The sequence below is a fragment of the Rousettus aegyptiacus genome, unplaced genomic scaffold (genome assembly GCF_014176215.1).
Source record: "Rousettus aegyptiacus isolate mRouAeg1 unplaced genomic scaffold, mRouAeg1.p scaffold_m13_p_3, whole genome shotgun sequence".
Taxonomy (NCBI): domain Eukaryota; kingdom Metazoa; phylum Chordata; class Mammalia; order Chiroptera; family Pteropodidae; genus Rousettus; species Rousettus aegyptiacus.
In genome coordinates, this window is record NW_023416306.1 from 55,979,323 (window position 1) to 56,051,411 (window position 72,089).

The 72,089-nt window shown below is 35.2% G+C and overlaps 1 long non-coding RNA gene across 2 annotated transcripts; it reads left to right on the forward strand.

The window, feature by feature from the left end:
• The first annotated feature begins 30,148 nt into the window (after positions 1-30,148).
• Positions 30,149-37,022, forward strand: LOC107519857. 2 transcript variants are annotated; one of them, XR_004950013.1, is made up of 3 exons: positions 30,149-30,243; positions 35,109-35,183; positions 36,474-37,022. It is a non-coding gene; the product is annotated as an uncharacterized LOC107519857 (long non-coding RNA). The 2 variants fall into 2 exon arrangements; XR_001599188.2 differs by lacking the exon at positions 30,149-30,243 and adding an exon at positions 32,890-33,588.
• Positions 37,023-72,089: the final 35,067 nt, after the last annotated feature.

The following is a 72,089-nucleotide window of genomic DNA, read 5'->3' on the forward strand; positions in this document are numbered from 1 at the left end:
AGAAACAGATAAGAGATGGAATTTATATGAATTCAATCTGTGACATAAATTAAAGAAAGATGAAAGCTCTGAGGTTCTTGGTAACACCTCAGTAAATAATATTTGAGGATTCCACTACAGTCAGTCCCTACCATACTTAATATATTTTTTACATCTTTCGGCTACCAGGGAATGTGCCCCTATTCCCTCCTGGTGTCCTCATGAGGCTTTTTCTCTTTTCTGACCCCTTTCCTTTTTGTTGGAAACTCCTCATTTTCTACTCTCATCTCCACTCATGTACCAAAGTATAAAATTGATGATGTTGAAGCAGAGAAGCAAAGAAATTCACGTGCATTGAGTGCCTGTGATAATCATCTTGGGCTCTCTTCATACCTCTTTTTAGAAAGAGAACAATAAACTCTAAGATGCTGGGGCCACTGGTTTTCTTGTATCTTCTGATTCTCAAAGCATCATTATCCAATCAAAATACTTTTAATGATAAAAAGGAACTTGTAAATATCCTTAAACTTTGCAACTCTTATCTTTAAAACCATTTAAATAAGGCCCCCATAGAAACAAAATTCATGTTTTTGACCCCCTAAAGACTGCTACTGAAGTAAGGGGTGCCGCCTGGCATCCACTGTTCCTAGTCTGATGCAATCAACATGGAATAATAAAATAGAACGGGCTGATTCTTAAGGTGGGAAAACTTTTGATTATGTGGATTACATGATCAGAAGCAGCAAATCCACATGGATCTGAGCCAAGTGACAATTGCAGGAAGGACATTGCATTTCTTTCAAATACTGAAGGATGAGCTCATTGAGACATCAAAGAAGTTTTAACTATAGCAAAGGATTGATTTGATTGCTTTAGGACACAAATTGTTTGGCATAACACCAGAGTTTGGGGGTAAATTCCAAGCACTTATACAGGTGACCCAAGACTTACAGCTGCTTAACTTGTAACTATCGTTCAGGAAACAATTAAGACGTAAGTGCAGGAGTACAGTTAGCAGTATACTGCAGGGATCTCCTGGGAGGTATAGGGTTTGGGGGATTGGCTAGAAGACCAACCATAATTTTGATCATTTCTATTGAACATATATAATCAAAGTTCTGTACAACCAACTTAAAAACTGGCTTTTCAAATCAATTTGTATGTTGCAATGCCAAACTTGTCCAGAGGAAAAAAAAAACTAGCATCTCACTTAATTCAAATATTTCATAGATTATTTTCAATGAAGCCTGTTAACCAGACTGCATTCTCGGGCTTTTTTCAATCTGATTAAGAGTCTTCATATTTACCTGAGAGGGTAGTATGTATTTGATTCTTAATGGTAAGGATCAAAATGGCTACCTAAAAGACACAGCACTCTACTCCTTGCTAACCTTAAAAGGACACACATGATGAGTGATCTTCATCATTCTAGTTTTTTTCCTTATTTAAGAAAATCCTAGTTTTGTTTTGTAGCAATATGCTCAGTCCCAGGAGGTACCTCCTGCTGCCATAAGTAAATCAGAGGTAGCACTTTCCTCTCTGCCAGTTATTGGTATGAGCCAGTTTTGGCCATTGGGATATTAGAAACTGTATGAAGAAGAAAGACTCTTTTTCTGCCTTATCTCCCTTCTGTTTGAGATGTAGTTCCAAAAAGCTTTGATGACTGGTACACTGGCAGCCACTCTCAGATCGTAAATGGAGGTCTCATCATCTCACTGAGGATATGCAGAGCAGAAGCTGGAAAGAGAGGGGCTCTTAGCAATGTCATTAGTCCCAAACTTAATCCAGGAATCACCTTTTTTGGCCTTCTTCTGGAAAGAGGAAGTGTTTTCTATTTTTAGCAACTTTTGATTATTTTGCTGCATGCAGCAAAAAAAATATTCCAAATGATAGACTCAATAGACTCTTTCTTCCAGGGGGCAACATGACATTTCATCATGCAACTCAGGGACCCAAAGAATATGAGAAAACAGAGTTGAGAGCTTGAACCAAAGAACCACAATGATTACCCAAGGATGTTTTCCTGCAGAAAATTGTGGGGAAAATTTGGACCACAGCAATCTTCTCATTGTAAAAATTAACACAACTTACAAGTAAAGGAATAGTTGAGTTCAAGATCAAAGAATCCTATTTTGCTCAGATTTTTTGAAAGTTAAAAGGAATTAAGAAGCCAGTATTCCTACAAATGTGTAAGATGCACTGAATAACATTCTATTTAGTTTTCTAAGATGGTCTCATTTGCCTTTTTTGGAAATCTCTTTGGTAAGTTTCACACCAGTGTTCCAGAAAGTTGAGACATCTTAATTTTACTTCTTAAAATGAGATACAATTTCAATTACCTTTCTTATGAGAGAAAAACGTGTTAAATTTATCTAGAAGAGGCAGGACAGCTCCCATGACTAAGAAAGAAAACCATTTTAAGGGATTCTTTAAAAATGATTGCTGTTGAGGCTTTACAGGAAACATTAGCTTTAAACAAAAATTGGAACTTGGAAGAAGGTCCTACTGAAGAAAACAATGATAAGTATTCTTAATTGCCTGGAAATAATTTGTCATGCAAAACTGGACCATGCATGATACGTTTATATAAATGGTTTAGAGGCACCAATGTTGCACATTCTCTTTGCACATAGTGTACTGATAACACACTGAAGACAAGGGCTCTTTCACTATTCTCTCCCCCTCCCCCCTTCCTTGTGCACAACCTCTTCTTGCTTTTTGAGGCCGGGGAGAAATAGAGGGGAAGAAGAGCAAGCATAAAATAACTGCAAGAGCCAGTGACTGCTACTCCATGTATTTTATTATTTCAGGAATTCATTCAAAGCTGGGCTGCAATTACATTTAAAACAGGAGAATAATGGGCTATTGACATGTATATGGTTTTAGAAATATAAGGCCTCATTTTCTCAGCTGGAATTTCCCCTACCACGGGCATTTGCATTACATTAGAGATGCTCTTTTGGAAAGAGAGGATCACATGCGTTCAGACATTTTGACATTATCTGGGTCAGAGGCAACTTTTAAAAGCAATAGCCCTAGGAGTACCACAGCTCTTACAAGCAAGCATTGCAGTGCATTAGAGCAGAAGGGGGCAAGCCCTGAGCGTCTCCCCACATCGGCCATGTTTTATGACATACCTGCCTAACCCAGACATTAATCTCTTGAAGATGAATTGGCCTGGTCATGGTCCTCTGCTAACCTTCAACGGCGTGTACATTACCTAAATTGAAATCTGCACTTTTTCATGCCACGTGTGGTTTGATGTGATGGTTCAAGGAATGTAGGGTGCATTAGAATTGGTTTTCATGTGAAGGGAATCTCCCCTCCTATTTACCTTTCAGCAGGGCAGCTGCAGGCTTTCCTTCTCACTTGACAATGAAGGCATTATTCTCTAATGCTGCACCCAAGAGTGGCTACCCAGGCCGGCTCAAAATTGCATGGCACCGGTCAGGTATGTAAGCAACTCAGTCAGTGCCTTTCCTGTTCCCAGTAGTGCCAAAGACATAATGAAAAAGGAATGCAGAAGTTTTCACCTGTTGTAATTGTCTAATAAAGCCCCGTACAATGAATTCTTTGTCATTTTCCAAGAAGAGGTCAGTTGTGTCAGTGATTCTGTGAGTGTTTTATGCAAATAGAAAGACCTGTATAATTGGTGTGATACTACAAGTAAAATCTCATCAAAGTTGCACAAGATGTCTATAATTTTCTAATCCCTCATGTCCTAGTTCCCCAGACATGACACTCTTTATTTACTCTGCACTTATGTTTCTTTCTTAAATGGGTAAGCGAACTAGGCTTGTACCAGTCCTCTATAATTAGTGGAATAAGGGTGCAAGGGGAACTAGTCAACAGTGAATCCTTGTGAAACTGACTTCTCTGAATTTTCTATGTTCTTCTGCAGGTTAAAATTGAAAGAATAAATGGGCACTCCAGAGTTCAAGGGCATAGGCTTTATGAATGGACAACCTAGGTTCAAATTCTACTATTAAAGAGGTGTGACCCTTGAGCTTAATTTTCTCATTGGTAAATTGGTTGTCATATGAGAATTAGATGGCATTCATTCATTCGTTCATTCATTCAATAAATACTTATGAAACACTTCTAAGTACCAAGCACTGAATCTCTCTAACTATTGAGGACACAGTGCTATATCCTGCCTTCATGGAGTCTACAGTGATTAATTCAGGAAAGCATGTAACACACAGTGCTTGGCACATAGTAAACACATCATAAATTGGCAATTATCATTATAACTGCAATATAAGTATGCAGAATCACATTTCCACTCTTTCTATTGAAGATATCCCATGGTGTCATTTAGAAGAGCAACAGAAGGGTTATTTTAAGCAATAGTATTACACTCTCCAGGAAAACATGGTTTAGGAACTTTGACTACTCACTCTCTCAGTGCAGATACTTTTGTAAAACTATCACGTCTCTGTTTTGGTAATCAAAGATGATGGTGCACCTGGCGTGTTTTCACTTCAAGATTATTGAGAGCCAACTATGTGCCAAGCATTCTTGCATTGGAGAAGTTCAGAAAGACAGATTTTTTACTCTACCATGATTAAAATAATAATTTTTTATTGTACATAATGCTTACAGAACAACTTTAAAGAAAATATTTTGTGCCTGGGTATAAATGCTTCCAGTGTTTTTGATCCATGAAAAACCTCTTCAGTATTAATGATCAAAAGTACCAATGCTGACTGACATTCAAGCAACTGGAATTTTAGTACCATTAACTCTCCCACAGTAGAACTGACTTCATTTGTTTACTGAAGTCACTTAAAGTGAGAATGACATTGCCTGGCAGGGTCCCATAGAACTGGGTTGTGACACAACTAAGGAGTTTCTGGCAAATAAGTGCTGAAGAACTGAAAGAAAATGGGTTGATGTAGCTGGGCAGGACAGCTGTACACCTGCTGGAGTGATACCTGGCATAATCTAGTGGCATTTGTTTCCACTTTCTTAGGCAATAAATTTCCTTGGTGAGTAATGGTACACACCTACCAATTTAGAAAATTAGAGAGATAGTTTCCGTTCCAGAGAATTGGCTCCAAAGGGTGTGTGGAGAGCTGGAGGCTCTTGGAATAATCCAAACTCTCCACAGAGTAATTCCTGAGAATATGTCTTACTGGCATTGGGAATGATTGGCAGAGAGTATAGAACATTTAAATATAGATACTCTATTATACAAGCTTTTGATGGCTATATGAAGGAAGGGCTCTGCAGAAAACATGGCAAAATACTGTAAAACCTCTAAAGAGAGTATTGTACTGTTTTGTTTAATGCAATTAATTTCCTAGACTTTGAGAATAATGGTCATTGAGCAAAGTCTCAGATTTAATAAATCTAAGGACTAAATCACAAAATGTTTTTTAAAGTACTAATAAAAGCAAGTACTGGTAAAAGCAAGCCCTAGTTCAGACTGAATTTTGATGCAGTTCTTCAATTTAAATGCAATTCTGTGTTGATCTTTCCCCCCTAAATTATGAAGACCTTTGTTTTCCTTTGACTCTGCTTTTTTTTTTCTAAGATTTTCCTAGGGATAAAATATTTAGAAGAATATCCAATTATATGAAGCATTTTTGCAGAAGTAAAATCATCAAATAGATGCAGGAAAACCTGTGCTTTTGCTTCTAATGGAGATTAGAATAGAGCCCTCTCTTCACATCACCAGGGATCCCAGTTCCTTAATTGGTATCTGGAAGCACTAACAAAGAACAAAAGTTTCTGCCAATCTTACTTGCATAGATAGCTTGTTTGCTCATACTTCCTCACATTTCCCCCCAGCATTGAGGCACAGAAGACACAGAGAGGAGACAAATAATTTTCTAATTAAGTCAGGGTGCAGAGGCAGCACTGTATTTCTCTTATTGTGCAGACTTCAGTGTATCATTGGAACTGACCAAATTTGCTGTGATAACATCCCCAAATCTTATTGGCTTAAATTAAGTTTATTTCACTACATTCAATTTGTTTTAGTAGGGGTTCCGTTCAACCAAGTGACTGGAAGTTACAATGACATTTAACACATGCTTCTGATCTCTCAGTGAGAAAGGAGAAATTGGAAATGTGAACACTGGCTTTTAGGTGCTTCCACTTAGTGGGGACACATATTATGTCTGCTCCTACTTCATTGGCCAAATGAGGCATATGTCCAAACCTTATCTCAAGGGGCCAAGGAAGTACAGTTCTCTCATGTATCCAGAATTACCTATAAATTACCTACTATACCTGACAATATCATAATCTACAGTAGAATTCCTATGTCCTGTTCATCACATTACACAGTGGTTCTCAACTGGGGGGGAAATTTGCCTCCAGAAAACATTTGACAATGTCTGGAGATGGGTTTGGTTCTCACACTGGAGGAAGGGTGACAATGGCGTCTAGTGAGTAGAGGCCAGGAATGCTGCTAAACATCTTACTGCACAAGACAGCCCCCACAACAACATATCTGGTCCAAAACGTTGACAGCGCTGAGGTAGAGAAACTTTGCATTATTACATTAGATTTCTCAAACCTAATGTACATAAGAAAGCCCATGATCAAACAGAAATCAAGATACATTATAAAGCTATAGTAATTCAAACTGTGTGGTATTACTGAAGGAAAAGAAAAATAGATCAAGAGAGCAGAAAAGGGAACCTGAAAACAGATCCACTATATGTGAATGTAGTAAATGGTAGAGGTGACCACTCAAACAATGTGGGAATTATGTTAGGGCAATTGTCTACTTGGGGAAAAAAATAAAATGAAACTATCTTTTATACATATCACATGTGAAAACAAATTCCAGATAGATTAAAAAATGTAACAGTAAAAACAAAATTATCAATTTACTAAAAGAAATTATAAGCTTGTTTTAATGACTGAAGTGGTAAAGAAGGTTGTTTTAATCAAACAAAACTCCAAAAAATCTTAAAGAAAAGTATGCATAATTATGATATCGAAAGTATATGACAGGTAGGAGACAGGGAAAACACCTGTGAATATTTATACAACATATCTAAAATATTTTTAAATCATCCAAAATATATTTTAAAAATCATTAAATATAAAAGCTAAAGAGGAAAACACAAAATGAATCTGCAGCATCCTATAGTGTCTCAAAATAAGGAAGTGCACAAAAAACAAATGATATCAAAGGGACAGAGGAACTACCCTAAAAGAGCTCCCAGTGGCAAAGCTGAAACAATTTGAGCAACAAAGTAGATAACATAGCACTGGATATAACCCAAAGTATAAAATATACAGAAGTTCATACTGATAAATGATTGGATAAATAAATAAGAGAGACAAGCCTTCTTTGCGGAAGAATTCTAATACTTTATACAGATAGCATTCCCTTATCCTTAGAGACAGAGTTTAACTACTTTCCTTACTTGAAATTTGGGTTGCACTTAGTGACTTGCTTCAAAAGAATAAAATATGGAAATGAGAAGATGATACAGCTTTACCATGGAAAAACATAGTAAGTACTATCTTGGTCACACATATATGCAAAATCAAAGAAAAAGGTCTGCATAAATGCATATTAAAAAAAGAAAAGGTAATTACCTTGATTAGCAGACAAGATAGAAAATGTGATATATGGCTATCTTGAAAAAGATAAGTACTGAACCCCTAGCGATACATGATGATGAGAAAAACCTATGGCATTATTCAAAGAAGCTGCAGTTTTAGAGACAATTCTATTATTTAAAGACTTCAATTCTTTAAATTGATTCTTCAATTTTTAATTCTATTTTTTCTGTATTTTATTTAAATTAAATTCACACTCTTTTGTGGCAGATTAATGAAATAATGGTCCTCAATTTTTCACTTGATTTTTTGTCCATGACCTTGTGTGGTCCCCATCCACACTGGCTTTGGGCTTAACTAGAAACTTTTTGGTCAACGGAATTTTAAAATGGGACTGAAAGTCTATTTTCATAATGGGTTTAGGAATCCCTGCCAATGCTACTATGAGAATAGTCCTGGGCTAGCCTATTGGATGACCAGAATCAGGTAGCCAAGATACCCCACTGCTCTAGCTGACACATTGCGATGTAACCAGCAGACCTGTCAGTGAGATCCTCTGACACCAGTCAGCCCCAGATGACCTGCCAAATGACCAAAGACACATGAGCAAACCCAGATGAGATCAGGAGTCTGGCCTGAAACAGAAAAAAACTCTCCCGCAGTAATGTCAACTAACAAAATGGCTAAGCCACTAAATTTTGGGTGGCTCTGCAGCAAAAGCTCTATGATACTCTACATAGCATGAAGTATATAACTAAATGATATCCTATAATTTCTTTTATATTTTGTGTAAAAATTCAGAAACTCCTGAGTGCTGAAAATTTAAACACTTTTCATCAATCTTATGAGATAAAAGTAGATAAAATTGAAAGCTCAATCATTTTAAATCTGCTGGGTTTTTTTTTTTTTTATATATATTGTCCCCCCGACACTCATACCCAAATTATATCTGAACATTCTTTAGTTTAATATCAATTTCACATGAGACTTCAGTGGAACTAAGTTAATGGCTTAGCAGTCAAGTTCTATAGTAACTACATTTAAATATTACTTTAGGCACTTTGATCTCAGAACCATGCCCTTGGATAATACTAAGAAATATGCCAAGTTCTAGTATGCTCCTAAGAAGAAACTAAATATACAACACTTCCCTGAGTGATGATGTAAGGAGTTCATTAGCAGCTTTGATCATTGCAAACATGTTTTTATCAAATACTGGTTTCAGCTCTGTATTGGTGGGAACTGTTTGCACATTTGAATATAACTAATTTAATTGTTTACATAAGTTTGTATCTGGAGTAGGTGAACATGGTTTGTTTTCTCTGTGGGTTAGGTACAACTTTGCCTACAAATAGTAGGATGTTATTCAGTATTCCAGAGTTCCTCATGAAAAAGACCATCGAAATGGAACAGTCACCTGAAACAAAACTGTAAGGAGTGCATTCAAATACAAGCATGTCTCCTTTTATTGCACGTCCCTTTATTGGGCTTCACAGGTGTTGCATTTTTTACAAATGGAAAGCGAGACCTCCCATCAGTAAAAACATGAATTGCTTTATTGTGGTGGTCTGGAAACAAACAAACCTGCAATATCTGAAGTATGCCTATACTGTCTGCCAGGAATAATCACCTGGTAGTTGGAAACCCAAACTCCTCCCCTGTTCTGGCAAACTACAAGTTCAGTGACTTCCCAAACATGTTACTGAGGCACCAAGGACTCAATACCACCATGGACAATCCTATTATCCCTCTCTTCTTGGTTCTTCTCCCCAACCTAGCCAAGCTACTTTGGAATTCTTTGGATGAATGCCATAAAGCTTGGCTAATGCATACCTTTAGCTGCAATCAAAGTTATTTTAAGAAGATACGCTATGTGGAAAAACATCCAGAGGGATAAATTTGAAGCATTTGAAATCTCACTTAGTTCTAAGTTGTAACCCACCTCATAAAAGAAAAAAAAAAAACTCAAAAGCAAAAGAGAAATAAATACCTTGCTTGGCCAAAATCAGTCTTACTAAGTAATATATTTTGGTACATGCTGAAGAATCACCAATAAGAACTACACAAAGAAACTCCTTAAACATCTGCACCTATTTAAAGTCATTATTTTTTGCACTGGCATGAATGTAATTCACTCTAAAGTTATTCTTATTGTTCAAAATTAAGGGTGGGGGCATCCATCTTGTTTACTTGTAGCAGCATGATCATCATTAAGGGAATACATTCGATTCTTTCACATTTACATTCCTACGAGCAAAGCAAACTCAAACCAGAAGATGCTTGTTATGCACAAATGTAAGCATACATGCTCACACCAGGAAATGAAACCTGAATCTTCTGTAACCATTACAAAATGCGGATTATGACTATTATAATACCTTATATGAAATACCGACTTGAGAGGTGATAGAAGTTTAATGTGCTCTTTGTGGAAGGAAGTGGTTCTGGATATTGGTGATTTGTCCTCCCTGCCTACCTTCTGAGACAGGTAAATCTTCTAATTTGCAGCTAGAAAACTCAAACATCCTTAATCAAGTCTATTGTTTTAAATAGCTGTAAGACCTTTAAAATAACAATGCTGTGGTTATATCTGCAATAGGGATGAAATATGGCTGGGAGGACAGGTCACCGCAAAAGTATAAAAGTACATAAAATTTTGTTTATATCTTAACGGGAATGGTTACATGGGTATGTGTATTTGTCAAAACTCTTCAAATTATACACTTAAAATCTGTACATTGTACTTTACAAAGAAAAAAATAAGAACGAGAGGCTAAATCAAGTAGGGCCTTATAGGCTGTGATAAACAATGTGGATTTGACTCTGTGTGAGATGCAAATACACTGGAGGTTTTTTAGTGAGGGAGTGATCTCACGTTCTAAGAGGTGGACTCTATCTGTGATATGGCCAATGTGCAGGACAAAGCTTGAAGCTGGGAGACCATCCAGGGGGAAAACCAAAAGTTGAGGAATGACTCAATATTGGCTCGTTAGTGGTGGTTGCAGTGAGGGTAGTGAGAAGAGGTATTAGCCCTGCCCCGGAATTTGCACTACAGCAACCCAGATATCCTCTCCACTTCACGGGAAAGATTTATACCTTAAGCTCCTGGGAGGGTGTGGTTACCAGCACTCAGATGTCAGCCGTCTTTGGGAACTGTATTTTTTGATGAGAATCACCTGTTCCTTTCCTGAGGCAGCCCAAATGCAATGATAGATTGATGCAGGGGCATAAAGGCCTGGTTCTCTGGACCCAATGCAGGACACTCTGGAGTGCCATGCCAGCTTTAGAGCTCCCCGCAGGGTTAGTGATCCCTGCTGACTTCACTAACTTCTCTCTCCACCAATCCTGCTTCTCTACCTCCACCTACATAGGTGTCGATCCTTAAGGCATACTCCGATAAATGCAAATCTCTATCTCAGAATCTGCTTTCTGGAGAATCCAATCTGTGATGCTTTGCAGTAGTGGATTTCTTTTTTCATCTGTCTAAAATTGGAAGTTGTATTTCAGGAATCTCATCCTCTCATCTAGTGATAGACTGTGGGTCGTGATGGTCTGAAAATATCGAGCAATGATGAATATCTCACAGCCACTGCTCCCTAATTGGCCATGGGACCTCACACAGTCTCTTAACTTCTCTGGTTTTCAGTTCCACCTTCTGTTAAAAAAGGAGAAATTTCATCAAATGTGGTATTCCAGAAGAAAAACTTTACTACTCTATGATAAAATTTGACTAGAAATATTAAAGGTAATTGGAAACTGGCATATCATTTTGATAATAATACTCAAGATCTTATCCTCCCTTGCCTTGATTTACTCCCTGATTATTAGCTGTTCCTCAAGTTCATATACATATCTAAAAGATACACAGGAGTCATGAAAGAAGATTAGACTAAACCTAGTCAATTCTGCAAATTGTAAATCTGGTAAGACTTAATTGGAGAAGAGTGTTGTGATCAATTATTAAACTCGACTTCTCATTTTTTTTTTTTTTGAGGGGAGGGGTGTTGAATACTCAGTCCCTAGCCAAGGGATTCTAAGTGGCTCACTTGATTTAGCTATTCTAGGTCTTGATCTTCTCCCATGCAATTTGTTTAAGACAAGCCTATTTCAGCCTCATTACCTGTACATATATTCCCTGTGCCTGAAACCCTCTTAACTCTTAGCACAGTTCACTCTCACTCATTTTTCCAATCTCAGCTAAAAAGATACATCTTCAAGGAATTTTTTCCTTACTCTCAAAAATGTCTGGTAATATATACCTGCTTGGAATATTACCATAGGCTTACTCCATACTGGGGACTACATGTAATTCCACATGTGAATGAAAGTAACATTGAACTTAACTTTTTAAAAATAATAAAGTTATTTGAAAAATCATTTGAGTTACTTTTACCTATAATATACTTCAAAACAAATTAACATATGCCAGTTGGCTGCTATACCAAACAAAATTCCCTATCTTTGCTTTAAAGTACTCCATAGAGTATTACTAAGGAAAGAGAGTGAATCACATGCATTTCAAGTTTGTAATTTTAACTATCTTTTGAAGGCTTTTTCACCTTGGAAAGTAAGGGGGACCGAAGTAATGATTACATGTTTAGCTGCCCTTGATGTACTAGCAAATATATATATATATATATTTTTTACATGCATTTCTATACTATTTTTCTATGGTATATTTAAAATATCTGGGCGCAAATTCATTGGCATTCCTCACCTTAAGAAGCAGAGTCTATGTCTTCTCCATTCAAATCTGGGCAGGGTTTGTGATTGCTTTGACCAATAGAATATGACGGAAGGGACACTGCCAGTTTTCAGTCTTAGGCCTTAAGAAATAGGCAGTTTCTTCTTTCTGTTTCATGCAATACACTCTCTAGGAACCCTGAGCTGCCACATGGGAAGTTCAAATACCCTGAGCCTGCTGTACTGGAGAGGGCATGTTTAGATCCTCCAATTGACTTTCCTAGCTGAGCTCAGCCTTCCAGTCCTTTCCTCCAAGATGATAGACATAAGAATGAAAGTATCTTGGACTCAGGGACCAGCCCATCTTCCAGGAAAATACCACCATTGATGGCATGTGAAACAAGAGAATCATCCAGCTGAGCCCAACCCACATTCCTCACACACAATTGTGGGATATAATAAAGTGGCTTTAAGATATGGCTTTAAGTCACTAAAGTTGTGGTAGTTTGTTACACAGTGATTGATAACCAGAACATTCTCACGGTATATTTCTTATTCTGTTTTGTTTTCCCTTTTCTCACACTGCCAGTGTATCTTCTTGCAATGCTCCCATACTAAAGAAAACAAATATCTTTTCTTTGTTCCCCAAATCCTCTTCTATTCAAAGAGTTAAAGAGAAGTTTAATTGATAATGAGACCGCTTATCATTTGTTGGTAAGGTATAAAGTACTAAAAAACAAACAACTTGCTTCTAAAGGAAGGTGAGATTTTCAATAAGTACCCTGTTTTAGAGGATTCACTTTGAATCAAACTTCCTCCTCCTCGCTCTTTGTTTCCCCCTAATATTGAGCAAAATTTAAACTTCTTGAAAATGCATGGTGTTCATTACATACAACAATAGTGATTTTCAGAGCCACATATTTGCAGGTGTTGACATGTAGCAAGGGGTAGAATGCTGACCTGGGCCCCTCTGATTCACACATTGTTCCTGCCCCTTCATCCCTCCCTCTTTGCCTTCACATTTTGCTGTGATGATGATAATCGAGGGCTTCTTGCAATGTGACTAACAATCTACTTGCACCAAAATCACCTGTACAACTTGCCAAAAATGCACATTCCCTGGCTCCATAAACCTCATTAATTAGCATTCTGGGAAGTGGGGCTCCATAACCTATATTTAAAACAAGCTCCCAGGTGATCTTAAGCTTGAATTACTATCTTGAGGAATATTTTGCGGTCTTTTACTTTTAGCCCCTCCCCATTATGGCATTTCAGTGTGATCCTTTTAATATTGTTTAACAGCTTTAATCTGTTGTCATTTCTAATTTATATCTTCTCTCTCCACATTTCTCAAGTTCTGTCAGTTTAGGTCCCCTTTGCTTTTTATTGTTTGACTGTCTAATCAAAGGGCTCTCAATATAATCCTTAAACCTATAGGTTTCTTTTCTGTTTCTTTTTAGACATTATTAATTACTGCAGCCATTTAAGAAACATAAAGGGGACAAGCCTCCTCTTCTGATCTCATTAACTAATAGTAGAAATGTGTTCATTATACTTAGATAACCACATTATTCTTGATTCCAATTACTTCAATCAGTTGGAAAAAGCTGCCTGACACTGTACTGCCCTTCCTCTGAATATTTTGATACTATATTTGTATTATCCATCTTTCAGAACACACCTGTGTCTTTTTCACACAATCTGGTAAATATTATAATATTTAAACATCACAAGGGCATTGATGCGTAACTGAACCCTGGATTGGCCAATCAAGACTCACAAGGAGTGGGTTTCAGGAAACCAAGATGATGTGTTCTCGGCCACCTGAAAAAATATGTAGAGACTCAGGTTACATCTGGAATTCATTCGGTGTTTTCTCCGTCCATTCCTGATCACTTTTCTCACCACCCTCCCCATGAAAATTAGGCGATCTGGGTGAGTTCATTCTCATGCCATGGTTCAATTTCTCAAGGAGCATGTATTGATCACTGCCACAGTTCAAAGCAGGGCCTTGAGTGGTGAGGTGGGAGTGGGGGTCTTTCAAAGCAGAAGAAAAGGAAGGGAGGGACCCACTTGGCAGCTGGGATTCTTAAACTTCCAGGTAAATGCAGAGAATGCAGTGATTTATGAAGTGTACTGCATTAAGCTATAGTAAAACTGTATGGTGCAATTTAGGGCATACTGTATTTCTCCAAACACAGTGATTTCATTTCAACCTTAACAGTTATTCTGCAGTCTATAAAATATTTACATTGCCTTTCTAAATGTATACATTATTTACTGTACAGTCCATAAAATATTTATTTGATTTTCTCTAAAGATACTGTATATGGCATATTATTTTTATTCGCTCTTTTCCGTCCCTAGAAACAAGCATGCAGTGAACTGGGACATTTTTGTGAAGTCATGAAAAAATAGCGGTAAAGAAGAAAACACAATGGAATGGAGAAAAGAGATGGCGTCTTTGTTCGTGATGGTCTTGCTCTCACCTGCCTATATAGACCTGTGTTGGCAGAGAGGACAGGTAACCAAGAGGAGCAGACAACAACCAAGTATTGGGTGCTTTGGATTCAATATGAAAAGCTAAAACAGAAACTTGGAAACCCAATATACACTCATCCAAATTTCAAAGAAAGAAAAAAAAGATAATATATATAGACACATACACATGCTCACACACTTAAGACATAAAACATAAATCATTTATCTGGCTTGATTGCCTGGAGTATAGTGTAGACTTTACACTTGCCAACTTGACCAAGTAATTGCTATTTTTCACCTTACTTGGTTTAGTAACAGAGACATTTTCCCCAAGATGAAGTTGAAAATGTGAATGGAAAAACTGAGGCATTTCTTGAGAAAATTTGGGGTGATAAATACCACCGCCATCCCCAATTTGTGATTGAATTGTCACAAAGATCAAATTTCACAAATAATTGTTAAACTTTCACATCATTTAGAAAATTCTGACACAGAGAATATGTCTACAGGATGCTAAATATCTGACTAAAAAGTAAAGCAACAACAACAACAACAACAACAAAAAACATAGTCAAGTATTAGAATGTTTTGTCTTCATGAAAGTAATTTGGTTCGAAGTTTTCTAGTTAGAATCCAGACTCAGTTCACATTCATTGGAATGCACAGGACCATTAGTTCTCCATATTATAGAGAAAATGGACTTCATTTCTAGAAACTCAGAATGGAGGAGAATAGTGTAGAGCTCATTAAAAACCATTTAACACTAACCTAAATAAATGTCAGCATACTTTTAAAGAGGCCTATTAGTTAATGTATACAAGAAGTTATCAGCACTTATGATAAGCCAAAGAAACCAAACAGTAAAACCCATTAGATGGTACTTGTAAGACAGCTGAGCTTTAAGAAATGATTTAGATAAATTAGATTGGGACTGACAGAAAAAAAAAAATAGCTCTTACAAGGAAAGATTTTTATTTAGAGCCCTTACCTGGAGCCAAAAATCCTGTTTTGTCTGACCCTAAATGATTAACATGTCTACAATGAATTGACGACTTAATAGGGGACAGAGAGGATATAACTACATTACAGATTTTTTTTTGTTTTTGTTTTTGTTTTGTCTTTTTGTGGACATGAAGGATATAATAAAGCTCCCCACAGACACACAAATAGTATTATTTCTTACGACATCTGTAATTCAAAACCTCCCTTAGTCAGTGTAATCTGATGGCATTACAGTGAAAAAAGCAGTTCTGGTACATAGTTGTGATAATCTGGCTAGATCTAAGAATAACATTTAGAAGCTTTAGAGTAATATTACTTCTCTTGAATGGGTCTGCAGAGAATAAAAGACTGTAGTCTCTGAGAAGAATATTCTATGCTGACAAATGAGAGGAAAACCATATGATTTGATAGTTGGCAATCACCAATGGAAAAAAAATCAATGATACATATGCCCATATCAAATTTTAATCAATTTAGATATTTATGAGGTCTCTATGATTAACTGAAAACTATGCCTTTGGGTAATTGAATAGTTTGATCCCAAATAAAATTTTTGGATAAAAGCCAAATAAGTGCCAGAGAATATTTTAAAGCTCATAATTTTAGCTTTAGTACACTTAATCTTAAATTTTCTGCTAATAATTAAATACCAAAACCTGTTTTGTTTAGTATATAGACAAAACTATATACATGTACATACCATATATATATATATAATAATGTGTGTGTGTGTATATATATATATACACACATATATATACATATATATATACATATACACACACACACACACACACACACACATTATTAGTACATAGCAACAAAAATGTCATTGGCATAGGAAGGACTCCTAATCATTTTGCTTCTCAATAGCAGGAAGTATTCATTGAGCTTATCCAGAAGTCAAATAAAAATATCAGGATGAGAGTTTTAAAAAAGAGGAACCAAACTAAAAGTATTAAATTTATATTGCCTTTTCTCTGTTTCAATGTTTAGAAGACTTTCAACTAAGTTCTAGTAGCATAATAGCTAAATATTTTATGAATTTCTACTTTTTTCCAAGTACTATTATACATCATCTACAGTATAAGTTTATTTAATCTTCCCCCAAATCCTATGAGACAGGTAAAATATGATCTCCATTTTACAGATATGGAAACTGAGGCTTAAAGTCGATACCTTGTTTAATGTCATATATCGAATAAATGAGGTAGTCGAGATTCGAATGTAGGGACACTATATTGCATCTTGGTTAACTCAAGTGCCCTGATAATGTCCCATATCAAATGCTTTGTTTACCAAAAAATAAATAACTATTTATTTTATTTTATCTCTGATTATTTATTCAAAAAATACTTAATTTTTATGTTTTAGTAGTTTATGAAGGGAAATAATTACAACATGAGATGAATATTGAAATATTTAGAAGAGAATGAAGGATCAAAAAGAAATGTGGGTGTGGCTGGGGTGGGGGTTGTGTTTGGGGATAGAGATAAAAAGACATAATAAAAAAATAAAGAAACTGGTTCCTTCTAGTCAGTTAGAATTATACACAAAACATCTTACCTTCAGAAGATATTACAAATGAAAGGGAAAAGGACACAAATTAAGGAGGCAGGGTGAATTATGCCCTATTTTTTCTAAGTCCTGTCAACTGGCGTGGGGCCTTTTCTCCCCAGGTTAGGAGCCTGTTGAAACATTTACAGTGACATTGCTTTGATATCTAGGGATCAACCCTTAGCCTCTTGGCATTTGATATTGAATATCTGTCTGTTAGAACAGTTTGTGAGTGACTCTTACAGATACCACATTATAAAATAGATAAGACAATAGGACCAAGATTTCCCTGGTTCAAAACAAAGATTGTTTTGTTGGAGACATTATTAGATTTATCGTAAGCATAGCTGAGTTTAAATTTTGCCCTTTCCACTATCATATATTTGGCATTCTGGAATATCCCCAGACATTTCTTTAGCATTCTTTCTAGATTGTTTTTTAAAACTATAACGAATGCTCAGTTTTCATTATTCTACAGTTTTCGTGCGAGCATGGCAAATCAGTGAAACTACCATTTGCCTCCATTTATTAAATGTTAAAATGGTAGGTCATAATTTTTTTTCTCTCACTTAAGCATGCTATAATTATCATATAATGACTACACAATTCAAGTTCACAACCATCCATGATCATATTATCTGCCTTATGTATACTAAAAGTTGTTAGGACATTAAAAAGGAGAAAAAATAAGTACCATACAACGAAGTTATGGCTCATTAAATATGTAAGCTCACTTTAAAATATAATACTTTGTAGTATGTTTAGACAAAATGTATACATAGTTAAAATCGGCAAAAGTCCAAATTACTCTATTTAAAGGACAAAAGATTTTAGTAGCTGTCATAATTTGAAGGCCGGATCCCCTCTTATTAGTGCATTAAATTAAGCCTGGTTTGACTTCAAGAAACCTATTAGTTCTGCACCAAGTAAAAAAGAGTCTATGGTAAAGCGAGTTTCTAAACATTGAAATAAAGTATAGCTGGCTCTTCTGTATACTAGAACTAGGTGGATGTCAGAAACAGAATCAATTCTGAGTCTCCCAAGGATCACAGATGTCTTTACCCCATCTTTCATTGTCTGCATGCTGTACTTCATCTCTAGTTATCTTGATATTGCCTGTCTAATCTTTTACTAGACTGGCTTCCATTGCTTACACTTGGTCCAACATAGTGACTCCAAATTTGTTATATACAGATTCAATATTCCCATTTGTCAACTTCAGCATTGATTCTCAACTGAGAAAGCATATCTATTCCTAATGAGTATCTATCTAAATCTTTAGTTATAAAGAGGAGGGGCATACATTTTATATTTGAAAAAGTTAATGAATAACCAGTGTTTCATTATAAATTATGAAATTGTAAATTATAATTATGAAAATTAAAGCATCACAAAATTTTCCTGGGGGATTACAAAAAATGTTAAAATTTAGACGTGCACTTGGCTGAAGTCTCTATCTGTATCTTTTAGTTCAAACTCAAGAGACAGTGTAAGTTGGCCTGACTGATTCTAGCCAGCCATTGAGGCAGATTTTCCACCTCTGGTCTAGTCCATTTTGGCTGGAAGCAAGAATTATGGGGAACAAACTTGACCTATCCCTTCATGGGGGATATGGGTGATATAGTTCTCAGTGAAGAATACTGTGGGTGGTTAGGTTCCCCCCCCCCCCACCTCCACCCAGATCTGTTAATGATGCAGTTGCAATGATCAGGCTTCAAGGAAAGACAAGTCTTGGATTCAAATTTGAAGAAATGGGTATAATTTAAAGAAATCAAGAATTGAGAAGAGAATATTTTGGGTAGGAGCTATTTCAAAAGCAAAATTATCCAAAATGTTTATGCAATATGTTTTGAGGGTAATGGATAAGTTAATGGGTTTGTATCAGATTAACTCTTGACATATGGCCCAAAGCAGTTTTGTAACCAAAATCACAGATGTTCTTGTTCTTAGGACCACACTTTCTGTTGCTGATGAACATTTCTGTTGGGAAAGGATTCCTGGTTCAAAGCTGCCAAGTTTGTAAAATATATTTACCATTAGTGAGGAGTAGCTAGGGCCTGCTAGAAAGGAAGAAGCTACTGGTCTACCCATGCTCTCAAGTGGATTTTCTTCCGAAAATGGTTTTCCAACTTGAACTGGGGTACTGATATTTACCTAGCTCTAAAATGCTGGGGTTCATGCCTTTAAAGTCTTTTTTTTTTTTTTTTTTTTAAAGGGTGTGCTTAGATAGATCTTTCCTTCTTTCTTCATTTTCAAGGAAGTGCCTTATTTTGGAACTGCGGAAGGCAAATGCAGCCCAAAAGAGGTGCGTGTGTGACTGGAGTGGAGGAGAAAGGAGTAGGGACGAAGAAAAAGGTTTATGGAGGGCATTAAAGGCCAGATTTTCTTTATAATTATACTTCCCATGGCCATTCCATGTGACTTCTTTTTTAAACATATCTTAGTTAAGAAATAAAGAAAGATGGTGTGAAGTGCTCCCAGATTCAACAGATAAAGAGGAAATTACTAACTTCAGAAAGCAAGATGCTTCAGAAAACCACTGAGTTTTGATTGTGGGGAAGAGAATGTTCTGTAGAATTTGCTTTTTTTTTTTTTTTTTTTAAAGCTGACAACCTCGTGCAATATTTACATGCTATGTTACAATAGGTGACCCAGAGAGGATTATGTGAAGCATTTTTATGGTTCTCATCCATTTCTGCTGTTAATTAGAGAAATGAACAGTCTTTGTCACATATGAATTTGAGAAGAGGCTGGATATTTCTCAGCCTAGGCCTGCTGAGACAGCTCCTGGTGTGCCTATTTTGACTTCTTTCTGTGTCCCGTCTTCCTGGCCCAGTTGTCAGTTTATTTTGCCTTCAGGCTGAACAGGGCCTCTCCCTTCCTGTGAGTGCTTTGTCATTGCTCAGTCAGCAAGTGATCCGGCCCTCCTCTCTCTGCAACAATTTCTCCTCTTTCCACCTTGCTTTCAAATATATATCCAGGGTTGTCCAGGATTGTCCTCACTGTCCTCTGGGACTTGAGGCAGGGTTCTTTAACTTTCCTTTCAGTTGTGGGGAACCAGGCTTTCAGAGGCCTCTGTGAGGAAGGAGAGCGGGGCTCATACAGACCAGAAGTTATTGGCTTCACGAAAGCTGTTACTTTGTTTTAAGAAGCGGCATGAGTTTGTTATTGTTGGGTACTCCAGAGGCTAATCACTCAGAGGGATTTTGATCCTGTCCTGTCTGAGAGAGAACACTGCAGAGCCTTTGTCTCCTTGCTGCCTGCCTACCAACATAGCCTTACCTTCTGCCTGGGCCTTACAACATTGCCTGGCTCACCCTCCCTGAGGCCTGAGCAAAACCTTCAAGCCACTAACTCATAGAGGTAGAAGAGCAAGGGACTTACGAGTTTGAAGTAAATTTAACAGACTGTCTCAAAGCTCAGTAGTATTATGGCTTTACCTCAGTTTGTTTTGATTATTCCTGAATTCATGAAAGTCTTGCTATCTATGACGTAAAATCATTTTTTTCAGTTCTCGATTATGAAATACATACAATATGTATTTAGAAAAAGTACATGAAACATATTAGTTCAGGCCAATGAAATATTATAAAGCAAACAGTTATGTATCTACTATTGTATTATTTAAAATGCTACTTTTTTTTTCAGGCCAAAAAAAGTCTTAAACTTCGGTCCCTTTTTGACCTATGGAAAATAATTAGGAATATGTAAGTAAAAATACTCATTTGGTTTTTAATATCTCAATGGTACAACAGTTAGTTTATGTACATATATTCTGCTAAGCAGTCAGCTTAGTTATTTGCCTTCTTAGTTATCTGAGACGAAATTTATACTAGGTTAACTTTCCATATTATATTGCCATATCTAAAAACTTTCTTCTACTCTGCAAGGCTTAATCCAAGAAAAGCAAATTGATCTGCATGTTAGGGTAGGAAAAGCACAATTCATTGTACTTATAAAGTAAAACAACTGCAACAGATCTTAGTGAGTCTAGATATCCTATATCAACTCAAAGTTTAAGATCCTTCTTCCCGTTCCCATAAATACCTCTATAGAGCTGACTAGAGTGGTCTTCTTACATCAGTATTTAATGTGTGCCTCCTATGTACTAGACAATGCTCTAGATGCTTGAGCTATAGGAGTGAAGAAGCAAAGATCCTTGCTATTCCGGAGCTTACCTGATAGCAATCAAGAAAGAGGCTATGACAATAAACATAATATATAAATAATTTATACAGTATGATAGAAGGTGATGAGTGCTATTGAATAAAGAAAACACAGAGCAAGGTCAGAGAATTGGGAGAGCAGAGTGGGGTGGGCAGGTAGAGTGCTGTATGAAATAAGGTTGTCAAAATAAGTCTTGAAAAGGTAAGATATGATCAAAAGCTTGAAGAAGGTGGGGGAGTTAGCCATACAGCTATCTGGGGGAGAAAAATTCCAGAAGGGTGGAGAAAACAGCTAGCTTAAGCAAAGGCCTTCAGATGGTAGCATGCCAAATGTGCCTGAGAAAAAGAAGCAAGCGAGGGCTGAGCAGATAAAGCAGAGAGAGTGAGGAATGGAGGTGTTGGACATAAGGTTGGAGAACTAGGGACCACTTTATACAGGGTACTGTTGGTCACAGTGAGGAAGGACTGACTCTTACTCTAGTAAAATGGAGAGCCCTTGTAGGATTTTCAGCAAAAATCAAGGCATGATTTGATTTATTTTTTAAATGAGTGTGCCAGTTATTAAGCCATTGTCTCTGCTCCAAACTCATCCTTCTTATACTTGGCTTCAAGATGCTGGGGCCAGGGCTCTGCAAACTACATTTTTGCTTTGCCAATTGCCCACTTTTCAACTCTGCCCATAGGGAGTAATAGAGGGGTGAGTAGAATGGATTTGCCATTAACCAAGGTGAGGAATGCTGTACATAGAACAGATTTGGGGGGAAAGTATAAAAAATTCAGCTTTGGACACATGACTTAGACAAATAGAGGTGGCAAGTTGGCAGCTGGATATTAGCACAGAACTAATTTTTGTTCTTTTCTATATGGCCCTTGGGCCATGATCACACCTTTTGCTATACTGCAAATATTCATTGAATAGTTTAGGTTCTTGAATTTTAATTAATTTCAAGAACTTTAATCATTTGGTTAAGAACACAGAAGTTGGAATTAGACAGAACCTGGCTCTTTGGTTGATCTGTGATATTGAATAAGGTTTATAACCTTTCTAAGCCTCAATTCATCAACTATAAAAGTAGAAGTAATATTACCAAAGTTTAACAGTGATTGAAACATGGAAATTATAAAAAAATATACAGTGTTGAGCATATAATTACCTTGAAGAGTAAAATGTCCTCCTCAGTTATCTGTAAAATGGGGGTAATATATATTTTACAGCCTTCTTCTGAGTATTACATCAGAGCAAGACTTGTAAATCACAGTACACCGAGTCCTCCATACAAGAGGCATTTGATAAACCTGAGTTTGTCTGAACATATTGTTTCATTGAATCCTTATAACATCTCTCTTACTTACCAATTTAATAGCATTTTTCAAAATCTATTCCACAAAGTATTAATTCCAGGAAATTTTAATAGGCATTAACACAATAAAGGCATAAACATATATTTAAATAAAAGTAACCAACATGTTCAACTATGTAGATTTTGATTAACATAAAACTGTATTTTTATCCCTTACCCACTTTCTACAAGTGAGGGTAATCCTTTTCTACTTCTGGATTGGCTACTTTGACAGGCTGAAAATGTGTCTGCTCGTTCTTAGTAATAGGCAGTATCACAGTTATTTGAAGTTACAAGTATATATCAATCCAGAAACAGCAGGTCCTCAGAGAACATTGTTTTGTTTAACATTGTTCTAACATTCATGAAAAAAAGAAATTGATTGCTGGCTGGTGCTGCTGCCTGTGTGGATTTGGCACATTCTCCCCATGTCTCCATGGGTTTTCTCCAGGTGCTCCGGTTTCCTCCCACATCCCAAAGATGTGCACATGAAGTGAACTGGAATATCTAATTGTCACCATCTGAGTGAGCGTGGGTCTGAGTGTGCCCTGCGATGGAAGAGCGCCCTGTCTAAGGTGGGTTCCTACCTTGTGCCCTGAGCTGCCTAGAGAGAATCCAGCCATCCACCACCCTAAACTAGAGCAAGCAGTTTGGAAATAATTATCTTTCTTTTTTTTCTTCATTTTTCTTAAATATGGGTATAACTCACATTTACTTTAGTGTTGAATATTAGCAGTGCTATGGGTCTTCATTTCGAAATATGGTGATGTTTTTGTGACCAGAAATATTCCATAGGAACTTCACTCTTGTTTATATCAATTACTACCATAGTAAAATTGGTGCCATTATAGGTCATTTTGCTAAAAGTTGGTTTCTAAGAACTTAATGACATTAAGTGAACACTTTCTGTATTAGAATGTCCAATCTTAAGAGGTGGCAGCTGCTTGAACACCATGATTGGGCTGTAGCTGTAGGTCACTCTGAGCTCTATGGCCTTCTGGCCTTCTTGTTCAGTATGCTCACCCTGGTTTGGCTCGACCAAGCTCTTTTTGCATCATCTGAAGGATCCCAGAGAATGACAGCTTATTTTCCAAGTGACTACTTTGTCTTTCAAAATTAAGTCAAAGGAAAAAAATTATTAAGTGTCTATAATTAAACCCAATCACCTCCTCTTTACCAGACTCTAGATACCTGGAAACCAGATATGATATGATGGTTCCTTGATACCAAGGAACAGTATATTAGGTAGCAGAGAAGAAGTAATTTGCCTCTAGATAGTGATGTTTCTGGGAGAGTATAGCATTTGGATTAAGGACATAGACTCTGTACCCAAATCTTGCCAGCTGACTTTGAACAAGTTACTCATCTTCTCTGAGCTTGTTTTTCAACTCTAAAATGGGATACTAATAGAGTTGTGTGAGGATTAAAGAAGTTGGCACATGTAAAACACTCCGACTAGAGGCTGATATGTTACAGACACTTGGCATTAGTTGTTAATATTAAAGACTCTACAATTTGGTTAGAATAAAAAATAATAATCCAATGGTTAGTGCTATGCTGCATGTTCCTGCTAAAATGTGAGACAAGAGTTGAAAAAATAATGGTATGGGTCCCGGAAGGCAAGAGAGATCACAAAAGAGGAAAGAATGGATATGAGCTTTAGATAATAGAGAGGAAATTTGTGCTGCTTCTGCTTTTATTATTTTTCTTGTTGTTTTTGGAATGAGGACAAGGAGAACCAGAAATTATGGCAGTATAAGAAGGGGAAATACTGAGAAAGAGACAGTAAATTTCTGTTTCTACTTTTCTGGAGGTCCATGTTACTACCTTCTCATTGGAAAACTGGCTTCAGTCTATTGCTGGGTGGATGGAATGTCATATTCTCATTATGGCACTTTATAGCTTTATTGTTTATAATCCCAATTAATATATTTTTTACAATGAAGGTAGGTATGACTCTCCTTTCTTTAGTTGGCTTTCATATTGCTAGCGTTATTATATAATATAGCTTTTGAAATAATTTCAATTTGGATCAAGTTCATATTTCCTTGGAACTATTAGTTTCCAAAACCATAACTGCAGTACCAATTGGCATATAATTTTAAAGGCTGTCATAAAATGCAAAAGAAAGAATCATATATTTAATATTCAATATCCCCCAAAGATAACTATAATTATTTCTCTCTTAAAAAAGAGATGACTAGGAACTTGGATGAGATGTTTTTTAATGCAAATGATCAATATGATAAACAAAAATCACTTGCCGAAGAACATTGCTTATCACTCATACTTTGAGAAATGAGGAGTAGCATTCCAGTTCTGTGGATTTACTTCTCCTGTAATTCACTGAATTTTTAAAATGAGCAGCTTGGCAACACAGAAATTTAGACTCACATTTCTATCTATAAATCACCAGTTGGTCCCTTATGTTGACAGTGTCTGTACAAAATCAAAAGACTTCAAAGTGTTCCAGCAACAAAATATAAGAAATTGTAGAACACATAAATTTCAAGTGTTTTCTACCTACGTCAGCAACATCACTTTAGCAAAATACTGACAGGATATTCAAGTGCCAAGATGGAAAATAAAATAAGGTAAATAGCAAAACAGAATTCAAAATAAGGGGCATTCCTGAATAATCAAACAAATCATTGGGAGATACCAGTATGGCTTAATAAGCTGCTTGTTAGTTTCCTAAGTGAAAACAAGTTAAGTTGGAAATATAAAGGAAAATGTGCCAAGTTCAAAATCAAGGATTAAACAAAAAAAGTACTATATTGAGCAACATTGTCAACTATTAAGCAGTTACACTGATATGGGCCAAACATTTTGTGAATTGTTAGGAAGAAACATAAGGTAAATAAACTTAGTTCCTGCCTTCAGGGAACTTATAATGTAGTCATTTTGTGATAAGAAATGTGAAAACAACTTTTTAAAAGTACAAGAGTCAGTGAAGCTATAGATTATAATATTGGAGACTATGGGAATACCAGCCCAACAATCTCTAGTATCTAAGAAAAAATATTCCTCGCACCATTTTCCTCACAAATTTAACAAAAGTATATGTTAAGTACTTGGTGACCCTTAAAATGAGCGAGCCAACTTTTCCATGAATAGCCTATTCACATTCAGGGATCTGGACCTTTATATTGACTTTACCATCTCTAATTATTTTTTACAAGTGATACAAAAGGGGGTGGGCATTGAGAAAGGAAAAAAAAAAGACTTTTAAAATCAACTCTTTGAAAATGACATAATTTCACTTCTCTTTTTCATTTAGTTTAAGTACCTTGGCTATTGCCTTTATATTGTACTTATTTGTAATGATCAGTTAAATTGATAAATGGCAGAAATAGTAAGTTTAATAGATTGCGCTGAATATTTTGCTTGAGCTAATGTTCTAAATTAGTTAGGTTTAAATTATTATGTCTTCCTTTACAACTGCCTCAAATTCTAAAAATCTCGTACCTAGATTAAGGACATTGAAAGGAAACGTACCAGGAGAAATGAGTCAAGTGTCATAGAAGTAATATCCTAATGCATTGCTATTCTTTTATTGATTGGAATCGATCTTGCTTCTTGTTCGTTTTCATAGGTGCTCCATTGTGACAGCAATTGTGAAAACTGCAAAATATTCCTACTCACAGATTTCTGGGGAAATCTCAAATCTTGCTATTAAACGTTTTAGAGAAAATATGAATTGTGTTGCAGGAAGCTGATAATAATTCCATTGCCTCCCCTGCTATTTTCCTAGCTTAGTAAATTGAAATGCTTATTGTTGAAAATGTGTACTGTTAGTCCTCACTTAACATCATCGACAGGTTCTTGGAAACTGACTTTAAGCAAAATGACGTATAATGACACTAATTTTACCATTCTAGTGATGGATATAATCAAGAGTGAAGTTCCTATGGAATATTTCTGGTCACAAAAACATCACCAAACTTCTAAATGAAGACCTATAACACTGCTAATATTCAACACTGAAGTAAATGTGAGTTATACCCATATTTAAGAAAAATGAAGAAAAAAAAGAAAGATAATTATTTCCAAACTGCTTGCTCTAGTTTAGGGTGGTGGAAGGCTAGACTCTCTCTAGACAGCACAGGGCACAAGGTGGGAACCCGCCTAAGATAGGATGCCCTTCCTTAGATAGGATGCCACAGGGCACACTCAGACCCACACTCACTCAGATGGTGACAATTAGATATTCCAGTTCACCTCATGTGCACATCTTTGGGATGTGGGAGGAAACTGGAGCACCTGGAGAAAACCCTGGAGACTTGGGGAGAACATGCAAACTCCACACAAACAGTTGCCTTATGGAAAGAGAAATTTTTTTCTTCAATGTTATAACAAAAAGATATTGAATGAAACAGCATTATTGGAGGACCTGCTGTACACATATATACACATATAGTCTATAGTTCATATGACTAGGGATTTCTGATGAAAATAATTAAACGAATCTGTCATTCCAGTCAAAATGATGACAATGTACATTCAAAACCACATAGTGGCCTTCAGAGCATGGGCGAGAGGGCATCTGATGCAGAAAACATTTCTGGGCACGATGCTCAGATGAAATAGACTAGCAAGAGGAGGAAGGTAAAAACTGCGGTTTGTGGTCAAAATTAACAATAGTATTTCCACAATCATTGTTCTCCTTTTGAATTTATGCTTTTCTTTCTGAAAAACGCCAGGGCTTTAGTCATCTTTTGGCTGCATTTGTGGTTTACAGAGGTGTCATGTTCTTAGCCACATCCTGTTTTCCCTGAGGTGGCCATTTAAGTTCAGTGGGAGTAACCAGAGGGTCAAACTTGTTGTCTTTTATGAAGGTGAAAAACAGTGTTGCTCAGGAAAACTGGAACTCAATTTTAAACTGTTTCTTTTATTATCAATTTTATTTCCAGCTAACAATAATTGCTGTAAAAACTCATGGACACTGGATTGGTGGATGGCTTTTCTCAAATCTAGAAGTAGGCAGGGTTACTTGTGTTTAGTACTAGTCCTTTTCTTTTTCCTTTAAGTATATATCAATTTACCCTTCCCCTGTAATAGTGACCTGCCTCTAAAAATATTTTGGGCAAAGGAGAGTTTGCCTTATTTTTGCTAGACTGTTAGAAGTTCTCCCTGCATTCTAACTCAGCCAAGGGGCATGGTGCCAGGCACCCTGCGGAGAATTGCTGCTAGCTATAGGAGGACCTCAGAAAAAGTGTGTGAACATGGGCTGAGGCTTTCCCCTCTACAGCACGTCCCTGCCTTCTCTCACCGCTCCACAAAGTTGTTAGATACTAAAACATGAGTGACGGTATTTAAAATCACATGGTATAAGACATATGAGTATCTTCATAGTTCAAGAGGCAGACCCACACGGTTAAAGCCTTTACAATCTATTGACATTCTTTTTTGGGTGCATGTAAATCTCACAGAGCTGCCTTCAGGTCTACGAATTTCTTATCTATCATAAGAAAACTCCCATCCAGTGCACAGTATTGGCCTAACTCTCCCTCTGTCTTGCTCTTACCATAGCACATTTCCCCAAATCGGTTAAGTACTCAGTGGGCTTTGCCTCTCCAAGGTCCAAAGAACAAGCTAATGTGACTATCAATGCCCCCTCCCAAGACTAAGCCCCTTAGGTATCTCTCCAGAGGTAATATTTTTAGATATGTCTTTTGTTCTTCTAAATATCTAACAGATACTTTTGGGTCAAACTCACATTTCTCCCAAAGACCAACGTTAATTTTCAGATTTTTTCAATCTAAATCCTTAAAGAGAAAAAAATTTCGATTTGCCGTGTACTCTGCAAATTACCATATTATTATAACTAAATTTTTTATCACTCTCAAGTCTCCCATGAACACACACACACACACACACACACACACACACACACACTTGGAAACACCCGTTAATGGCTCCTCTTCTGGCTATGTAAAGACAGTCAAAGCTTTGAAATTTCTTTCCTTGTTTCTGATTGGGTGCGTAGTGTTACATGTTTTCCTTTTTTTCAGTTATATTTGCAAGGAAACCTGGTTGTGAGTTTAGACAACAGATTAATTCCTGTTTGCTTCATGAAGTATGGACACAGTATCAAGTTTGAAATGAGAAGATCTGGATGAAAATTCAGCTTAACTCTTTACATGCTGTTTGGTTTCACATAAGTTTCTTAAATTCTCAGTAATTTTAGTTCCTTTTACATAAAATGTGACTAATAGTGCTCATCCAGGGATAAATGAGATAATTTAAATGAAAACAGTTAGCATAACTCCCAGGATGTGATTAGAGCTCAATAAATGTTGAATACTAAATCTATATCTGGTTTTGCTTCATAACCAGAAGACAGAAGGTTATTAACAGCCTTATGAACAACCAAACTTTAAATGAGATTGCTAAGGATTTGCAATATTGACTATATTTTCATTTTCTCCCTAATTTGGTAATGCCACATTGAATTAGAACTTTTAATCTTATGTGCAATTTTTTTTTCTATAGAATTTCACCAACAATACTAATTGATGGGATACTAATCAATTATAGCTCATAGGTAGATATTAGGTTATAATCATTTCTCTTGAATTTTTATGTCAGAACTATTCTGGGAACACATTATTAATTTTTTTCATTTGCTATTTATAATGACAGGAATAGCCCTCATTTATTGAGCCAATAAATAATTGTGACTATGTGGCTAGAAGATTAAATGCCTAATATGCATTATCTCATTTAATCCCCACTTCAACTATATGATGTTGAAAAGATTAACATCATTTTACAGATTGGGAATCTGATACTTGGAGAAATAAACTAGCTTGCACAAGCTTTAGCAGACAGAAAGTGAGAGGGCTCTGTCAGAAGCCAGTGCTGATCCCTAAACTTGGCCATTCAATAACCACACTCACTATACATATGTTATCTTGATAATTTCCTCTGACACTACTATCTTCACATAACAAGTGATTCTCCTTTATCACAATCCAGCCCAGGTAACTCTCTTTTACTGTCACTCACACAGGATGCTTTCAGGTGTTAATCAGCTTTGCCTCTGTACTTTCCTGAAGGAACATCCTTTTACCAAGTGCTTCCAATCTCTATCCCTAAATTTAGATTACAGTTGCCACACAAGACCACACAGGTAAGAAGCCTGCCTTTAACAATATTTGAGTGAGTTCTTTGAACTAGAGATACTGTAAAACAACAGAAAGAAATATTTGGGGATGAACCCATGCTATGGTATAAAGTTGAAGCTTGAGCAATATTTCAACCAGCTACGCTGAAACAGCAATACAACCACAACCCACTGGGAGTTGGTAAAATTGCTGCCAAATGTGGCTGAAAAAAATCTGTATCTCTTCCTTGATCCTATATAAAAAATCTTCCCCTGGTGTTTGTGTCCTTCTTTGTTTTCTGTTGATCTTGTTTCTGTGACTCCACTCTGATCCAAGGCCATGTTCTTCTACCAGGACCTCTCCAGCAAGTGAGGCAATTTCTCTGCCTTTTGAAAAGTAAGTACTCAAAGCTCAGCCTCTAAATATACTTGCTTCATCAGCTTTTACAGAGCTCTAATTGTTTCTATTTACCTTAGCACACATGTGTAAGATTTACTTTTTTATAATGCCTACTGCAGTTTACTGCTTGCTACATGTAAATGGTTTCTATTTCTCAGATCTTATGGGATGACTATGGTAACAATCATCAAGACTACTCTAATTTTCAGCTGAAAGTGACAGTTTTTCTAATTGTTCACAAACCTTTTACTCGATTCTATGTCCTGTATTACAGTGTCAGAAATCCTCTCTCTTTACAAAAGTCTGAGATATCTTGGTTATTTCTCTTGACCATGTCCACATTGAGTGGACTATTATATTATCACATAAAGATACTTAAGCCAGTCTGTGTCATAATTCTTTCAGTTATAATGTAATTTAAACTTGAAAGACACATTTGAAAAAAATGGGACATTTATCCAGTCAGAAATAGGATAGGACTTTATAAGCATTTAAGCGAATTAATGAAAAGACTAATTGAGTCAATGATATAAAGACTAAGTTTTCTGTATAACAACAGAAACAAAATAATCATAAACAGAATAATTAGGCAAATAAAAAACTAGCAAAAATATTTGCCACTTTGAATGTATGAGTTCTAAAAAATTAATAAGAAACAAAAAACAAGTAGGAGATGAGAAAGTAGTAGAAGAACATGAAGAGGCAATAAACCAAAAAGAGATACTAAATATATGAAAAATGTTGACTCTAGTAGGAATTAGGGAAATAAAAATATCTCACTTTTTAAAAGAGCAGTATACATAAATTTATATATCCCATGTATTTTTGTGAGGGCAGAGACATATGGGCACTCACCTGGCTAGTGAGAATGACATTGCTATACCTTTTCTGAATGCCATTTTAAATACAGGTTTTCAACCTGCATTTGGTGTTGGTCTAGTAATTACAATTCTAAGAAAAACTACCCTGAGAAAGAAATCTGCACAAAGATTCATGTAGAAAAATATAAATTGCAGATCTAATTATAATAGCAAAATTTTGAAAATCATGTGCTCATATGAAAATAAAATCTGTGAAAGAAATTATGTATGTATATAAGAAGGAAAGATCTGCAGCAATTAAAAACCATTTAGTGATATAGGATAATGCTCACTTTGACTCGCTAAGTGAGAAACAATTTACAAGGTAATATGTGCAATGTGATGCTAATTGAAGAAAATTATAAATATATATATAAAGATGCACAGAAAAGAAACAAAGAAATACTCAAAAATGTTAATAACAAAACATTTAGAGGACACTGGGATTTAGTAGGTTTTTTTGGGGGGCGGGGTTGTACTTTTTCATCAATGGTCATATATAACTTGGAAAAAGATGAATATATTTTAAAAATAAACTGTATGAAAATGACTAGGATGTAATCACTTTAAACAGACTATTTTCTTTACTTGCTATCAGATATTTTCATTACATTTCTAGTCATAAATCTATTCCTTTGTTTCCAGACTATGTTCATGAATCTGTATTTATCATTCAGAACTCAAGAAAAAAATTAAAGGCAATCATTATTTTTCTTTTTATGCAGGCAGCAGAATCCATTTTTAATTGTTCTATTTTAAATCCCTGTTGTTAGAAACATTTATTTAACCTCTTACCTCTGTTCTACTGAGACATTTTTGTTTACATCAGGTTAGACCTTGACCTTCACAACCTCACACTTGGGGAATTAGTTGTTGTTGTTTTTTGTTGTCGTTACTGTGCTTTTAAAAAGACTTGATTGAAATTGGTTTGGCTGATTCTTTTAGGTTTGGAAATAGCCAAAAGCAATTCTACTTTGGAATATTTGGGGAGATTTTATTTTTCCCTCCTCTGGCTTAAAAAGATTTCATTATAAAAGTGAAACTATACAGACAAAGAATAAAGAATGTGTCAAAAATCTGCCCCCCACCAAGCTTGAGTGGTAAAAATTATCTATTGCCATTGCTTGCAATTTGTCAGTTCTCTCCTGTTTCCTTGGAGGCATAGTGGCATGCACAGTGGAGCTTCAGACAGTTTTCACTGTCCTCCAGATAATTTGACAGGACTAGCTTAGTATCCAGTTTTAAGCAATCAGAATCTAATAGTCTCCCATAAAAACAACCTTAAATATTTCTAGAGGATTTTGGAGGCAATGTAAAGACCTTTACTCTATTTTTTAGAGAATGCCAGGAGTAGGTACAGATCTTTGTCACATATTCCATGGAAAGTAAGAATACTGTAGATAAGGAAAGAGTATTTAGGTATGTGCGGGAAGAAGTGTTTAAGAAGGAAGAATGAGTCCAAATAATTTCCATCTGCCTCTGTATCCATCTTCACTCCCCAGATACTGAGAAAATATTCTGAAGGGTTTCACTACATCGGAAGCTTTCTCATGTATCACAGACCCCTTTCTTTGTTACACAGGAGTAATAGAGGCCACAACAGCCACATGATGCCAACCCCCACTCACTATGGTGGGATCTTCTAACCAATTATTATTGAGAACATTTCATATGTACTCAAGTATACAGTCCTCTAATTACTACATGGTGCTATCTGTCTACCATCTATCATCTATCTATCTATCTATCTATCTATCTATCTATCTATCATCTATCATCTACAGATATTTTTTCCCCTAATTCTGCTTCCTGTGGTGATCTTTGAAAAAGGCCTTTGATAGCCTTAAAGCCATACTAGTCTCAATGTCAGTTCAGTGATTGCTGAACCCTCCCCCCCAGTTCAGTGATTGCTGCTGACCACCAGAGACCATCAATCACTGCCTTCACTGGCGCGCTAACTTCTGCATGACTGAGCAGTTTACTGTTGTGTCAGACTTTGAACTCTGTCAACCAAGGTGCCTCTGTTTACTAGCTGAGATGCCTCAGTTTACTAGACCTTAGATAAACACCCTCTTTGACAGAGATTGCTAGCTGCCTCCCATTGTCAATAAAGTTCTTCACTAACAATTCAGAGCAATATGCCCAGCTATAACACGACATCCACCAAGTTCCTGGGCAGCCAAGTGTGGCCAGGTGTCAACTTGGGGCATGATAGAAATGGTTTGGGACTCTTGAGGAAGGCTAAAGGGAAGAGATGAATGCCCCTGATTTCTACTTCATTTCCTTATTGTTGCCTGGAAATGCAAATGCGAGGCTGAAGCTCCAGCCGCCGTCGCCATCTTGCAGTATGAGCTGATTTTAGGAATGGAAATCACCTACTAAAAATTGCAGAGCAGAAAGAAGCCGAGAGCCCCATGATGTGCCCTGCCCTGCATACTTTCACACATCTTTTCGATGGGAGAAAAATACACTTCAAATCTGGGTAAGCTACTGTCATTTTAGTCTTTCTCGTGATATGAAGTCAAACTAAATCCCAACGTGTCAGTTTATCTAGGAAAGAGAGACAATAGCAGTACCTAAACCATAGGGTTATTGTAAGGATATAATAAGACGGGTAAGACTTTTTAAAATGTGCTCTATAAAAAATAGATGCTATCACTAAATGAAACTTAGTTTGCACTTAATAAAAGTCAGATATTATAACCTGATGTGTTAAAAGCTTGGATTCCATGAGTCCAGTCTGAAAATGGAATTGCATGTGAAAAACATGGTTTGGCCACAAAAATAATTAAAAGCAATTACATTTTTGTTATCTTTTGTTTTTGCATTAAAGCAATTTAAATTTTAATTGGAGTTATTAACAACATCAAATGGGATCCAATTTGAAATCCAGAGATACTTTATTTTAATTGAAGAAAATTCTTTTTTTTTTGTTAGTTTTTTTTTTAAAAATTCAAACAATCAAAATTTGCCAGAATAGTACAGAAAACTTCTGTAACCTCTTTACCTTGAATCCCAAACTGCTAACATGCTATTGTATTTCTATATACCCATTATCATTAGCTTCTTTCTTGAATTTTTTGAAAGTAAGCTATAAAATAACTCTGAAATACTCTAGAACATGCTTCCCAAACAAGGATGCTCTCCCAAATGACCAGCATACAACACTCCAAATCAGGAAATCTACATTGATACACTACCATCAATTCATAGGCCTCTTCAAATTTTAGCAACTGACCCAATAATATCTCATTTTCCTTTCTATTCCACAATCCTTTCAGAAATACCTGCACATTTAGTTATCATGTATCTTCAGATAACTTCAATCTGAAACTATTTTTCAGTCTTTCCCTGTTATTTGTGTCCTTGATAGTTTTAAAGAATACAGATCTTTGATTTTATATCTTGACCTGGGTTTATCTGATATTTCCTCATCTCCAGACTCATATTACGTATCCTTAACAGGAAGACATGGAAGTGATGTTGTGTTCTTCTTAGTGCATCAAAACAGGAGATACATCAACATATCCATCACTGGGGATATGAATTGTGATCACCTTTCTCAACTTAAAGTAACAATTTTTCCCTTTACAAATTTATTAATATATTATAGGGAGGTATCATGAGATTATGCTAATATTCTGAACCTCATCAAATTTCTACCTATTAGTTTTAGCATCCTCTATAGACTCCTGTCTGAATCAAGTACATCTGTGATGTTGAGCAAGAGGTGATTCGTTATTTATATAATTTCTTTTACTTTCACTCATTGGCATTTTATACAAAGGAAGAGTTTCTCTTCTTCCCCACTGATTCATTTATGTATTTACATCCTTTAGGTCCTTATTTTGGCACCAATGTTCTTTTGATATGTGCCTATCATTCACTGAACACTTCCTCACTTTCTGGAAAACCATGTTCCAGGATCTTTTTTTTTTTTTTTTTTTTTTTTTTTTTTTTTTTTAATTTGAGTCCATAGGTCTTTTTTTTTTTCTTTTCCAGATTCATTTTATACTTTCCTGTCTCAGTCCTGGAAATTACAATTTCTTGAAAAAACCCTGGTTTGTTTTAGTGGAGGTAAGTATTTAGAAACTAGGATCCACATGCTTAGTGCTCCCATTGCTACTGGGGTACAACTTCTAGACCCTCTTAGTGAACAGAGCTAGGAAATGAATGTGTAAAAATGTACATATAAATGGAAATATATATGTATATGTAATGTAAATACTCCCTCATATTCATCCTTAGCTACTTCTGTATCTGTGTGCATATATTTATCACATATACATACGCACAAAATAAATTCATATTGATACTTCCAATTCCAGGTCAACGCTTCAGGCTTATTTCTACTTTTCTGCCTTGCCCTGTTTGTAAGTATCTTCTCCAGTAGTGAGAAATGTGGCTCCCATTATCCTCCATATATTGAATCATTTGCTTCATTTGTTTATTTATACAATATAATCAGTCCTTCAACCTCAGTGGTCACTTTCTCAACCTAACATCTCTGCTCCTCCCTGCCTCAGCCTATATTCTTGACTAGCTTACTGGCCTGTGCCTCAGAGAAGGAAAGGGAAGAGAAAATGGAGAGAAAAGGGACAGGAATACTTTTAAATCTTATTTTGCTCATTTCATTTACTTACAGTATTTCTCATACCCTGTAATTTCCTAAAAGAGTGACTTCCCAATCCAAAGCACACTAGCATTCATTAATATGGATTCTCTTGCATACTTTGCAAAGTTATGGTCATCCAAGATGCACTTAAAAACAACAACAACAACAACAACAAAAGCTTAATCCCTCTATGCATCCACCCCCAATCCCAATCCCTAAACCTTTTGTATTTAAAGTCAAATAGCTATAAACACCAGAACAAGACTTCATTTTACATTACAATATATAGAGAATAATATGGTGCTAGAAAAATTTGACCTTGCCTGCGAAGCTACTTAACCTCTATGGAAAGTAAAATATATAAAGGTAAAGGCAGGCTTTTCTGTTCATACTTTAAGCAAAGCCACAAGATGTGTGTGTGTGTGTGTGTGTGGGGGGGGGGTGATGATGGCTCAATTTTTCTTCTATCTGCATATTCTCCTGTTTGAAAGTTTCCCCCAATGCTAAAAAAATAGCAGATTGTCAAGAAAAGGCTGTACTTCGCATTTTCTAAACTAGAATAGACAGGCTCTTTTATTGAGAATGAAAATTTCCCTTTTCATGGTGCAAATTCTCAACTAAAAATTTGACCCACAGCATGCTTTAAGTCTGTAATAATTGTTAACCTGTTATATCTATCTATCTATCTATCTATCTATCTATCTATCTATCTATCTATCTCTATTTATTTGTTTGTTTATTTATTTTTACAGGGCACAGAGCTTGACTACATTTCCCAGCCTCCCTTGCAGTTTCACATGGTGAGAGTGATGGACACTAACCACCTCTAGGCCAGGCCTATAAAAGCCTCAGTGCAACACTCCCTGTGCTCTGTCTTCCCTCATATGCTAGTCAGATGCACAGTACTCAGTAGAAGACTCTAAAGCCTGATGGCGGAGCCACTATCTAGAACCTGGTTCTTACTTGGAGCAAAGCCCTTCCACCCCTACACACCCAACCTGCACAGTACTGGGAAGTGTGAGAGCGATGGACCTTTGGTGGCTAAGATTTGGTATTATTTGTTATAATACTTAACTCACTCTGTTTAACAAAATCTCCAAAACAAAATGCCATATGGGTTCCTACTCATAATAAATCACAAACAATATTCACTGATAGAGCAGTTTCCTGAGTGGCAGTGTACAACAAAGCTTGGCTGACTGAGCAAAACATATTATTTTACTTCACCCTAGGAGTTTCCTTCAATTTCAGCACGATTATGATATGAGACTCCAGAGGAAAGTGACAGGTGAAAACAGTGGTAGTGCCTTAAATGAGCCAGTATATTGATCCATGGGGCTATTTTAGGTCTGGTCAAATATAATGTTATTGAAACATACCTTTGAGTGGCATATGGGTTAATATCCTTTCCTGTGCGTCTAGTTTACTCACAAGAAAGACTAAATAATAGAGAAAGTAAACTAAATCTCACCAAGGCACTTCATTTCCTCAGAAAGAGCTTCTGGTCATGAAAGGTGGAATTATTTGCATTTGTACTACTGTTCAAGAAATGAGGAAAAGGACCTAGATATCATCTCTGGATGCATAAATCCTTTGTGCTGCTAGGCCCAGAGGGGATATGCCTGGTTGTATTTTAATTCCTGGTCCCTTTACTTCTTGGAGTAGGCCCTGGGGCAATCTCCGTGGAGGGCATTTGACACTGGAAATTCCTCCTTTTGGTTGATCAAAGTTGGTGCTGCCTGACCCCACCCCAGGAAGTGGTGGCAGACACATCTGTTCAGTCTGGCTTCCTGCCAATAGGGGATTTATTCTTGGGTGAGTCCGGGAGAGAGACTTTTATGTCAGGAGGGGGTGTATTGTTGGCTGATGGGGTGTGGTGAGTGTGGAGGGTGGGAACCACTTCAACTCCCCTGCTGAACTGTCTGACTTTTTGTGCAGCAGTGTTTAATCTTTGTACATGGGTTCTAAGACTTTTGTGAAGGGTAAGTGCTGAATCGGTCAACTTTAACGATAAACTGAAAAACTTTGGAAGAGTAAAATATAGATTTCTCAAGCAAGAAGACAGAAGTTAAGGTTTGCTGACTACACACAGTAAGTTACTCTTTAGACTCAAACAACTGAAGATACGATTTTGACAGTCCTCACTAGTTAGCTAGCATAGCCCCACAGACCGAGGGGAAGATTAGAAATAGAGGCTGGGCCACTCAGTATTCTGAAATTCTGGCTTTCACTCTGGAGAAGTCATTGGATCTTTTTCATATCTCAGTGTCTTCATAGCAATATTTACAATAAGACTAAAATTACAAATTGAATTCTGTAAAACATTATTTTTGTGAAATTATTATAAGTTAATAAAGGAGGAGTATGACATATGGAACTGGTCCGGGAATAGTCAATGCCTGGAGTACTAAGATTGTCCGATAGAACAATACCAGAGTATGGCTTGACCACAACACTGTATCAGAGATTCAGTACATGAATGAGAAAGAGATGTCATAGAGTTTAACTGAGTTTGATTCTAGAAGTTGAGAGGAAATCAGCATTTTGCACTTTAGATAATTCGTTACCTTTCTTGTCTCTGTATTATTTTCTAAGACCACTCGGGCCAGAGATTATTTTCCTGGGTGAGAACCATTTTTCCGCTCATAGATTTCACCTAGCCAATACTTGTAAAATAGCTTTATGCCACTTCTGGGCCATATGATGAGGTCTCTACTAAAGAAATATAATCTGTAGTCCCTGCTCTTCAAACGTACTAAGAATCTAGGCAGGGCCACAGCCACCTACAAATTAGAAAAATATCTTCTCTCAGGCAGACATAGTCATGGTTGTGTATTTGGTGAGTGGTGTGTGGACTGCATTTCAGCCCTCGCTAGTCCTTTAGTCTTTCCCTCACATGTCTTTGTGTACTTTGGATGCTATCATATCTTGTGGACATGGAGCATCATATCTTATGGAGCTATGAGATAACATCTGCCAGGAATTGTAGTTGCATGAGGGACTAAAAAAATCCTTCTGGTAAATAAATCTTCCCAAAGGAATGAAAAGCAGACAACTTTAATATAAAAACAACACTTCATAGTAGAATAGTCTGAGAGATTCCAAATGCAAAATGGCGTCTGTCCCTAGACTATTGGCTACTCTGTGACTAGCAAACTGAAAGATCTGTTTCAACAAGAAAACATTTTGGTTGGGAGAACATTGGGAGAACAAGGGAACACTTCTTTGGGGCTTCCAATTTGAATATGAAACAGATCTAGTAACAGTGGGAACTGTGTGGTAGCTTTAGTACTGAAATGGCCTCAGCAATTTTGATCCAGCAACCCAAGAAGCTTCAGTACAGATCAGCTACAGAAGGTGGAGGCTTTGAGATGGCCTCAGAGTGCTTGAATGACAATTTCTCTGGCATTAGATGAATGAGGCAGAGTGGGAAATGTCAACTCTATACATCATCACCCATGCACTCCTTGAAGAATTCCAGAAATACCTGGGAGATAGGAAGATGTTTACAAAAGGATTGAAGTCCTGAAATTGTGAGTTGAGGGAGAGTCATAAGAATATTTTGTTGCTGTTATTGTGACATTATTTTTATACCAATGCAGAGATGAACTGGGAAATCAGAATAGCAATGTAGGCCTATGAAAGTATGTATTAAGGACACATACACTCTAGGATAGCTTTTGCTTACCACAGGGTTTGGAGTACAGGATGGTAAATGCTTGCAAAATGTAAGGAACATTAGTTTTACATATTCTACTTGAGTTAGGTTTCATGTGTTGGAGTACATAGGTTGGTAGTAACCTGCCATAATTAATAATTGGGGAGTTCCTGAATAATGCTCTCAAATTTCCACTTTAGTAAAGAGGGAGAGAAGGGGAGGTTAGGAGAAGGTAAGATCACTGAGGAGGGAAGAAGAAGTGACTGGTGCCTACACTATGAATGGAAGGTATGTGAAGGGGAATATATCCTAAATCAGGAACTGGGACTCCTGGGTTCTCCACCTTGTTTTGCTCCAACTAGCACAGTTGGAGTGGGAAAATCATTTCATTTCTGAGCTTTGATTTTCTCATCTGTAAAATGAATGGGCTGAACTGATTGATTTTTAGATTTCCTCTTTGAATCTGATGCTCATATGTGTCTTTTAATACAATAATCGTTGAAAATGAAACTTCGCCTGCAAATCCTATGAATTTTGTGGCTTATTCTCATAGGGTATAACTGTAGCCAAATTTCAATATAAAAGAGTTAGCTTTCTAACTAAAGTTTTTTGGTCAGTGACTGATTCAAGTACACATAAAGTGATGTTTCTGCATCACTGAGTATTTGTATTTGTTATGGCTCCCACCTTTTTCTTCTCTCTCTTGCTTCCTACATGTCAGGTTTCTATTTCCTTCTTGATCACTGCATAAATGTGTAGTACTTCTCCTAACCCTATCAGATTGGCTGGGCACTCAGTCTGTGTTCTCATATCCTGCCAAAATAAGCTTGGTCATTTACCTGTGTTTATTTTCCCTTTCCAGACATCAGGTATTGTCTGCATTCCAGCACCCACGCAAAAGTAATATCTCCCCAATTAAGGCTGTAGCTTCTCTGATTGTTGTTAAGTTTGGTGGACTTACAAAAAGACCAACTGGAGACACCCATAAAACAGCAGCCAGTGGCATTTTATTTCTCCAAAAGTTTTCAAATGCTCTGCAACAGCAATTCAAATGACATTTTTAATAAACAATTTCATGAAAAAGGGGAAGAGGCAACAAAAAAAAGGGGGGGGTGGAGGAGGTAGAGGAGGAGAAAGAAGGAGAGGAGAGGAGGATAAACTATAAGGGAAGGAATCCAAAGAACTAGAACCTTACCACACTTCTTTTCATCACGTATACTAGAATTTTGCCTTTTTAGGATACATCGATCCCCTTTTTGATTACACTTTAACATTAAAAGAAAAAAGTTAACTTCAGGTTGATTCTAGTCTCTGATATTTTGGCTATATTTCATAACATCAGGTTCTGCACGACCGAGGAATTTTAGACTCCTTTTTCAGAATCACCTTCTGAAAACAAGGTCCTGGTAATTTATTTACCTGACTAAAGAATCTTCATTGGACCCTGGTCCCCAGTATACTGTTGTAATTTTGAATCAAGCTGATTTTTTTTGTCTATTTCCAATACTTTTTCTCAGTAGCTAACCTCTTGCATATAGGTAAAAATAGTCTTATGCATCGCTACTCATGAAAATTCTAAAATTACTATTTCTATAGCTAGAAGATCACTTCAATTCCATATAGAAACTGTTTTGAATTCTGAATCCACCTAATTCATAAACTAGATGCCTGTAAAGTAAGTACCTAAATTATTCTACAAATACTCTCATACTCTCTGTATGAATGAATGAGGTGGCTTCTATCATTTAAAAGTTGTTTTAGGAAAAAAAGGATTATATGGTTTTAGGATCTATCAACCAACATTTATACTGATGACAGGATGAAAAATGTGATTAAATGAAGGCAAAACAACTTCTGTCTTACCGTATTGAAAATATTAGTAATAGGGAGATAATATAATACTATGTACAGCTGATAATTATGGAATTTGCTTTCCCAGACATCTTTGTGTTATGATAATAAAAGATATACATAAAACTAATAGGAATGATTTAGAATGATGTGGCTCTCAATAAGGCTAGAGGGAGAAATTTAATCAAGTTACTTACTATTGCATAAAAATATAAGCAATACAGGGCCAAAACAAGTGGATACTGCTGATAGTTTTCTGCTTCCAAGGAAAATTAGTACAGAGAAAGGGGGGTAAAAAGGAGGAAACAAAACTTTTTAAGTATCTACTATATGCCAGTCTTGTCTTTGGCAATTACTTCATTGAATCCTCACAGGAACCTCCAAAGGGAGTTTCATTATCCCAATTTACGGATGAGGAAACAAGCTGGGAGACATAAAGTAACTGATCCAAAATCACATAGCTAGCAAATGGCATAGCTGAGATTTTAGCTGAGCTCATCCTGACCTCAGAGAATTTGTTCTTTCCACCCTGATCTCTTAAAATTGGTTTTGTATTTAATCATTCAGCTCATTTGCTCTTGTTCTAGAGAAATTGCACAGGATTTGGTCACTACTACCTACACAATTCCATACTATATGGCAGTTACCATCTTGAAATCATTCTAGTGTTGAATATTGAACAACTCATCAGTTTCAATATGGCATCGCCATTCTGCATGAAAGCACATTGTTTAAAAGAATGTTCTTGTTCATTTTGACCAAGGCATGCCTAATGGTTCAGTGCCTTGACACTGAGTTCTGATCACCTGAATGTTCACTCTCTTCTCTCCTGTGAGTGTGACAGATGAAAATTTACAGAAATGCTTTCTGGAGAGCCAGTGAACTGCTCTCCCCAGGCCCATAACTATATTGTTAGCCACTGTTCGAGGTTGATTATTGCCAAATGTGTCTTTGGAATCTTGTTCCCTAGGTATGATAGAGTATTTCATAATTTAATTTATCAAGATCAAGAAGTTAGAAAATTCTCAAAGCAATGTTGTTGTATCAATTGAAAATACAAAATAAGCTATGCTGTCTCATGCTTTGGAAGATGAGAAGTGGTTAGAACAAACCTGCAAGGATACAGTAGTAAGCTTCCAGAGGATGAGCAATCACTGTGGAAAACATTGTACACCTGTGTGAAATGTCATGTGAAAATATAGTACAATGGTTTTCTTGGGAGCTATAAAAAATTAAGGCAAGGTTTTAATCAGATCCATTTCTTAGATGCCTTTCAGGAAAGGTCCCTCTTACGATAGCCTCAAAATCAAAAGTCAGACAGAATAAATACTATAATTATCACCACCATGATATTCCATCAAGAATCCCTTTAAAAGAATAAAATTTCTTGTGACCACTGGATTTCTGAGCCAGGAGTGACTAATAACGAATCATGGAATTCTTTAGCATTTTAGAAAATCTTTGGACAAAAATTTGGGTAATGTACATATTAAATATTGATTCTTAGCCATTGTGTTTAACCCTGTTGGCAGGATGGAGTTGAAATAATTAATAGGTGGATGTGCCAAAGTGAGTAAATTAATCCATTGTAATATATTGTGTCACAAACTTATCTCTGCTACCATCATTTTAAAATAAAAATAACATTTAACAAGTTCTGTGCCATGAAATTGAAAACAGAATGTTACAGAGTTGTCATTATTTCTTCCATGGGAAGGATTGTGACTGATAAGATAACTATTGCCTAAACTATTTTAGTATGTGAAATTGGCACAGATAAATTCTCTGCTCTATGTACTAATTACTGTAATTTGATCATTATAATGATTATAATTTCATATTCACTTTATATGAGATAGTCTCTTAACATTGTCTGTCACATCATAGCAAATTTGCTTGTAAGATTCTTTTGGGGAGAAACTATTATATCTTATCAACAATGTCTTTAGTAGCTTAATTATGATATGCCTTCAGGATTTTTCTAACACCTTTTGCAAAGCCTGTTTTCTGAATGAGAATGTTATAGTTCTAAGAACCTTGTCAAGACTGCTTAAATAGTCAGTTGCATTTCTAATATTTTTATGAGAACAATTATTGAAAACAACCTAAAATTCCATCAAGGAAGTACTTATTAAATTAATAATGGCATATCCATACAATAGAATATCAGGTACTCATGAAAAGAATGAAGAAACTCTAAATGCACTGATTTAGAAAGATTTCCAAGGTATATTATGGAATGAAAATAGCAAGGTGCTATAAAAGAATGTACTCAGGACATTTTCTTTGGAGAAAATACAGACTATATAAAAATCTATCTTTGTATTTACTTGCATTTTCATAAAGAAAAATTTTGGTAGGATAAGAAGAAAGTAATACAAGAGGTCTCCTGAGGGCGAGGAGAGGGGTATATATGGTAACTGAATGATTGGAACTGAGACTTTTATTATACTTCTTTCCTTGGAATCTCTGTTGATGGCCCTGGTGCCATGAAAAGTTTGTGATATTTACATCACCTACTACATCAATCTTTCTTTTATTTCTTGGATTTGAGTCATACATATAAAAGCCTTTAGCTTTTGTCATTTTATCACCTATATAATTTTTTACATTAAATCTTTTATCCACTCTATGGTACATATTATGAGAAATGATGCCTGTCCAGTTGTCTCAACACTAATTATTGGGCTATCATTTCCCTATTGATTGAAAATGCTATCTTGTTCACATACAACATATTCCCTCAATATTTTTGAACATTCTATTCCATTATGTTGATTTATTTATGTTTATGCTCCCATGTTTTAGTTACTAAGACAACATGCTTTATTACTGATAGATCTAGTCTGCTCTTACCATTCCTCTCTTTCCAAGGTTTTCTGGCTTTTGTTAAAAAAAAAAAAAGCTTTTTAAAGACAAATCTTTAATAGAATTAGAGCGCCTAATTAAAAATTTTTGGTATTTTAGTTGAAATTGTTCTAAATTTATCAATTCACTTAGAGAGAACTGATAATCTTATGATGTTGAATCTTCCTGCCCTCAAACCCGATATATCTTCTCTTTGGTAGTGCATTAATATAGTTATGGTTTTCTTCACATAGGTCTAGCACATTCCTTATAAAGTTTATTCCAATGTATTTTAAACTTTTTCTTGCTTTTGAAAATTGACTTGTTATCCACATATTCAAATTGGTTGTTGGTTGTATATATAAAAGCTATTGTTATTTATTTATTTATTTATTTATTTATTTATTTATTTATTTATTTATTTATTTATTTATTTATTTATTTTGTGCCCTTCTACCTTACTAAATTTTTACTGTTTGTAGTAGTTTTCCAGTTGGTTCTTTTGATTTTTTCAGGTGTATAATCATATTACCTGCAAATACAGATAATTCTGCTTTCTCTTTTCCATTTTCATGTCTCTAATTTCTGTCTTTCATCTAATTACACTGGTTAGTTAAATATCTTCTTAAAAATTCTGCAAAGACTCACTGATGGAATAAAGGCTACAGCAGCAGAGTCCAGGTGAAAATTTTAACCCATTTATATAGTGCATTATGTTGAATAACTGTTATGACTATACCAACATGACCTGTTAGAAATTTTTCTTGATGTATAATTTCTAAGAAATAAAAATTGATTTCACTTGTTAAAATATTCAATATAGCAAACTGGAGCTTTCTTTGAGGGTCATCTTACAAATGGTCATGATTTGTCTGATGTGTTATAAGGGAAATACATAGACAAAATAGAGGTGTAGGCTCTTGACTAGATAATCTGTTTTTTTTTTTTTTTCCCCCAAGCCAGGTTTATTGGAAATGATTGAAGCAAATGTGTGGTTTATATCCCACTCCTCACCTACCATATGTCTAAGTTCAAATCTCATATTTGAATGTGTCCATTGTGAGTTTAAAAATGATCTTCCTCATCTACGGTAGCAAGATTTCCCAGTGTGTTACATAAAGATATCTATCTTTATATCCATATCTAAAACTTTAATAGACAATTTAGAGTTGAATTTGGTCCCAATATGAAGCAAAACAAACAAACAAACAAACAAACAACAAACAAAAAAGAACTTGACAACTAAATGTAATGAATACCAATCAAACTAACAGTTGCTATGTTTAGAGATTCTTCATTCAAGAAAAGTTAATGAATATTTTTGGAAACCCAAGGCTGGTATTACGAATCGTAAGACTAGATTTTCACAATCAAGTTTTACGAATATTTTTATTGACACAAACCTTTATCATATTTGATAAATGAGGAAATTTATTATGGGAAGAGAGACATATCCTAGTAAAGATTACCAAGTTAAACATGGCACTGTATAACATTAATACAGACAAATTAAACCACACACACACGCACATGCGTGCACCTGGACACACAAACACTCCTCAAGAGAATATCCTTATTAATTAGTAATCATTTGATTTACATATTAAGTGTCCTCTCAGCTTCCAGGGGCTACAAAGTCTCAGGCTCTGATTTGAGGAGTCCTTAGCTTCTAAAAAAACAAAATCGATTTTCTTTGAACATGTTGAAGTTAACACTCAAACAAAAATAAAGATCGGTAAACTTGCCAGAAAACAAGAGAACAAATTCAGGATAAAATTTCCTACTTGCCAGTTCTAACAAGCTAGTCCAATCCGTTGTCTACCCATAACTTGAGAAAAGAAAAGTTATTTGGGAAAGCAGATGAAAGTTTAATCTAACACCCACATTTAGCCAAATTATCACTAACTTATAGATGTACTAGAAAACAGTCCATTCCATCATGAAAACCCACCAGTATATGTCATTACAGCTTACTAGGAAGATTGTTTCTTACTCATTATGTTTACCAACTTGGTAGATCGAAGGCCATCTCTCAATATCAGAAAGTTTACATTTGACATAAACTTCCAATGATAAATAGAGGGTGATTTCTACCAGGTGAAAATCTTATTTATCTGAGGGTAAAAAAATCCTGAGTGAGGGCCAAAAGACACATGAACTAAATTATATGTACTAAGAAGAATTTGTAAATCAAGTGACTGCTGATTTGTGAAGAGGTTCTCTTGGTGTGTGTGTGTGTATGTGTGCGTGCGTGTGTGCGTGTTTTCTATTTAACTTGTGTATATCAATGCTGTATGGTACCCGGTTCTGAAATTATCAAATATATTCATCACCCATTGAAAAGACTAAATATTGGCTTAGAGGCACAGGCTGAAATTTATCATAACTCTCTTTATAATTAGATTTTTTTAAAACTTAGTCCCACATGCTGCTACTTTAAGCATGATGGAGCAGGGTCTAGTTAAGTTATGCTATATGCTTTTCAATTAAACCATAACTTTCACATGTGCACTCTGTTGTGCTCACCCAACATTAAATAAATGGATAACACCTGAATAAATTCAGATTTCCAGAGTACACCCATTCTTGGAACTAATTTGCCAGTGAGAGGTTTTTCATTCTATTTTAATCATGAGTTTTACTAAATTGAGGTAATGCAGTAGTTACATAAGTACAACTTCTAAAAAAAGGTAATAGTAAAATACATAATGGTATTTATGACTAGTTGACCCATTTCTCAACCCATTTAAATTTGGAAAGATATGTAATAAATTTGAGTCTAGTTTATACACTTGGACTATTCATATATACAGTAAAGCTCTTTCATAAAGCTTCCTATCAGGGAAAACGTCTTAGAAAGGAAATGAAAAATTATGGGCATGGAGATAGTACATATGATTTTTAGCCTCCCATTTTACATTTATATCTCCTTATTTGTATTAAAAAGACACAACTACTGACAATGACACTGTACATGTGCCTAAACTGTCCAGGATACATATATCCTCAGCAGTTCTTGGAACACTAAGAACTCTGTGGCCTCTCCCTATTGTTGATGTCATTTTTCAAGAAGCTATTTCTTGGTAAGCCTGCCTGAGTAGCAGTGACAATAAATCTGAAGTTCCTCATTTTTGAAAGCGTTAACAGTTGATTTTGATTAGGTATCTGTTGTGTGGCCTGTGCACAGAAGGTATTTAGCAAATATTGGTTAGTGATGATTATTCCCTGCCAATAAAATTAAATATTACACATGATGTAGATATTGATAAGTTGAATGAAGAAACTGAGTAATTCTGTGAAAGATCTAGATCTTTAAACTGTAGTCTGAACTATTTGGCTTTGTGATATTCTTGCTAAAAATAAAAATTCCTAACCCATACCTAAGACCCTGTGATTTAAAAACTATGGGCTTGGGAATTTTATTTTTTAACAATTTCTTTGATGTTACTCTTACACTATAATGTTTGACAAACTTTAACTGCTAAATCTTGGATTCTTACAAGAATACTTCTATTACACAGATGTTTGTTTTTATTTAGACCACTAAAAAAAAGTCCACAGAGAAGATAATTTTCCATAATAGATCCTGAATTTTTATTCAAGTGGTTAAAATACTAACTTAGTATGTGAAATTTTAAGTTGTACAAGTAGAATTATTAAAAATGCAACAGAAAGTTGAAACATTCCTAGTAATGAATGTTTTTGAGGAAGATCTGTGATCTTTGACCATAAAAAAAAAAAATTACCAGTAAGTCTGATGATAAGTGAACAAAGAAGTTTTTCTGTCAATTCACTAATGCAGAGTTAGGAAGAAAAAGACAACAGTATACATCTTTACCATGAGCACCAGTAGAATGTGTGGCACAGTTGGAGGATTTTTAGGATTAACGGCAACACAAAATGATATAACACTATTTCTCAAATATCAAAAGCAAAGTCGAGGACCCACTAAGAAGGCCTGAGATGGAAAAAATGCTCCCAGCATGAGGGAGGCAATTGACCACACCTGGAATTCAATTTGGCTCAAGAAGGAATTGATACACTGCAATGTATCCAGGAGAGAAAACAGGGATTATAAAAAATTAAAAGAAATCTAGATGCTTTGATGATTTTTCACCTGACTGTGGTTGAGGACACAGGGAGGGAGTGAGAATGGTGATGTCAGATCTCAAGTGCTAAAGGGATATCATAAAAAGAAGGGTTAACCTTATATATTGTTTAAAAATAAAACACAAAGACTCAAAGGTAAAAGTAATAGGAAAACTAAAATGTAGAGAGCTTTTCTTAAAAAAAAAATGATCCTCCAAAGAATAGGTTGACTGTAGGCTAATGAGTTCCTCATCTTGGAAGCAAGAGTCTATTTGAACAGTTATCTAGGATGTTGTAGGATAGTGCTTCTCAAATTCTAACGGGCATATGGATCGTGTGAGGATCATGTTAAAATGAAGATTCTGGTTCAGGAGGTCTGGGTGAGATTTGTGTGTCTATATGTCTAAGCTCCCAGGTAAAGCCACTGCTGCTGATCCACTTATAACATGGTAAGTAGCAAGGGTCTAATGTATTTTCCAAATCTAAGAATTCAGAATAGATTTACCTTGTGGCTCTATCACTTTCTTTGTGACCATAAAGCTAGTCACTTTTCTTTGTCTCAGATTTCCTCATTTGAAGTTGAAAATAAGTGTTGCCTTGTAGAAATATTTGGAGAATTAATGCATGTAAAACAAGCAGGAGAGAGCCTGCCACATGGTAAATACTCAATAAATGTTGGTTATTGTTATCACCATTATTATTATAAAACTAAAAAGTTTTATAATACAGAGTAGTTTGGCTTTTTTCTAATTGCCATCTTAGCTGATATAATCAGATTGTGTGTAGTCTCAACTGAGCAATGCCATAGAGTTTATTCTGCTCACTGCCAGACAGAACTCCAATTGCAGCCTAAAGTAATTTCTAGGTTTTGCTAAATTCCAAAGGAAATGAAATCTGTAATGACTCCATTATGCAAATAATAGTAATGTTGAAGGAACAAGGGAATGAATTTCTAGAGACCTAGTTTTTTTCAGTCCTGCCTCTATTTAGCCATGCAAATGAACAGTATTCTCTCAACCTGACAATCCTACAATGTGGGAGAACATGTGCTCCTTTTTATAGCTGACCCAACCCCCCAGGACATCTTTTATGGATTGATGACTTAGCCATAGTTTCCAGGAAACGTACTGCCATCATTTTGGGGGCTCCGCATGCTCTTCTGGACTCTAAGTTATCTACTACACTGCCCTTTTCCTCTGACTTATGGCTAATGCCCTGCTTCAAGCTATGAAGTATTTCTTCACTCATGCTAATATCAGAGTGAGGGGCAGGGAACCCTATGTAATAAGTGGCTATGGCTTAATGGAAATGTCTGACTTTTAAAAAATTTTTGGTCCCAAATAAAGGGGGTAAAACTTACTCCTCAAATGCTTTAGGTAATTAAGAAATGCTAAAATTAACATTTTAAGTTCAGTTAACATGTCTCATCCAAAGGTCAATTTTAATCCAAAAAAAAAAAAAAAACAGTTTTAAATGAAGAATATCCATTACATAGAAAATTATATAGTAAATCAAGTATTTATTGAACTCCTTCCATGAGGTCAGCTCTGTGATAAGTATTATGGAGACTATAATAAGAAGTCTAAGACATAGGAATTTAACATATAGCTCTGGGAATAATACACACATGGCAGAGTTAGAGACAATTCAAAACTGAGATGAGAAGAGTTACCTCTGGTTACCCCCAACCTGCACAGCACCTCCACCTGCCTGTCTCCCACCTGCAAACTCCCACTCTCCTTTCCCCACTCAGCTCTTTCTTTTCTCATAACACTTATAACATACTATAAAAATTACATCTACATTTATTGTCTATTATTGTTTTCCCTTACAAGAATATAAACTTAATAAGGATAGAAATTTTTCTCTCATTTTTTGATGTATCTCATGTCACTAGAAGAGTACTTGGAAGCACAGAGGTACTCAAGAACTGTTTTGAGTGAGCAAATGATTCGCTGAGACCAATACCAAGTTTAAACCTTCACTTCGCAGTTCACAGACCTTCTGTGTTGCTAACACAGAGAAAGAGGTAAGTAGAAAGTATTTTATAATTGACTAGTTTATATAAACTGTATTTTTCTATCTTCTACAATACTCAGGATTTTGTCTTTTTTTCCCTTTTGACACCTAAAAATCGGACTGACCTAAAAATGTGAAATGACGAGAATAAATCATAGATCATCATTGCACAGGCATTCCAAAAGGAAATAAAATCTGCAATGACTCCATTATGCAAACACTTAAAGGAACACAGGAATGAATTTTTAGAACTTTAGTTCTGAATCCTGCCTTCATTTAGCTGTGTAAACCAATATTATCTCTTGACCTAAGAGTTCCAATGTCTTCCATTGAAATATGAAATTATGTCTAAACAATAACTATTTTTAATTTTGACATCTAACTTTTTTAGCACCAACTTCATTTTGCCCATTCCAGTACCCCCATTCTGTTAATAGTTCAAGTTTCATGAATTAGAAAAGACATAGAAATGAACAAAAAGGAGAATAATTCCTGATGGAAAACATTTGTTGTTAGTATCATTATAACCAGGATGATAGATTTAAATCAGATAAAGAAATATTCCACTTATCAAGAATTGGATTTCTGACAATTCTAACCTGGGTTCACTTTCCTTTGCAAACAAACAAACAAAAGCCTTGAAAGTAAGTTTAAAAGGCCATGAAATAGTAAAAATAGTACCAGTAGATTTATTCTCTAGACCTATTTGGGAACTTCAGATCCTTACTCAGAGTCTATTTACTTTACACATAATTCTTTTGAGTTCGAACCTGTTTTTCCCAATCCAAAGAAATTAGAAGCAGCAAATTTTAAAATGTTACCACTGGAGCACATGTATTGTTAGAATAAGTGAAAACTGTTAGTTAAGAGTAAAAGCCTTTTTGTTAATCCAGAGACAAGCTACTGTGAATACAATCTATTAGTATCCTTATATCAAATTTAAAAATGATTTTCTGACTTCTCAATAGTAGATTAAATTGCGTAAGAAGGCAGGATCTTAGTTCTTGCTAGAAGGATTTCCATTAAAAATAGTTGGCATGCTAACACTTTTATTTGAGGTATCTGGAAAGATGCACTCATATCAAACTTTTATTCCCAAGTGATTTTAGATAATGAGATATCATTGCATTTTCTCTCCTTGGATCTCTCAGGTAATTATGAATAAATTTATATTTTGACACTCCTCTTGTATCAACACATTTTCTCTTCATATTCAGTATGCGTTGGGTAATGTGGGGGACCTACAGTGTAAAGCATAAGTCCAGATCTGGATAATTTAGAAGCAGATGGACAAGTCAGATTTAAAAAGAACGGTTTTTAAAAGTTTTAAAAAGAATTTTGGGGAGGTCAGATCTGGATTGTTTATAAACTCACTAGATGTGTGACTTCAGGTAAGTTATTTAATATCTCTGTTACCCAGATTCCTCATCTATAAAATGGTGATCATAATACCTATTTCCAGAGATTTTGTGAGGATTAAATAACATATATATGCCAAGCATCTAAATTTAGAGCCTGAAATATAGATGCTAGACAAATATTTGCTACTGAATAAATAAACTGGGTTATCTTGGGCAAGTTATTCATGAACTTCTGTTGCTTCATCTGTGAAATGGGAAAAATAGTGCTTAACTTCATAGTTGTTCTTAAAAATAAATGAGACTAAACATACAATGTACTTATGTACGTGGGACACAATGTATCCTCAGAATCTAGTGAAAACCTAATAAGGTGTATTCATTAGAAATATTCTGTTTTAATAATTAGAAAACAAATAAGGTACATCATACAATATGAGTTCAGGAAAAGTGCAGACCAGTGTGGGTGGGAGTCAAAAGGGAAAGCCGCATTTAGAAGATATGACACTGAATTATAGTTATATAACTCGGAAATGGCCTGATGGAATCAGCCCACTATTCTCATACCCACTGTTACCTCGAGCTTGTATCAAATAAAAATACATACAAGGTGCTGGCAATCAGTTCTCTGCAAAAGCTAAAAAGAGGCACACACATGGGTAAGGGCTGATGTGAGAGCTACCAGTGACACTTGTGTTCCCTTGGCAAGGGACAGCAAAGCAAGAAAGATTACCTTGCTTAGTACCACTTACCCTGCAAAGGCATTCTTTTGTTTCTTCAGTATTCATCTGATTCAGTTATGTAGTTCACATTTGGCTTCTTTATTTTCTTTTTGTTTTTCCCAACTTAATATTATAACTATATCTTTGATTAGGAGCCAGAGATCTTGGATTTTTTCCCCGAAAATTGAAAATAATTTTTCCCCCCTAAAGATTTAAGTGATCCATGTTAATGGTAATGAATTAATTAACAGAAAAAATTTGAGGAACATATAAAGATCTTATGAAGTTTCTTTCACAAATCATAATTTCTTAAAGAAAAGTAGCAGAGGCCTGGCTTTATGCAAAAATCAATGACAATTAACTAAATTGCCCAGAGCAGCCAATATATCTATCTAAAATATAAGTCTGATCATGTCATTCTCCTGTTTAAAATTTTTTCTTTATTTTTTTTTAATGTATTCCATTGCTTTTGCAAGATTAACCTTAATCTGAGAACAGTATATGAAACTCCGCGTGACCTGATTCTTTTGGTTATTTACCACCATTCTCCCTCCACCATGAACTCTACGTTCGGGTCACAGAAAATTATCTTAAATTTCTCAAGTGTACATATCAGCTTTAAAGCCTTTTTTACTTCTTAATTTTGCATAAAGAATAACTAAGCAAACAAGAGGCCCTCTCACTATAAACACAAAGAAATTCTGTATAAGATATAACTAAAAGCATTTTTAATAAATGCTGGGTTTTGAAAATCAAGACAAAATTATGAGGTCCTAGAACCTAAAAAGAATTTGGAGTCAGAATTGTAAACTTGCTGAAGCTTTGGTGGCTCAAGGGGATGGTGAGCATGGATACACGGCCCTAACACATACGGAAAGAGGGGTAGTTTTTCTCAAAGGAGCCGAAGACACAGCTTTGAAGAATGAAGGGAAAAAGTGAAATAAAAATAGAAAATGGAGAAAATGGAAAAAAAAATAAGTAAAATTAAAACTTGATGAATTTAAAGAAAAGTTAAGAAAGAAGAGGTAAAGAACTAAACTCATAGGCCAAGTGGAAAACAAATAACAAGAAGGTAAATTTAAATCAAATTAGATTAGTACTTCCATTAAGTATAAAGAACCTAAACAGACCAGTTAAAAGATAAAGATTGTAAGATTATTAGAGATTCTTAAAAAGAAAAAATGTCACATTTAAAATAAGTGCTCTTTCAAATAAAAGGTCAGAGAAAGATATCTAAGAAAAGATATATCATACCAGCACTAACCAAAATAAAGTCAATGTGATAATATTAAAATCAAATGAAGTTCCATTTTTTATTGTTATTAAATTATAAAACATGGAGTAAAATCCATTTATTTATTTATTTATTTATTTATTTATTTATTTATTTATTTATTTTCCTGTACTAGTGTGCGAGTTTTGACAAATACATATAGGTCTTCAACTACCACCAGAATCGAGATAGCTAACAATTTCATCATCCACCTCCCCTCCCAAATATACCGCTGAACCATTCTATTGCAGTCAACTCTTTTCCAGTGGCCCACTGAAATTACTGATCTATTTATGTCCATATAACTTCACCTTTTCCACAATGTAATATAAATGAAATCATACAGAATGTTGACTTCGAGTCTGACTTCTTTCAATTACCATAAAGGATTTAAGATCCATCTACACTCTTGTGTCTATTACTTTTTCATACCTTTTTATTCTGGTAGTATTCTGTTATATAGATATGCCAGAGTTTGTTTAACTAGTCCTTAGTTCAAACATTTGGATTGTTTTCAGTTTTGTACAATTACAAATAAAGTCACTATAAACATTCACATATAAGTTTTTGCGTGAACATAAGGTTTCATTTCACTTAAATAAATAGCTGGGAGTGGGTTGCAAGGTTGTATGATAAGTGTATTTTTAACATTATAAGAAATTGCCAAATAGTTTTCTAAAGTGTCTGGATTATGTTGCAATCCCTCCAGCAATGTATGAAAGTTTCACTTGCTCTGCATTTATGTCAGCAGCTGTTATGGTAAGTTCCTTTTAAAATTTTATCCATTCAAGTAGGTGTGGTATGGCTAATCATAGTTGAAGATGTGGCTCAATGGGAATTCTAATTCTTTACTGCCTGAGCATTGGTACAATCATTTTGTAAAACAGCATTGGCATTTTCCAGTAAAGTTGAAGATCCATATATCTGAAACCTAACAATTCATTTCTAGTTATGTATCCTAATGATCTCTTGCAAATGCACCATAAAAACATTATTTGTAACAACAGAAAACTGTTAACAACTTGAATGTCAATCAACAGTAGATTGTATAAATAAATTATAATATACAATACATTGACACAATAAAATATACAAAAGTGAAAGTGAATGAATGATAGTTGTATATAGCAAAATGCCTGAATCTCAAAATCATAATTTTGAGCAAAAAAAAAAATATATTACTGAAGAATACTGTTAATGTGATTTAAAGCTTTGGAACAAACAGAACTAAAAAAATATTCTGTAGTATACATACATATGTTGCATAAAGGAAATTAAGTCAATAATTATATCAGATGTTATAATAGTACTTATTTTAGTGGATAGTGAAGATAATATGATTGGAGAAGAGGATTCAGGGGCTTTAAAAATATTGTCATTGTTCTATTTTTTAACCTATGTAGTATTTGCATGAGTTATTATTATTACTATTATTATTATTATTCTTTTTAAAACTATATATTTGTATAACTGTACATCTTTAGCTATGTTCACTTTACAATAACACAATTAGAAAGAAAAAGAATACAACCAAAATCTGACATCCATCCATGGTGTAGCAAAAAAGACGTGTGTGTGTGTGGGGGGGGGGGGTGTGGAGAGAGAGAGAAAGATCATATTTAATGGAGAAAAATAATAATTTGTATTCATAATAATTTGTATTCAGCATTGTTTCAAGTCCTAGATAATTAGTAAAAGAAAACTGAAACAAATAAATATTCACAGGGTTAGAAAGAAATAATAAAAACAAAGTATTATTATCTGAAGGTTAATAATTATTTTCATAGAAAATTCAGAATAATCTGATAGACTTTTAGATCTAATTTAAAATTCTGCATAGTTCCTAAATATAACACCAATATAAAAGATAAATAATATTTAATATACCATTAACAATTTAAAATAAATAATTTAAAAACAAGGTTAAATATTCCATTCAAAACAACAGTAAATATAATAAAACATATACAAGTCTTTGCACATGGAAAATTTTTAATTTTGTGCAAGGATCTAAAATAAGATTAAAATAATTAGAAAGATATACATATTAAAGATAAATTTAGTTTCCTTATTCTGATAGCATTTTCATAGGGCAATAATGTTGATGTTAAAATTCACATGAAAGTCTGAAAGACCAGAAGGATTCACTGAACTCAAATTCAAACTGAAGAAGATCGAGAAGGAGACATTTCCTCCAACAGATTTAATGACAGCCCCCTATCTAGTATCACATACTTTAAGATTCTGCTGATATGTCTTCCATTCTGCAGATCCTTCCCAGACTAGGATGGTTTCTCCCCATGTAATTTCATTGCATTCCATACTTATCTATCATAGTATTTATCATAGCGTTTATCATAACTGCGCTGAGATTTGTATTTACTTCTTTATCTCCATTACTGGGTTATGATCTAACTATGTAGTTCATTCATCTTTGTACACTCAGAGTGCCACATGGGGCCTAGTTCATAGGAAGTAGCTAATAAATGTCAGCTCCTTGCTCTCTTGCACTGCCATTCCTCGGTAAGAGGAGCTTACCGTTTCCGTTCAGGTCTCACCTAGTCCCTGGGTTTGGCAGAGGACTTTCAGGTTTGGTCATTGTCAATACTCCACTACCTAGGGCTCAATTTTAAAGTCATTTTTAAAAGTAGCTATTTGTTACTACCGTGGTTTTTCTCTAAAATTGAGTATAGTCCTGCATAAGTATGCATTATTGAATTTCTTCACTTGAAAAGGGACTTAGGCTATGTTTTTCACCTCTTCTTTTATAGATGAAGAAAAAAAAAAATAGAGGGTGCTCAGAAAAATATTTCATTTAAAAATGCTTCCGATTATATTTTACCTATTGCACAATATTTCTACTTCCTGACATATATGAAATTAAATAAATTGAAGTCTTATATGGATAATTTATAATTCTGACAATAAAAAGAGCCAGAACATTGACAATATGGAAGAGTTTGTAGAAGCTAAGGGAATAACCAAGAATAACATGTGATGTGTAAATATTTATGTTATTTTTACCTACTACATATAGGTAGTAGGTAAAATTAATCTCACTGATTATTAATGTATACTTACCTCATCAAAAGCTATTGGGAAATGGATGAGTGTACTTACAGGATGGTTCAAGAAAATTTCAGCTCAGACTCTCCAAGCTTAAATAAAATATTCTAAATTTGTGTGCAAGAACTCCTAAGACAGTTATTTATCTTTAGCAAGATTATGTAAACTTTTAACTTTAATTTCAGTTACCTCTTTCATTAAAGAAATAATTCTGAATACCATCATTTATTTCCTTTTGGAATCTTACCAGGTAAAAATTCTATATATCTTGGCTAGCAGAAAACTTTGGCATTGGCATATGCAGTTTACACATCCTGTTTGTATTCTCACATTGTGAGATTTCCTATTTGCTTATATAATAGCTCCTTCCACATCTACAGCCCTCCTTGTTTTTCTTATGTAATTACAGCTTGCCTATTTAAAAATTCAATTAATGCCACAGCCAATGTATTTCAATGTTTTTTACAGTAATATAATCAGCTATTAATTTGATTAACAGCTATTTAAAGAAACAGCTATTTAAAAGTTTTTCAGACATAGTTAATAAATGAAAACATTGCAGGCATAAGGTAGTTCTGGCATCTTTACATCTGAGAAATCAACTTCAATGAAGTGAAGCTTTAACGAACAGCCTCGATAAAATTGAAAGGCCTTGCTATTGGAGATTAGGTTATAGATCTTCAAAGTGTATGGTCAAAGGAGCTTATGGAGTAAAAATGCAATACTGAGTATTATCACACTTGATCAAACTAATGTGGCCTGATTATGTGTTGATGTGAGTAGTTACAATTTGAAGAAAAACTGAATGATTCAAGAGGAATTGATCTTCTCTCCCTGACAAACAGGGGACAGGAATGCTTCCCACCTCAGTGGAGGCGGTTCTACGTGAGGACCCATGCTTTTGCTTCCTACTGCTTTATAAGAGAATGTGGACATTTAGAGATCTGTTTAGCTTTTAAGAAAGAATCTGAATGAGAATATGTATATCTGCCATACAAATTATAATAATTAGCTGAGGCTGATGTGAAAATAAAAATACAAGAACTAGAAAACATAGATACACTTTCCTATCTAAAAAGCTATGGTTCCATTACTCTTCAGTTTTTCTAAATGTCTGCATAGAGCATGCGATAAATATGAATGCATAAATAATTCATTTTAATCTATTTTCCCTGTCTCTCTTCAATAGGCAAAGATTCTTCCTGTAACTTATCAACATAAGACTAAACACATAAAAAAGTCTTTTTAAAAATCCAAATCTTATTGTTCCAAATTGAATACATGCTGGAATTTTTCCATTTTCATCTTTATTTTTGGTATTATTCATATATAGTTGGGGGTAAAGTAGAAATATGCTCTTGCTAAAAATTAAGCTTCTGTAAAATAAAAGCATTTAGAAGCAAAATCATAATAAAAGAGAGGGCATATTCAACAAAGAATGTGATACAGTCCTGATACATTTACAGCAGGATGAATGCTTTTGGTTAGAAAATTGCAATAGGCAGACTTTTTCTCTTCTCTCTCCCTTTTAGAGAATTTCAACAGTGGATTAATATTTTTGGATGATGTTCAAAATGCAAAAAAATAAAAAATAAAAGACTGATGATATAAGTCCTATCACTTACAATTTCATTTCATAAGCCTTGCCTGAATCAATGATTTTGAAAATGTACTTTTGCTGACCTATTAGTTTTTGCTCATCAGTTCACTTTATAGCAAATGTGTAGAGTGTATTTTTATTATTAATAGTAAATTTTCCATTTCTTTCAGAGGTTAATCTTATTCATGTTTTAAATATCTTGGTGCTTAAGAGTTTTAAATCATACTCTAATCCCATGAAATATAAATAATTTCAGATTTTTTTTTATGTTCTGAATAAAGGGACATATTATTTCCTACCAGTCTGTCTCAAAGGCGTGGCATTCCTCTGCTGTACTTGGCATACAGATCAATGACCAGGAGAAAGAGAACATAGATCTGCCCTATGCAGCTGACAGTTGCGCCTTTTTGTTTATTGTTAATTTATTTATTTATTTTACCATACTCCTCTCCACTTCCTTCAAGACTCCTTAGAACTTTTTCTATTTTTTTACATGTGATGCTACTTACACCAGCACAAAGAAGTCACCATGCAATTGTTTAAAACAAACAAACAAACAAAAACAAAGAACAAAAAATCTACACTATTCAGATTGGCTTTTTAAAAAGTATTTTTGACACACTAAAAAAAAAGTTGTTCTAATTCAAATTATAAAGAGCAGAGTCTGGTTTAGATTGTTGAACAAATTATTTCTGCATAAGTGGAGCACTGATAATGGGGTTATGCATGAGGCAGACTGCACCTTCTTGTATACTCCGGTTCTAGCCACCTATGTAAAACATAGTCTTAAAGAGAAAGTTCTTTCTAATGTCTAATACAAGGGCTTTGAGGCCTTTGGTCTAGGAGGACACATGAACAGGTAAGTTTCTATTTATAGTAATTAGAGTAAGTAGCTAATTAAAGGCTTCTTGACACCTAAGTATAGCAAAGAGGTTAAAATGGCTCTGCTGTCCTCAAGCTTGAGGTACTGCCAGTGTGAATAGTCCAGACAATTTTGGATGCTAGAAAGTTGGTCACCTTAGGTTCTATTTAGTATGAGAAATAAAACCACCTTGCTTAATAGATTAGGCAAGAATAAATAGCAGTGCTTCATTTATCTTGAGTGACTATAGTGTGTATCCAGGTATTTGAATTTCTTTTAGCCTGCCTTTACGTTGTCTTTTTCTTAAATAACATTAAACGAGTTTGAAATTCAATAGTTAATTTTTATTTATACACGATACTTATACCCTAGATAGATAAGACCAACCTTTTAGCTTTAAGTTCTTCAAGACCTTTGATGTTTGAGCTGCCTTCTATGGATACTAGGTAGACTTGGCTGAAAAATAGTCATTGGGATATTTAGAATGGTCGATGATCTACACCAGCTATGACAGAGGTGGAAGAGACACAGAACTATTCCAAAAAAAAGTCTTAGTGGGGAATCTTTGATTTGACTAATTCTGAAGGCCAACAGTGTGTGCAAAGGGAAAGAATTAAACCACAAGTGGCAGGTCCTTCCTCTCTGTGGTGATGTCCTTTTTGTGATTATTTGCTGATTATTTGCATTCGCTTCTGCAGACCTTGTGACTGCCTGGTGTCATTCCCACTTACTCTATCCCTTGCTCCAGTGCCAGTTCATGTCTAGTTCAGAGCTAGTTCTGCAGAGGTGGGTTGAATAGAGAGTAAGGAAGGGGAAAAAGAGAAAAGAATATCTTCCTTCTCTGTCTACCACTGTATTTGGCTCAATTTTAATATTTACAGTTAACAAGGAAAGTCAGGGTTTATCACGAAGGATGGCAATTGTCCTGACTGACTGTAATATTCCTAAGAAAAGCCCAGCACTGAAAGAGAATTGGGCCTGAGAGATAAAACCTGAGAAGACCTAGCTCCTGCATCCCAGGGAAACAGACCTCCCTTGTTCCTGAAAAATAAGGAGAAATAGGGAATCTTCCCTCAATCCAAACTAGCACACAGTACTGAAGGAAAATTCATCCCTGATCAGGAATCTATAATGTTGGTGTGAAACAGTCTTGTCCCATTTACTGAAGGAGGCATATACCTCTACAGGCGCAATAGCCAGAGTGTGTTCTAATAGTAGAATGCCTACCTAGTATGGATTATATTTATTGAATGAACATCAAGTTAGTGATTGCGCCATTTAAAAGACTGAACCAAAAACTGGCAGTAATATCAGCAACAATATGGCAGGAGACATTATTACTGCTTGGGGCCAAAAACATCATGTGAGCAGCACCAACTGTAAAGACTAGATGGGTTGCCAAGGTAACAGTGCTGCAACAGCACCATTATTTTGATGAGGAGAGACTGGTTGTTAATCAGGTTAATGGAAGCAGTAACGAGAGTTTGTGAGTACCTCCAGCCCCATTCTAACCTGATCCACTGCCCTTTTCAACCTTCCACCAAATTAGATGCCAGAGAACAGAAGATACTAAGAACCAAGTTTCCAGTGTTTATTCTAAAGGGAATTTATCTGCAGAAATTCTTTGCCTTACCTTTGTTTTGTTATCCACGTATATTACATTGTCCTGCTTAGTGTTGGTGGCTTCAACATACCAGTTACTTAATATTTTTTAGAGGGAAGCAGCTTATTGGATATGCACAAGGGCTCTCATGCCTGAGAGGTCTGAGTTCAAATCAAAAACTCTTGCTAACTCTCTCAAGCCTTGGTTTTGTCATCCATTAAATTACAATAATAAGTGATCGTAATAACAGTACCAACCTCCCAGAAATGTCAAAATTAAATGTAATAATATATACAGGAGGCTCAACATAGCAGATGTTAGCTAAGTAAATTGATTAGGGCTTTGTGTGTTATCAAACTCATGTTATTTTAAGTGTGTCTTCTCATTACCTATTGATTGCAAGTGAAAAGTAAAACAAGAGTGACAGTGTGCTGAGGTGAGGTGGGAATGATGTTTTATTGATTACCTACTCTGTGCTAGGCACTGCTAGATGTGCAGAGGTATAGCAGAAAATAAAACTTGGCACCTAATTGATGCTCAGAGTTCTCATTTAGAGAAGGCCACCAATAAGAATATAACTTTTCATACGGTTCTTACAAACCAATGATCAGCAAAAGTATAATAGAATGGAAATATATTTGGCATGAATAGAAAATGACATATAAAAACCAAATTAGTATCATATTTACTAAGTAATAAACTTACATTTTGGAAATGCATAACACAGAAATTCCAAATATTTATGTTAAGCACTAAAACAAAATAAATATGTGCAAAGAGTAATGGTAGAAATTGTGACCAAAAATTTATTTTTTCTATCAGGTATGAAATAGATGTTTGAAGTCTCCTGACAAGTAGAGAGCAGTTTCAATTTGATTGAATATTCAACTGAAGATATTAAGATAGAGGTGGAGAAATAGACTAATCCTCTGCTGGATGAATACACTCTACCATTCTTTATTTGTACATAGTAATATAAGTGAAAGAGTATGGACTTTGGAGCCAAGACATACCTGAGTTTGTATCTATATAACTTCGAGGAAATTTAAAATCTCTGAAACTCAATTATATAATCTGAAAAACGGAATAATAATAAGTGGAAAACTGCCAAGAGTATTAAATATGTATAGCCTGGTATAGTGCAAAGTACCTCATAGAGTCAATAAATACCAGTTTTTTTCTCCCTCTCATTTTCTTTCTCTTCCTGCTCCCCTATTCAATCACCCCACTTTTGCAATACCCTGAAGAAGATGGAACAGCTGCTTCCTTACTAAGTAGGAACAAAAGCAAAATCCCACTAGGATCTGATCAAAGTAACACTTCCACTCACATATGATGATATTCATACTTTAGGATAATTATTACAAACTATTTGTTAAGGAATATCATTTGTACATAGGCTGATCAGACTTGCTTGAGCTCAGAAAAAAGTTATCTTTGTATTTGGCATGCTAACCTGTGAATGTGCAAAAGTGAGCATTCTAAAAAGACATGGTTCTCCATTTTCTTAGAATTGCAAAGTTTGATGCAAATAGCACACATTTGTAAATTGTTCAAGGAACTTTTAAAAAAGTATGATGTTGAGTATGCTTTCACTTAATTGATAAGCATAAAGTTTGAATGTGAAGTATTTGCTATTGGGACAGTCCTTTCTTTAAGAGTGAAGAAAGAATTAAGAAAAAGTGGTCAGGTGTGTGTATGCGTGTGAATTCTTCAGAGTTTAATGCAGATGGAATAGAGTGGGTTAATAGGCATGCTGGATTGGAAACTGAATGTATTTAACATGTATCTCAAAGGAGTGATTTCTTCATCTCTGACACATTTGAAAATTGTTTCCACACATATGAAAAGGAGAAATAGAATTGTTTATATGAATTTAAGGAACAAAATACATATATATATAATATATATATATATTATGTATATATATAAGCAAATTATGTATATATAAAGAGAGAGAAAGTCAAAGAAAGAAGGGGAGAGGAAAGGAAGGGAGAGGAGGGGAGGGGAGAGTAGAGAGAAAAAGAGAGAGAGAGAGAGAGAGAGAGAGAAATAAACAAATAGTCTCCCTCTTCCCACCAGGTATGGGCCTTTCATTTTTCTCTTTCTCCATATTTCTTGGATAATGACATCTATTTCTATATTAGTATTAGAATGTTAACAAATTTCTAGCTGTTAACACAAACTAAATTCTGTCATCTCTATTTGTGAGCTACATTTTTACCTCAAATTCAACAAGCCTAAAGTAAAATCCTTTGTGTTTTCCCTCAAACTCTTCTTGATATTAAAAATTCAAAGGTAGGATTGAAAGTGCAATTAATGTAGCCCAGCCTTCACAAACCACAACGTAATGCCACCCACGGCAATCTTAGAATTGGTCATCTATTTACTTTCAAAGGTGAGGAGCTTTTACTTCAAGACTCATTAAAATAAAACAAAATAAAAGATAATAAAACAAGGCAAGTCATTACCTCCACAAGACAACCATTTTTATATATATGTCTATAAGTGGTTAACAGAATAGCATGGAGATTATTGCTTGGACTCAAATCTCAGGGCTACTCCTCACTTACTAGACAGGATTTTAGGCTTCTGGCTTACTTAACTTCTTTGTGCTTTGATTTGCTTATTTGTGAAATTAGCTTAATAACAGTGCTCACCTGATAGGGTTTTTCAGAAGAAATAAATGAATACATGCAAAATCCTCAGTATAATGGCTGGCCCATAGTAAGTGTTAAGTAAGCTGTTTTATTGTTCATCTTATCACAATTATTACTATGAAATATTTCAAACATAAAGGTCTAAAAATTATGTAATTAGCACTCATGTACCCACCACCTACCATAAGAAATAAAGCATAACTAATATAATCAAGTCCCTATTCCTACTTCTTCTTTTCCCTGAAGGCTAACTTCTATCCTAAATTTGGTATTCGTCATTTCTTCGTATCGCTTAATAATTTTCTTATTAAAAAATCCATAAGCAATTCATCATATTGAGTTACATGTTTCTTAACTTCATATAAATGGCACCATAGGTTATGTATTTTTTTGAAACTTGCTCTTATTGCTCAGGAATATATATGTTAGATTTATCAATGTGAATAAAGTTAGCTCTACTCATTATCACAGCTGTATTTTATTCCATTTATATATTTATACAGACATATCACACTTCATTTATTCATGTCTCTGTTACAAGAAACTTAGGTTGATTCCAACTTTTTAAATTCCAATATAAACAATGTTAATTAGTTATTTAATCACTGGTTGGCAAAGAATTTATCTCTTCTACTGATCCTAAATTAGCCTCCATCTGATGTCCACACATTGTTTCTAGCTCTTCCTTGTAAATATGCAGAGGACTCTCATATATCTTGTATAGTCAGGCCTTGTAACTATGATTTTTAAAATGAGCTCATATTATACTATATGAAGACTTTCACTTATTAACCCCTCTTTTATTTATTACCTTTTGAAGTGTATAAATAGTACATGCTTGTCATAAAAATCATCCCAACAATATAAAAAGGCATAAATATAATAAGTGGAAATCACCATCCTCCATTTGTTAGTGGTTATTGCCAATTAGAGTTTGATGAGCATTTTTCTAGTCTTTTCCTATGTTCATACGCATACATTAAAACATATGTGTTCACATGATCTTCCTGTGTCTGTGTCCTAATCTATTCTGATAAGATAACCAGTCCTATTGGATTAGGGCTCACATTGATAAACTCATTTAAATTTAATTTAATTACCCCTTTAAAGATCCAGTAGAGTCATATTCTGAGATAATAGAGAATACGACTTCAACATACAGATTTTGAGGATTATCGTTGTGTTTTAATACTATGTTTACTTCGTGCTACTTTATATGAGAAAAACTTTTTGAACTATGTTCTTTGATCACCTATTCACAAGAATAGAGTGATAAATTCACCTATTCTATATGCTGAATGTGAACATGTAGACTAATTTTGACAAAGTCATCAATGAATGTGCACAATTTAAAGCCTGAGGGAGAAATAATCTGTAATATTATTATTCACTCTTACAACAGATAAATATGTAGGCATAATTTTTTATCTTTTTTCAGAAAATTTTGTTAATGTTATAAAAAAGTCAATTTTTTTTTATTTTGTGCTAAAATATTTTAAATTTTATTTTTCTTCCTACAAGTATGTGCTGACCACTATTTTAATTCATTTCATTTTATAATTACTACCTAAAATAATTTTGTTATATGAAGAATGATATTTAAAAGACAATTCATTCTTCACCTCAAATATACTAGTTATACAACTGCCCCTGATTCACCTTACCCACTTTACTACTTAGATGTTTCTCCATACCAGTTGTTAAATCCATTTTCTCCACAGAATCAGAATCAGAATTCCAGGTCTTAAGAGCAGATAACACTATAGAACATTATGATTATGATACAGTTTCATTACAGAAAAAAATTTATAAAGAGAGCTGTGGTGCTAGAAAAAACAAATAAAAAATGCATCACACTTATGCTCTGTAATAAAACATTTACTATATTTATTACATGCCAAGCCCTGTGCTAGAAGGGGAAATCCAAAGAGAAGTAATTTTTTTTTTAATTCTTCAGGAACTTCTAATCCAGTGAAGACATAAAATATAAGCAAATGAGAAAATGGAGTACAATGGAGAGACCATCTGATACAGCGTCCAAAGACCTGAGTAGACAGTGGGGATCTACCACCTTCTAGCTTTATGACCTAGGGGAAATCACTTAACCTCTCTGTAAATGGGGATGATGTTATTTTACAGGTGTGGTGTATCTGGCACATGGTAGGCATCCAATGACTGGTACTTAAATATGAACAAGAGATGACAAACTAATCATGGAGATGATTGAAAATTTTATGCAACAATAAATAATACGGTACTGACTAATTTCTTAATGGAAGATACATGTGGTATAAGAGTTCAAAAAAAGAAAAATCACTTGCAACTAAGAGAACTTAACAGATTGAGGCCAATACAGAGTACACACTGGGGAAGTGGACAGAAATGGGGCCTGGAGTCATCAAAAGAAGCTCTGACACAAACTGCTCTGCATGAATGGTCTCAACTTCCTATTAGTTCCTCTTGGATTAAAATATATTTTCAATGCTGAATGAAAGAAGTCAGCACAAAAGATCATATATTGCATGCTTCCTTTATTTAAAGAACAGCAAAGGCAAAACTCATCTACTATAGTGTTACAGGTGGGGATAGATTCACCCTTGTGGGAGTGGGAGAGAACAGGAAGGGGTAGAAGGGATGCTCCATGTGCGAGTAATGTTCTCTTTCTTGATGCGGGTGCTGGTTACATGGATGCCTTTGGTTTCTGAAAATTCATTAAGTTTCATTTTTCCATATATAGGATACTCTTCAATAAAGTTTACATTATGTAAATTTTCACTTTGAAACTTTTGAAAAAAAATAAAGAAATGATACAGGAAAAAATTAAGAAAAAAATCACCTATAATTGGGACTCAAAATAGCTGCTGCTACTACATTTTGGAGGCGATGCTTCACACATAATTAAGATCATCCTGTCTATCCTATTTTATAAACTTTTTTTTTCTAGGCAAACATATGGCAAGAATTTTCCCATGTTGTAGAATATTTTTTTAAAATATAACTTATGTATGTACCATAATTTTCTTAGCCAATCTTACATTGATAATTAGCATATTTATACTTTTTAAATATTTAAATATTACTACAATGAATTCTTTTGTACATAAATATGTTACGTCTCTCAATATTTGAGCAAGATAAATTCCTATAAGTGGTAAAAGTTTAAAATTTTTATGCACATTTTTAAAATTTCCCTTGGAGATATGAGCTCATTTCACTCAAATCCTCAACAATTGTGAGTGTATATGTATGTATATATATATATATATATGTATATGTGTATATATATATGTATGTGTGTGTGTGTGTGTGTGTGTGTGTGTGTGTGTGTGTGTATATATATATATACATATAAAATCTGTAAGTTTTGTAGTTGAACATGCTTTTTTTTCAATTGTTGCTTTTTTTGGTCCTGAGGTTAAACCGTGTTTTATGTTATTAGCTCTCTTTCTTTTTTTGGAAAGCTTTGTAGCTTTGGCCAATTTTGTTTTTGTTTTTGTTTTCTTATTAGAACATTTCACTTGTTCCAGACTTCTAAGCTTTTCAGTCTCCTGTTGTCTCAACTCAATATTTCATTTAGGCTAAAACCCAGACTCTACTTGCTTTATGAATTAAGTTTCTTTTTATTCACTGACTTTATTTTTTTGTCATATAACCTCCTTTATGTTTCTAGTTTAAGTTGTGGACAAGACAATAGCACTTGGCAGAAATAGTGGAGATCGAATATAAACACGTGTAAGGTCATGGAGCAAACCTAATTTTCAATACCATTCCCCAAGAGTCTCTATACTTATCCATCTTAAATTATAATTAAAATTTCTGACCCCAAAGTTGTGGCATCATAGTTTTAATGGACTGAACTCTTTTTAGTTTGTGCAGAACATGGGGCTTGTAGATGAATTTTGTTATTCCTATTTTGTCTAAAAGGCTGTTAACAAATAAACATACTTTAGATTTTTTGCATTGCATTAATATCCATTAGGAAAAAAAAAAAAAAAAAGTGGATTTTCAACCAAGCACAGATTGCCTGCAGTTTCCTCTTGTCAGGATTTGCTCTTCCTCTCTCACAGTTGTGAGAAGTCTGCATGTGATCTATGTTTTTGTCCTATCTCCCTGAAAGATGACTTTCACATTCTGCAGTGTGGGAGGATGCTCACTGATGAAGTCCATGCTGAAAATGGCTCAGCCAGGCAAGGCAGCGGAGGGGGCAGATGTCTTTCTGTTTTATTCTCGATTTTTAGTGTGCCCTGTGGTAAGCTTCAGTTCTCTGTTGAGCCTGAATCTTTACCTTTATTTCTTTTTCCTTTTGCTTACGCCTATTTTTTTTTTTTTAAACGCTGTCACTTGTGGTGGGCTTGGGGAACAATGTTGCAGGAACATAGAGCTTTTGAGGGAAATGTAAATTGCAGCCCGCACTGAGTCCTGTCTGTTTTCTCATCAGAAAGCAGCATTTTAGAGCGCTGAACTGGCGACAGGGCTCTGCGAAGGCGTGCAGAGTTCGGGAATATTCCCTGTTCCCAGGCCCTGGCTGTGTAGAAGTGGGACTTTCTGAAGAGGGGGCACTCTAGGAGGGCAGGGAGGAAAGGGGGCACTTTCAGAAGCAGATGCTCCTGGCTTCGGAAGGAAAGCTGCTCTAATCAGAGTTCAGCAGTCTCACAGACAATCCACAGCTTTGGAGAGAGAAACAAAACACAGAGTCCCTTAGTCTAGTGCATAAATGTAAGAGGCTTGCCTTAAGTGTGTGTGCAGGACTCTAGCCGGCTAAAAAATGTTATGCAGAGTTAAAGTGAGGCATTGTTTAGGTTTTAATTAAGGCAACCAATTTTTAACAACAGAAGTTCTGTTGCTGAATATCCCCCTCCCCCCCGCCCCAACATTTAGTTCCTCTGCCCCTGCACCTGCTTTCATTTTTGGCTTCTTGGCACTGATGTTCACAGAGACATCAGCTGGCAGTGGCAAACTGCTAAAAGCTCCCCTGCAATGCAGCTCTGCAAATGCCAGCCATTTATCCACTGGTGCATGCCAGCTTAACGTAAGGTCTCCCTTTCTCCCTCCAACCCCAATCCCCTCGGCCCCCCAGTTTTACTTCCAAATGATAGTAAATGATCCAAGCCAAGCAGCAGTCTGGCCCTTTGAGTATCCATTAAGTGTGGCCTCATCTATTTGCTGCATCTATTTGCTGTGATTATAATATTTTGATCCAAAAAGTATTGCAGAAAATTTAGACAATACTATTTCTTCTATTGAATAAAGAGCTATTGGCCACAGGCTCATTTCTCTCTCCTCAGCAGATGGTGGGATAGTTTCTTGAGGTCTCTTTGACTTGAAACAGCCTTTTTGTTTTTGTTGCTTATTGAGAGCTGGTTGCCCCAAATTCATTGAATAAAGACATCTACTTTTCAGTTTAAACTAAGCCCCAAGAGATAAATACTGACTTAGAGTTGGGGGCTGATGGACAAGTTGGAAAGGCAAAAGGGGCTGTTGGAAGTTAAGTATTCAATACGAGCCTTTGCAGTTTCAAAAACGATGGCTTTAAGTTCTCCATTCAGCACAGCAATTCAGGCTGTACACTGAGAAAGTGTGAGAAATCTGTGAGAAATTCGACATATATTTATTTTTCTTGGAAATTAGAGAATATCTTCACAGTGTACACTCTGAAGGGCTTTTGTTTTGTTTTGTTGTGTTTTTAATGATCTAAACCATCTGGGGAGTTGATAAAGAATGTGATTTTCACAAGCTGAGCTAGCAAAGCCTATTGCTAAATCCCAAACCTTTATCCAGCCTACAGATAAACCCAGGGTGGGAGAGCTTCCCTTCCAGCTCTAAAATACTAGGATCCCACGTATGCCAAATGCTTCAGTCTCTGGGTGGTAAGAAAAATAGAGAACTGACTAAAGGAGCCTGGCCCAAGCATTCAGAAATGTATGGTACTTTTTTTCCTCTTTCTTTTCTTTTCTTTTCTTTTCTTTTCTTTTCTTTTCTTTTCTTTTCTTTTCTTTTCTTTTCTTTTCTTTTCTTTTCTTTTCTTTTCTTTTCTATTCTTTTCTTTTCTTGCCTTGCCTTGTCTTGTCTTGTCTTGTCTTGTCTTGTCTTGTCTTTTCTTCTTTTCTTTTCTGTTTTCCTTTTCTTCTTTCTTTCTTTCTTTCTTTCTTTCTTTCTTTCTTTCTTTCTTTCTTTCTTTCTTTCTTTCTTTCTTTTCTTTCTTTCGTTCAGATTGGCAGAGGTTATAGATTACCAGAAAATCTGTCTGGAAACCAAGTCATCATCATATTTTATCTGATGGCTCTATGGTCTTTTTTTTTTTTTTTTTTTTTTTTTTTTTTTTTTTTTGATCCAGGGACAAGAATTAGCACTGGCACATATTTCTTAATCATGTATTTCTCAAATCTGGAGTCCAAAACCTATCTGACTAGGGAGAGCATATAGAAAGCATTGCAGTGGTATTTTGACTGTAGTGGCCATCTTGCAGACTCATAATCTTATGTTAGGAGGTACATGTAGTTAGGGTTTTTGACAAATGACCAGTTAGGCTTCTTGGGGTTTGCATTCAGCGTTTGGTCTAGCAACATGGATGAGACAGAGAAATCAGGAAGTGTCTTTCCCAAAAATAGGCCATACACTGAAAGTATAATCATGTGTTGGCCTTTGACTCATACCTCTCACCTGAATTCAATTTCTTCTTTGCTGGTTGTCCCCTATAGGAGTACAAGGTTACTCCTGGAAAGTTATCTCTTCACATTCAAACACAGCATGCTCTAAGTTAAAATTTGTTCATAGTGTACAAAAACATCTGTAACCAGAAGTCTGACAAAATTTCCAAGGTTTGGTCATTAATTAGTATTCTCTATGAAACCTACATGTTAATCAATCTATCAATCAACATTGAATACTTATCACATGCTGCTTATACTTTATTCAAAAATAAGCAAATTATGTCAGAAATATCATTTTAATACTTCTGTCTAATGTGGTTTTAGGATTAAGAATCCAGTTAAACATTCAAGTGAGTTACACTTAATACTGAATGGAGCTCCTTCCCAGAAGATTGAGGAAGCGTGACACTGAACAAACCCAGGCAGCTGAAGCTGCCAGTCACTGTTGCAAGCAGTTCATAGGAAATAAGCATTGGTAATAAAATTTTAAGTAATGGTGAAGACTTCTAGTAATACTGGTTATTCCAGTAATTGTTTTCACAAAGCCAGAGAGCTCTATTACCCCTACTCTCCTCATGCTTGCTACGATGTGCTTCTAATTGTAGAAGAAGCAGTATAATGGGGGGGTGGGGGGTAGACCATAGGACAGCAAACCAGAACCCTCACACCTTAGACCTCCCTCTAGCTATGCCTTCTAAATCCTTTAGTCCCTCTGAAACTTGGCTTCCTCACCTGCAAGTTGGGAATGATGTTATATTGGCCCTTGCCAACTGACAGGCTTATTGTAAGAAACAAATTCAATAATTTTTATAAACATTAGAACACTACACAAATGTTCATTGTTTGAATGCTTCATGAAGCACACAGGGCTATATGGCTATTTGTTATAATTATTATTATTTACATTATAATCCTTTTGTCCATGTCTTCCCAAATCTGGCCTTCCTCCCCTCCTTCCCAATTCAGAGAATCTCACCATTCAAACAGTTGCATGAGTTTGACACCACCCAATTCCTTACTCTCCTATCTAATCCATTCCAAATCCCATTGATTTTAACTTCAAGTCAAAGGAATTTAGGGTGATGTGCTGTATTCAGTTCTGATATACCAATTATTCCTAGCTCAATGTCGTTACTTAAAAGAGTAAATTTAATTTACACACATCTTACAGGTGCTTTCAACATAAAAAAAAGTCCAAACCTGTAGAGAATTTTTATAAGTGTTTGAGTCAAACAGAGGATACTTCTGGAAGCAAGATCGCAACATACTGAGAAAAATCCTTGTGAGAATAACAGTTTGCGGTTTCTTTTTACATTTTTGAGATTAAGAGGGAGAAAATAAGGACAATTACATGAAGGCAGAAAAACAAAGAAGGGGGATTGCAGGATAGTTAAGATTATGTTCTCTCCAACACTTTGAAGGAGGGGTCTGAAAGGGGCTATTGCAAAGGTGTGTTACCCTACATGCACAGAAACAATAAACAGGGCTTGCTTAAGGCAAAGGTAAGCTTTTTACTAAAGAAGTTATAGACCTGGGGTGTGGCTACCGCTATGACCTGCCTAGTTAGGAATTTATGATCAGATCACTCTATAAGGTTACTTCCCATAGAACACCTCCCCCCTTTTTTTTTTTCATCCACAGTGTTTACTTTTACTCCACCTAACTCTAAAAGACAGATTTAAGGAAGGTTATATGATACCCTAATACAACAAAATAGCATGTGTCAGAAATAGGTGGGAACTACCAAGGAAAATTAATGATAGGTATCTAAATTGGAAGCAAGAGAAATGTTAATACAAAAGCATTTGCCGTTAAGTCCTTACTATGTGTGGGTCCAAATATAACTGGAAAGACACAAAAATAGTGTTCATAGAATGCAAGCAAAAATATTGTCTAAGGGAAATATGTATTCTGTATATAATTACAGAGAGAAATTTCTAGAGATATCTTCTAAAGAGGGTACTGTGAATGTAATGAATAACATTACTAATGATACCTTTACAGAAAATGTGCAATAGTTTCACAGGGTTGTTTGCTTAAGTTTTGTGCTTACTTGTTTGGAAATACTAAAATACCTAAAACAGGCCTTGCTATCAAAGAATCACTGAAA